Source organism: Lolium perenne, chromosome 6, assembly GCF_019359855.2.
Source record: "Lolium perenne isolate Kyuss_39 chromosome 6, Kyuss_2.0, whole genome shotgun sequence".
In the NCBI taxonomy this organism is placed as follows: Eukaryota; Viridiplantae; Streptophyta; class Magnoliopsida; order Poales; family Poaceae; genus Lolium; species Lolium perenne.
This window is the reverse complement of record NC_067249.2, coordinates 270,681,369-270,752,573: the sequence shown is the minus strand read 5'-3', so window position 1 is coordinate 270,752,573 and position 71,205 is coordinate 270,681,369. Positions and strand designations below refer to the sequence as shown.

The 71,205-nt window shown below is 47.4% G+C and overlaps 5 protein-coding genes and 1 pseudogene across 5 annotated transcripts; 5 read left to right on the top strand and 1 right to left on the bottom strand.

Annotated features, from left to right (window-relative positions):
- The first annotated feature begins 21,304 nt into the window (after window positions 1–21,304).
- LOC127326725 (uncharacterized) lies at window positions 21,305–57,190 on the top strand. The gene is made up of 3 exons (XM_051353511.2): window positions 21,305–22,459; window positions 55,580–56,127; window positions 56,231–57,190. The coding sequence occupies exons 1-3, from the start codon at window positions 21,511–21,513 to the stop codon at window positions 56,987–56,989; spliced, it is 2,256 nt and encodes a 751-aa protein (XP_051209471.2). The 5' UTR covers window positions 21,305–21,510; the 3' UTR covers window positions 56,990–57,190.
- Window positions 23,419–25,934, top strand: LOC127326726 (uncharacterized). Its single transcript, XM_051353512.1, has 6 exons — window positions 23,419–24,174; window positions 24,318–24,479; window positions 24,579–24,812; window positions 24,951–25,197; window positions 25,310–25,761; window positions 25,899–25,934. Exons 1-6 carry the CDS (start codon window positions 23,419–23,421, stop codon window positions 25,932–25,934), a joined length of 1,887 nt encoding a protein of 628 aa, XP_051209472.1.
- On the top strand, window positions 25,913–27,275 carry LOC127326715 (uncharacterized). The gene is made up of 5 exons (XM_051353503.1): window positions 25,913–26,082; window positions 26,243–26,341; window positions 26,467–26,717; window positions 26,827–26,905; window positions 27,021–27,275. Exons 1-5 carry the CDS (start codon window positions 25,942–25,944, stop codon window positions 27,126–27,128), a joined length of 678 nt encoding a protein of 225 aa, XP_051209463.1. The 5' UTR covers window positions 25,913–25,941; the 3' UTR covers window positions 27,129–27,275.
- LOC127326727 (uncharacterized) lies at window positions 40,624–41,871 on the top strand. Its single transcript, XM_051353513.1, has 5 exons — window positions 40,624–40,755; window positions 40,868–40,969; window positions 41,405–41,512; window positions 41,655–41,780; window positions 41,854–41,871. The coding sequence occupies exons 1-5, from the start codon at window positions 40,696–40,698 to the stop codon at window positions 41,869–41,871; spliced, it is 414 nt and encodes a 137-aa protein (XP_051209473.1). The 5' UTR covers window positions 40,624–40,695.
- Window positions 42,109–45,069, top strand: LOC127326713 (uncharacterized). The gene is made up of 9 exons (XM_051353502.2): window positions 42,109–42,363; window positions 42,574–42,657; window positions 42,796–43,048; window positions 43,163–43,337; window positions 43,467–43,656; window positions 43,778–43,870; window positions 44,021–44,271; window positions 44,445–44,502; window positions 44,606–45,069. The coding sequence occupies exons 1-9, from the start codon at window positions 42,289–42,291 to the stop codon at window positions 44,828–44,830; spliced, it is 1,404 nt and encodes a 467-aa protein (XP_051209462.1). The 5' UTR covers window positions 42,109–42,288; the 3' UTR covers window positions 44,831–45,069.
- A 670-nt stretch (window positions 57,191–57,860) lies between the features above and the next one.
- LOC139832750 (uncharacterized) lies at window positions 57,861–63,171 on the bottom strand (annotated as a pseudogene).
- Between the last annotated feature and the right edge of the window lie 8,034 nt (window positions 63,172–71,205).

Below are 71,205 nucleotides of genomic sequence, written 5' to 3'. Positions count from 1 at the left end.
GTGGAGCAAGAGACACAGTAACGCAAGCAAGAGTGGATAGAGCACGACAGGAAAGAAGGGAACGTCGGCACTCACCAGAGGTTGATGAAGAAGATATGTGCGGACTCCCGTGCTTTACGAGACGAGTCCGCAGAACTCGAGTTCCATCAGGGTTTAAGCTACCCGATAATTACAAAAAATTCAATGGATCACAAGATCCTGAGGATTGGCTAATTGATTATCTCGAGACGGTAAAGTTAGTGGGTGGAACTAGAGCAACAGCCATGCAGAGCATTCAAGTGCACTTGAGTGGTGCCGCACGACCGTGGATAAAAAAGTTGTCTACTGGGTCTATCGACAGCTGGGAAAGTTTCGAGGATATATTTGTAAAGAATTTTCGATCCACGTGCAAGAAGCCTGCATCATTGGAGGAATTGAGGACTTGCAGGCAGAAATACGACGAGTCAATGAGAACATATATCCAGAGGTGGAATATCATCAAAAACTCGGCAGAAAACATATCTGACGAGAGAGCAATAGATGCATTCGTTGCTGGTATTCGAAGGAGGGACTTCATCGAGGATTTGGGAAGAACCAACCCAAAGACAATAGCAGCACTCATGGAAATAGCGAATAGGTGGGCGAATGGAGAAGATGCTGTTCACAACAAACGGCACAGGTCGCCTGAGGAGGACAGCAGCCGAAACTTTCAAAATAGACGACGTTTTCCTCGCCAATTTTCCGACTATGACGGTCCCGGCCAAATATCAGCCGGCTTCCGAGGAAATAGCGGAAATAACAATCGAGGTGACTATCAAAAAAGTGGTGAACAACGTAGCGACTACAGGGATAGTCCACGTCCCAATAGGCAAAATAATGGTCCAAGGTTCCAGAGGCCATACATATCTCCCGAGGATATGATGAACGGACCATGTCAGATGCACTTCTATCTCGATAACAATGGGAAAAGGCAGTCGGGACATTTGCAAAAGGACTGCCGAACTTTCCAGGCGCTAAACAGATTTGCGGGGCATGCTAACGCACATGCAGCAAACAGAAACCCTCAGGGGCCAAGGAGTGAGATCCACCTTCCACCTCCTCCCGCGATCACGGACGAAAATCGACATCAGTTACGAATAGCGGCAGCACCACAACCGCCTCCCTATATTGACACTAATGGCACGGTGTCGATGATTCAGAAGGCCAGGCCATCAAATATAGCTCAAAAAGTAATTTCGCGACAGGTCTTTATGGCAGAGAAGATGCCTCCACCAACAATTGAGTACTTGAATTGGTCGGGACAGGATATTGGCTTTACCATTGCTGACCACCCGCAACAAGTCCCTCGACCAGGGCAATCAGCCTTGATCTTACCAGCGGTGATCGCAGGGTTTGACGTCTCGCGAGTATTCATAGATGAAGGCAACAGTTTAAACCTTATGTACGCAGATACATTGAGGAAGATGAATATATCTCCGGCGAACTTAAAACCAACGGATACGCGTTTCCATGGTATCACACCAGACAAGCCAAGTTATCCACTGGGGAAGATCAATCTCGACGTTCAGTTTGGAACCTGAGAAAATTACAGGATAGAAAGGCTGGAGTTTGAAGTCGTGAATTTTCCATCACAGTACCATGCTCTACTGGGACGACCCGCGTACGCCCAGTTTATGGCGGTACCACATTACACATATCTGCTATGGAGACTCCCTGGACCCAACGGCCAAATTACAGTGAAAGGCAGTTTTGCGCTGGCGGACAAGTGCGACAAGGATTTTCATCGATTGTCAGAAACTTTCGGGATGCAGTCAGAATATATGGCGTCAAAGCTGATAACAGACTACGACGTATTGCCAGATGTCGGGAGGCCTCTCAAGGAACCAACCTTTGACACCACCAAGAATTCGAAGGAAGTGCAGATACACCCGACAGATCCCAAGAAGACGACAGCTATCGCCACAAACATGGACCTCGCATAGGAAAGCGCGCTCGTTGAGTTCCTCCGTGAGCGCTGGGAAATCTTCGCATGGTGTCCAGCTGACATGCCAAGAGTACCCAGGGAACTTGCCGAGCACCCCCTTAACTTGGATCCATTGGCCAGGCCAATCACACAACCTTTGCGGCATTTTTCGGAACCAAACCGCAAAGCTATGCTATCAGAAATTAATCGACTCAGAGAAGCTGGGTTCATCAAAGAGATACACACAGAAGCCACGTGGGTAGCAAACCCAGTGTTGGTCCCGAAGAAAAACACAGAAGTCCTTCGCATGTGCGTCGACTTCACATGTCTCAATAAACATTGTCCAAAGGATCACTTTCCCCTCCCAAGGATCGACCAAATTATCGACTCCACGGCAGGTTGTGAACGTCTTTCCTTCTTGGATGCATATTCTGGTTACAACCAGATTCGATTGAAAGAAGAAGATGAAGTCAAAACAGCTTTCATTACCCCCTATGGTGTATTCTCCTGCAGAACAATGCCCTTCGGGTTGAAAAACGCGGGTGCAACATATCAGCGGATGATGCAAAAGTGCCTTGCCACGCAGATTGGCAAGAACGTTCAGGTGTACATTGACGATGTCGTCATAACAACACAGAAGGGGCCAACTTTGATCGACGATCTCAGGGAAACCTTCGACAACCTCGACAAGTTCTGCCTCAAGCTAAATCCGACGAAGTGTTCTTTCGGCGTCCCTACGGGAGAACTACTCGGGTTCCTGGTGTCAGCGAGAGGAATCGAGGCTAATCCGGAGAAAATTCAGGCCATCGTAACGATGCGGAAGCCAACAAAGTTAAAAGAGATACAACAGTTAACTGGACGAGTCGCGGCTTTAAGCAGATTCGTCGCCAGACTATGAGAAAAGGCGTTGCCGTTTTACGCCTTGATTAAGCAGGGAGAAAAGTTCGAGTGGAACGAAGAGGCAGATAGAGCGTTCGAGGATCTCAAGTGCATAATCTCGACACCACCAATACTGGTGGCACCGAAGGAAAAAGAACCTCTTCTGCTATACATCGCGGCCACACCTTAGGTGGTCAGCACAATACTTGTGGTGGAGCGAGAAGAAGAAGGGAAACTTCACGGAGTACAAAGGCCAGTATATTTCATCAGCGAAGTATTGTCGCCGTCAAAACAGCGGTACCCGCATTATCAGAAACTGGCGTATGGAGTATTTACAACAGCAAGAAAATTGCGACACTATTTGTCAACACCCGGATTTTTAAGTCCAGATGCCTATTATGCCATTCATCGCAATCCCAGGAATATTGTTTTTGCGAGACATAATAGATTGATATCACAACACATCATTCATTACAACACATAATCGTCTTACAACAAAGGATCATATGATCCAGTCTTAATACAACATAGTGGATCTAGAGGTCCAATTACAAAACACATATATAGCGGAAGCGAAGTAGCGGTCTTGGTCCATCTGTTCCACAGGCAACTGTTGACGTCAGGAGTGGTCCTAGTTGTCGTAGACGTCCTGCTGTCCATCTTCCTCGTACTGCTGTTCCTCTTCATAGTCTGGCCATTTGAATAGCCAGGGACAAAGCCATGAGTACTTTAAAGTACTCGCAAACTAAATACTAATGTAAGCACTATCAATTTTAGTAAGGGGGTGCTAAGCTCTAAGGTTATTTGCATAAAGCCAATTTTAGTTCACAAACTTTTAGTAAAAGCCTCTTCATTTGCTAACTAACTCAAGTGGGAACATTAGTGTCATTCCCACCACTCTGTTGTGATTCAATTCCAATTCACCATTCACCTTTCACGTTCAAGTCACAAGAAATATGTCACATTTTTTAAAATGGTCTGATGACAGAACAGTACGGCCTTTCCAACCGTCCATAACCGTGGACGCGGCTATTCGAACAGTTCTACACTCTGCAGAGGTTGTACACTTGTGCCACAACATTTGCAATAATCCGTCAGGGTTAACTGGCCCTGATTTAGCACACTCCGTGTGCGGACTACCAACCATAACCTTTCACTTACATACCCTAGTATAGGCACCTCTCCCCATGAGCTTGGCCTCCCAGTGAAGACAAACGGTCAGCCTGGGAACTGCACAGGGCTTGGGCCGGACATTCACCTCATTTCACGTCATTTCACATCATTTCTTTTGTTTTAGAGGCAGCTTTCGGCATAACCCCGATGATGCTTGTTTAGAGGGAACCCATACTAAGATACATAAACTTCTAGTTAAGCCCTACCCATATCAGGTATTGTGGGGGTACTTGTAAAATTGGAATGGTATCGCATCCGAACCCAACCATCAGTTTTTGTAAAGTTCACCATGTCATTCACCAGTCATATTCACCATAAAAATCTTTCAATAGAATGACTCATCATTCCAAGGTTTTCAAAATCATTTCATTTCACAAGTTCCCATCTAGAGTAGTCAATTTTATTTGTTAGCACTAGCAACTAGTCATGAGGGGTGCTAATTAACTTGTAGCTATCTAGGCTAAGTTTGATGCTCTTGTACTCCTCTATACTTAGACCAAAGTTAACTATAAAAGGTAATAAATAAAGTAAAAAACTTTGCAAGAATAAAACTTGGGATGGGATCATTAAGCATAAAATAAATTGTGATGAGGCCTTGCTCTGGTAGAGCTTTGCCTAGGGCAACTTGCAAGAATATTAGCTTGCCTTGGTTGGTGTTGTGATCAAAGTTCTCTTCTTCTTCCTCTTGGTAGAAAACCTCCTCCTCTTGATAGTCTCCGGTACTAGCGTCTATAAACAAATACGAGGATATAATCACCAAACAAAACTTAAAAGCTAGACTAAGCACCCACATGAGTCACACAAGTTAGGCTAGCATCACAACATTACTATTATGTTGGTTGGCTTTGTTTTCTTTTAAAGAAAAATAATTTCCTCTCATTACGAATATTGATTAGGGTTTCTATTTATTTCTTTGGAGAAATAATTTCCTCTCATTGAATCTTGTTTAAGATTTAATCTCCTCAAATAATAATATATGAACACATGTTGACCAAGGTCAACACTTCATCATTATCATTTAGGAAAATGATTTAAATGAGGGAATACACCTCATGCAATTTACTACTACCTTATTAATAATGTAATATCATCAATTAATACAATATGAGGTTTATTAGACTAAGGTCACTACCTCATGTTGAATTACTTGAGACAAAGATTTAAATGAGACAAATACCTCTCATATGATTTAAGAAATAGTTTTGAACAATTTAAATACTACTATGGAAATGATTTAAGATTCTCAAATAAGAACATATGGGGTCATGAAGACAAATGCCATCACCTCACCTTGAATTACTTGAGAAAGTGATTTAAATGAGGTGCTATACCTCATAGATTTAAATTCCTAAATTGGAAAATAATTTAAATGGGCTAGTAATGACTACATAGCCATTATTTGATTCTAACCCATGATCATATGAAGCAACCCTGTTATATTTTTACATAATCAATTAGACAATATGAAATGTGATCTATGAGAGTTGGAATCAACTCAAAATCATTTATAGTTAATTTTTAATAAATATTTGAAGTTGGAAAAGGCCCTGCCTTGTTATTTTTACTATTTGAATTCTACCATGAATCTAAAGATGAGACCAGTGGGGTTGGTTAGATCTATTCATCTACTTTCATACAAAATTGGAATCAGATTTGTAGATTTTGTTTTATTCAAATTTTAGCACAGCCTCAGTATTGGATTTAGACTAAAAGATTTAAATCAAATTCAAATTCTTGGGCTTGGCGGGAAGACGAGATGGGCCAGAGAGAGAAAAAGGAAGCAGGCCGGCCCAGTTACGCGTTTCCCATGCCCGGGCCGCCTGACAGGTGGGGCCTCCACGTCAGCTTCTATTTAAAACACGCGAAAGGGTACGCGAGGGCAGCCGTTGGATTAAAGAAGATCGGACGGCGGTGGTTCATCACCTTCCTCGACAGGGCTCGCCGGAAAGCAAACCCTACCGGCGGGCAGGGGGTTGCGCTGGGAGGCTTACCGGCGTCCAGCAAGTCCGGCGAGGCGGGCAAACGATGTTGTCGACGACGGCGAGTTGAAGGAGGGTTGTGGGAGAGGCTGAGGTGGTCAGGGGAGTCGCCTCCGTCTGGCTCCCGTGGCGGCAAGCTCCGGTGAAATTCCGGCGACTGAGGGTATAATCGGAGAGGGGAAGGGGTCGTTGAGGCTCAGGAGGGAGAGGGGATGCGAATGGTGTGCTCAGAGAGTGAAGGGGAGGCTCCGTTTTATAGCGGGTCGAGGAGGCCGAGGGGGTGCCGATGGTGGTTGCTCGGGAGGCTGCTGGAGGTCGCGAGAGGTCAAGGGAGAGGTTGCGTCCTATTGGCGACGTCAAGGCGGTCCTGAGGAGCGTCTGGGTGCAGCAGGGGAATGACGGAGTAGCTCGGGCGACGTCATCGTCCTTGCAGCACCGTGGCGGTCGGTCGTCGTCCGTGACGACGGCGACAGTGCTCTCCCGTCCAATCCAACATGTCTGGGAGTTTCCTGGTGGTGTGGTGGGTGCGCGTGCAGGAGGAGGGATTGAGGGGAAGGGCGAGGCGACGGGGCGAGCAGATGCACTGGCGCGTCCAGGGCCATGCCGGTGCGCGCTCTGGCGCGTCTTGGCGGGTCTGGGCGCGTCACGTTCCGGGCGATGCAGCGCGTCTACTGGCCAGGGCTCGCGCCAGCAGGTACAGGGGGATGAGGCCAACCTTGTTGACAAGGTCAGAGGGATAGGAGAGGACAAGGGGGCAGGTTGGCATGGTGATGTCCATTTCAAGGGCATGGCTTGGCATGGATCCTCTATGCATTATTTTCTTGGTCTATGAGTGCTGCAAGCTTGAGTGAGGTGAATCCAAGGTAGGTGACATGGTGAGCATGGTGAGAGAGGGCTAGGGCTTGCTCATTTGATCATAGCCAAATTATGTGTGACATATGTCATGTCCTAGGTAGGGTTTTGGTGTGAGGGTGACCATGCAATGATAGGTGAGGTCATTGAGAGTGGTTAGGGGTACAAGTCCACTATAGATGAGCACAAGGAGAGAGATGGTGAGGTGGTGAATAGGGGTGGAATAGTGGTTGTACTCTAATTTTACTCTATGTAAAATAATTGGATCTTATGCCATGGTCTCATGGGTGTTGAATTTTGGCCAACTTTCTGCATGGGTGGGTTCTAAATAATGTTTGGCATCAAATGGTGGCATTGGTTTGGGTTTTGGAATTGATTTGGGAAAATTCTAAATATTTGGGTAATCTAGAATCTATTTCAAAGTGGCATCTTGGCATGCTTATATTGGGAGTTTGACTTTGAACCAGCAAGGTTGACTTTGACCAGGTTGTTCGCTTTGATGAGGTCTTGGATGAGGTGCAAAGAGTTGGCAAGGTTTGGTTTAAGAAACTCTTAATAAAAGGGCTCCAAGTGGGTAAGATATTAAAAAGGGCACATGTGACCATTATCATATGCAATTTGGAAATTGCATTTATTTGATTTTTGATTTGACTTTTCTTGACCCAATTGATGTTGTTGAGTGTTCAAATGGTATAGGAATGTAATCCAAACAATCAAACCCAGTTTTGTGGCCTTTTGATCAAATTTGCATTTTTGGCCATTTCTTCTCATATGCCTCTATGGACATTTTTATTTTCTTTTTATTTTCTTTTGTTTCACCTTGGATTTGATTTGATAAGTACTAGGTAAGGTTTATTAAGGTTTTCCAATCCTTTAAACAAGGTAGAAAGGCTTAGGATAAAGTTTTACAAAAATAGCCATAGGCACATAGGTCCTTTTTCTTATTTGATTTCTTTTTATTTTTAATTAACTTGGGTGGTGAAAAGAGGGGTGAGGTTTTAGGGTTTAAGATCATTTCAATATACTTCAACAAACAATTATGACAATAGCACAAGAATTAAGCATGAGTACTATGTATCAAACTTAATTCAAGAAAAGTTTTTTTTTGTTGGTTCCAAAATTTGGAAAAAGGGGAAATTCATTTTCTTTGTTTTGAAATTTTTGGGAATGTTACACTATTTTTCGGCACACCCGATAATAGTGGTCAATGAGGCGCCTTTGTCCAACATACTGAACAACCCGGAAGCTACGGGTCGTGTCTCCCTTTGGGGAATAGAGCTTTCCCCTCGGGACATCACATATGAAAAAAGAAAAGCAATAAAGTCACAGATTTTGCCAGACTTCGTAGCAGAGTGGATGGAGCTGCAAAATACGGGACCTCCTGATTTATCGAGAACCTGGACTATGAACTTCGACGGATCCAAGAGGTTAGAAGGAGCTGGAGCAGGCGTGATACTAGTTTCACCCCAAGGAGACAAGTCGAAGTATGTACTACGGATGACGTTCCCTAACGCCTTTAACAATGTGGCAGAGTACGAAGCGCTGATACATGGGATGAAGATGGCGAAAGCTTGTGGTGCGACCCGATTAAAAATATTCGGCGACTCCCAATTGGTGGCTCAACAAGTAATGAATCAATGTGACGCAGTCAACGACAGCATGATAGCATACAAAGAGTTATACAATGAACTAAAGAGGCTTTTCGACGGGTGTGAGGTGAATCATGTTAGTAGACTCAGTAATGACGAAGCCGATATTCTGGCAAACATCGGATCACAGTGTTTAGCGATACCACCTGGAGTATTTTGGGAGGAAATAAGTAAAAGGTCGACCAAGGCGAAAAAACAGCCAAAGAAAAAGGAAAAAGTCGAGAAAGGCTCGGGGGCTCCAGCAGCAATAGAGGCAAGTATATCGGGAGATGAGGAAGAGTCACATGAGGTGATGGTAGTACAAATCCCTTGGATGCAAGCTTATATTGCATATATCTCAAGGAAGGAAATACCCGAATATCCAGTAGAAGCAAGGCGAGTTATTCGGCGATCCAAAGCCTTCACTGTGGTTAAGGGTGAGCTTTACAAGAGGAGTATATCGGGAGTCTTGCAGCGGTGTGTCACACCCGAGGAAGGTCGGTTGATGTTAAAGGAGGTACACGAAGGAGTGTGTGGACACCACGCAAGTAGTCGAGCTATAGCAGCCAAGGTTTTCAGAGCAGAATTTTACTGGCTAACAGCAATCGAAGATGCAAAAGACATAGTGCGTACCTATGATGCCTGTCAAAGGTTTGCCGTGAAATCTCATTCTTCGGCAGCAGAGTTGATGCCAATACCATTGTCATGGCCCTTTGCTCAATGGGGTCTTGATATGGTGGGAAAGTTACATAAAACATGGCCAGGAGGATACGAGTACATGCTCGTAGCTGTCGACAAGTTCACGAAGTGGATCGAGGCGAAGCCGATAAATTCACCAGATGCAGCATCGGCAATCAAATTCATCAAGAGTATCGTTTTTCGGTTCGGAGTTCCTCATAGCATAGTTACAGACAACGGCAGCAACTTCACATCCAAGGAGTTCAAGGCATACTGTGCAGAGGTGGGCATCAAATTACAGTTTGCCCCGGTAGCACACCCGCAAACCAATGGTCAGGTCGAGAAAGCCAACGGCATTATCTGCAATGGCATCAAGAAGCGCCTGCTGATACCATTGGAAAAAGCTCGACACACCTGGCCAGAGGAGCTGCCAAGCGTGTTATGGAGTATACGAACAACACCAAATATAGCGACACAAGAAACTCCATTTTTTCTGGTCCACGGAGCTGAGGCAGTGCTGCCGATAGAAATAGAACACAATTCCCCGAGAGTGGTGGAATTCGATGAAGAAACTTCAAGAAGGGCACTGGAAGATGATGTCGATGCACTCGACGAAGCTCGGGATGAGGTATTATCAAGGGTCACCAAATACCAGCAAGATCTGAAAAACTACCACAGTCGACGATTGCGACCACGATCTTTTCAGGTGGGCGACCTAGTCCTTCGGCTTACGCAAAACAGCCATGAAAAACTCGAGTCGCCATGGATAGGCCCGTATATCGTTACAGAAGTAATTGAAGGAGGAGCATACAGAATAAAGGACAAGAAGACAGGGATTGAAGAATCAAATCCTTGGAACGTGGCGCAGCTTAGGCGTTTTTACGCCTAAGTCAAAATATAGTCCTCTATGTAAACATACAATGTACTGAAACGCCCGCAAGTTTTCAGATGCACTCTTTTCCTTTCAGGGCACATAGTGGGGCTGAAAGGTTTTTAATGAGGCGAACTCGCGGTGCTGCAATATAGTAAAGATATTGGTGATATACATCTTTTTCTTCGACAGGCTCGGGGGCTTGCACCCGCAAAGACAATATACATACACAAATTCTTACAATATATACTCAATAAAATTATTTGCCTTGGTTTAAGACACCTCGCAAACTAGTAAAAATAATAGTCACCGAAACATTCGGGGGCTGTAAGAAAGGAAAAAAACAGACAAGTTATTCTACAACATACACAGGGTTTATTGTATGCAGGGCCTCTTTACAAGGAAAAATTTCGACAGGGCAAACAAACCCTTATTCACGACACACCAGGTCATCTATGTTGACTCTGTCTTCGTCGGCAGACGCGCCCATGAAATCTGCATAATGGCCATCCATGAAAAAGTCAGCATCCATCCGAAGGAGGTCATCAATAATTTCCTCGGCCACGGGTGTCACTTTCTCATTGATTTTGTCGATGAACCTCTGCCGTGTCTTCAACTTGGTATGAACAGCTTCAACGACCTTGGTCATCTCCAACTTCGAGTGACAGATCTGCAGCATAATCAGCGCGAATCTGGCGCCAGCTATCAACTGGGCTTTTACAAAACCATGGATCTGCTGAGCGTTTTTGAACTTGTTCATCAGCTCAGGAAGTGTCTTGGGTTGAATATTTCGCGGGAACATAGCATTATAGACCATGGCCAAAGTTTTAGTGCAAAAATCAAGGTATTGCCGGACCTGGCCTGCGCGATCTTGGAATCTGACGATTTGGCGAGTACGGTCAGGTATAGCCCAAAAGGTGGAGCCATGATCCAGGGCAAGCTTGATAAGTGCGTTTGATCTCGCATCAACCCGCTGGTCTTCGGCAGCAGCATCCAAAAAAGAACCTATTTGACAGAAATATCATAATGGGCGGTAATTAGCATGCAAGCAAAAGGACCCAAAGTTGGAGAAGCATACCCGCCATATCCAGGCTGGCGTCAGTCATCAATTGCAGCATATAATCTTCTCGGGAGGTAGCCTGTGCAGCTTCGGCGACAACTGCTTCTTTTAAAGTTAAGGCTTCCTGGGCTTGTTGAAGCGCTTGTTTCTCTTTTTCGGATGACTTTCGAGACTGCTCCATTATTACAAGTGCTTGTTTCTTCATCGCCTGAAGCTGCTGTCAAAGTTCGTTCAAGTTCTGATCAGGTTCAGCACTCGAAGAATCTTCGTTGAGATTATCAACGGAAGTTTTCTTCACGAAGGAAGACATGGGCAAGGTATCCGAGGAACGAGGAGCCATGGTGTAGTTGTCAAAAACCAATTGGAAAAGAAAATGTCGACATCAATAACTTGGCAAACTAGAACTTCATTGATTTCTGAGAAATATTTACATGCGTGTTACAAAATTGAGGGTTCCTAGTGAACCAATGATAGACTGTCGCAAAAGCTGCTACGGCGACACTAACAAAAGAGGAAGAAAAAGAAATCAGGGACAAGATGGTCTACTTGACCTCTGGCTTTGAAGCACTAGGGGAAGGAGTTGGTTTGTATCCGAGGAAGGAGAGGATTTTCTTCGAGTTCGGCTTGGCAGCCTTAATCAAAGATTGCCACCTCTTCGTATCCATACTCTTCACATCACCAACTTTCGTCCAGTCGACGTGCTGTTGGCTCTCAGCAACCAAAGCGATGGTGCCTTCAACGCCAATCTTCAGGTTTTCTTGCCGAAGAGCTAACCCAAGATTTTCCTTCGGAATGAAGCGCTTGGTAAGCGCAGCAAAAGTGTTGGGCTCATCTGTCTTCGGGAAGAAGTAGGGGAAGAGCCGCGAAAATGCCGCCTTGGCATCAGAGATGTTCTGGCGCACTTCATCCCCATAAATTTCAAGGAGAGAAAGGGCGTCGAGGAGACGGTCATCTTCCGGCTTCTCAAGTTCATATGCCTGGCTCGTTTTCCTTGCTGAAGCAAATTCTAGAGTATTAATAAGCATCCGCAAAAATAAGGTTAGAGACAACTCGAGGAAAGTGACTGGTACTTACTGACAAAGCGTCGGTTCTGCGACTCTAAGCGAGCGGCGATGTCAGCTTCACGAGCGAGCTGTTGGGCTGTGCGTTCACTCAAGGTGTTTTCAGCATCATGGAGTCTCTTTCGAAGACTCTCAACCGAGGCAGCGTCTAGCTCAGCTTTCTCACGAGCTTTTTCGCTCTTCGTGAGCTCGAGAGCAAGATCATCAGCACACTTATTAGCTTTGGTGAGAGCCTCTGGCAAAAGACAGCGACAAAAGTTACAACAGAGTAGCAAGGAAAAAATTGTTCGACAAGGAAATGATAAGAGAAGTACCTTTCAAACTATTCGCATGGTCGCGGTACCCAACAAATTGAGTACCAAGACGAATAAATTGTTGCATCAGAGGCTGAGAAATCGAAAAGGGATAAGAAAGCCAGAAGAAGAAAAGCTCACCAGCAATAAAAATGGGTGGTAAGGCCACTTACATCATCCAGAGAGGGAGTCGACGAACTCCCAGGCAGGAGGTTTGATCCTTCGACAGGTTCAACCCTCGCCCTCTTCGGCGAAGGGGCACATGGGCTGCCGGGAGGAGTCAAGTTCCCTATATCCCGCTGAGGAGGCGAGGTTTCTTCCGTAGCAGGGCGAGTCTCGGAAAGCACCAAGGTATGTGACGTACTCGTGGGAGCAATCACATTAACAATGGGGTCCTCTTCTTCGTCGCCACTGCGCATCAAAGATAGTATGAGATTACACAGAAAAAGCAATATAGCAAAAATATGAGAGGCGACATGAACTTACGAGCTAACAAGAGCATCGTCGTAGGGGTTGAAGGCTTTCCCCTTTTCTTCGGATGAAGTCTCCTCGGCAGGGGATTTACCCGCTTTAGAGGTGCCAGAGTCTTCGACATCCTCCCTTTTCCTCTTATTCTTCGGGGAAGCAGCAGAAGGGAGAGAGTGCGTAGACTCGGAGGCCTCAGATTCAACTTCTCTTTGAGAGGAAGCCGCGGATTTGTGAGAACCCGCAACTTCACTTTCAGGGCAAGAAGTGCCTTGGTTATCATCGGTGACGACGGTTCGTTCTTTGACTTCCCCGCCTTCAGGAAGGGAAGGAAGAGACGATAAAACTTGATGTTTCTACAAGATGACAAGATATGTCGACAATAAGTTATACCAGGGAATTCAGCAAAATAGTCGTCGACAAAGGTTAAAAACTCGGAAGGGCAAAAATAGTTTACCTTGGGGAGGGCGTTGGTGCCACTGTATGGTTCCACGCCGCAGGAGGTTGGAATTGAATCTTTCTTTTTGCTTAACAACGAAACACGTCGGATAAGCTTTTCCAAATCATTCACAGAGAGATCTTTGAATAGGCGATCGACATCTTTCTCGCCAGCATATAACCACATAGGGTTTTTGCGAGCCTGTAGGGGCTGCACCCTAATCCTAAGGAAATAGGCGGTAATTTGGATACCCGACAATTCTTTGCCTCGGGTATTCTGTAGCTCGTGGATGCGCTTCATAAGTGCTTCTGTCGCCGTTTTTTCTTCATCAGAAGCCTCAGCGTCCCACGAACGACGATGAACGATTTTCTCGCCACCATCAAAAGGAGCGACATTGTACTCCTGCGCGTCATTTTATGCCTCCTGGACATAAAGCCATCTTTTGCGCCACCCTTAAACAGAGTCAGGGAACTTGACATCGAAATATTCGACATCTAGGCGGACGCATATAACTACACCACCTACATTATAGGCGGTGGTGTGGGAGCTGTTGCGACGGACAAGGAATATGCGTTTCCACATGCCCCAGTTAGGAGGGGTCCCGAGAAAGCATTCGCAGAGGGTGATGAAGATGGAAATGTGAAGGATGGAATTGGGGGTAAGATGATGGAGTTGCAGACCATAAATAAAGAGTAATCCACGAAGAAATTCGTGGATCGGAGTAGCTAAGCCGCGGATGAGGTGGTCAACAAAGGTTACCCGGTATCCAATGCGCGGCGTGGGGTAGCTCTCCTCGCCGGGGAAGATCAGCATCTTCTCCTGCTTCATGAACCCGAGCTTCTTGAGCAGGTTCATGTCTTGATTGGAGATCCTAGATCTCTCCCACTCGGAGAACTGCAGGTCTTCCGTCGCCATGGGGGAGGTGTGCTTGGTAAGCCTTGACCGCGGCGGCATTCAGTGGGATTGACTGTTGTAGGGAAGTAAGCACGGGCGCAGGAGCGTGTTCGGCAATGGGGATTTTGGACAGAGAGAGAAGCAGAGGTGCGGCGCAGCGAAGGGGAGAACGGAGGAAGAAGAAGGTCCTTTATAGACAACTTGCGAATCGACACACCGTTGGATGACATGAGAATGGATTTGATTCTTTACACGTGGCTCAAGGGGTAAAAATATATTTTCACCATGAAGGAACTGGACAGGTGCTACAGTGCGCGTGCCAGAAAAAGCGGAGGACGTGTGTCCCCCACTTGCGCAACGTGTCAAAGTGCTGCAGGCTTTGGGTCCACGGGTCAGCGACAGGACAGAACTCGCGTTTTCCCGATACCGTGGTCGTGGCTATCGTCAGCACTGATGTCACTTTAGCAAAGGAAAATTTCGACTGCGGTGTTATGAAGATTGATGATAATGAAGAAGTGATGATAATTTCGAGAGCTCTTGATCAAATACAAGTTTTTGATCAAATGCGCGGGGGCTACTTTCGAAAGAAAGAAACCTCGAGTATGGCAAGAAAGAATAGGCGAGAGCCTATGATCAAATGCAAGCATTTGTCCATATGCTCGGAGGCTACTCCCATCGGGAGCGCTGGTCGCGCACCCGAGAAAGATAGCAGAACCCGAAAAAGATGACAATATAGCAGTAAAAGACGTTAAAATGGTGAGCCTACAACCAAGTCCAAGCACTTGGCTGTAGCCTCGGGGGCTACTCTCATCGGGAACGCTGTTCGCGTGCCCGATGAATTTAGAAACAGCATGATGAGTATATTTCGAGTTATACAAATAACTCTTCATATACTCCCATCGGGAGGACAAGATAAAAATATACAAGTCATCCGTTGACTCGAATAAATGTGCTATTCCATCAGCCGAAAAAGGCACTCGACAATATATTCTCAGAGCGCCTCAGTCGCGAATATTCTCTGAATGCCGCAAAACTTTGCGAAGGTAAGTCCCCGGATCCGTCCTGTGCAGCGTGGCACCGTCTCTGACGGCGGTTTGCTACTTTTTTCCGTATCAACAGATACGAAGAAAAATCCTAACGGACGCGTTAGGTACCCGATAAAACATGACTGGAACTCGGCATCTGGTAAGACCTTAAGCGGCACATGTCGAGTTACGCCAGTATCCCGAGATCATGTCCAGGGACGTGATCTTGAAGTAGGTTTTTGCAGATTGCCACAAGAGCAGTTAACTAGTACCTGATCCGTCAGATGAACTAGCCCCAATTACCGTTATCCCTGTACAACATATGATTGTTCTATTAAAGATATGTGTTAACTCGAAGAAGTTATATGATAATTGTAAAGTTGGAGATTTTCCCTGATTCTCTGATTCAAGCAAAATCTCGGGGGCTACTGACATAGGCATCCCCAATAGGCCTGCCTAAGATGGTACCCGGGGTTTATTGAGGGCTCATGAAGTCGAAGAATATGAAGATCGGAAGCCCAATTAGTTATTAAGGAAAGATAGAATTGTATTAGGAATAAAGAGATTTGTAACTTCACGGGTTGAACTCAAAGAGTCTCCCGGAATCTGTAATACGAAACCCTCGGCTCCGCCTCCTATATAAGGGGGAGTCGAGGGACAAAGAGAGAATCGAATCATTGTTCACGCAACCCTAGTTTTTATAAGCAGTCGAGTACTTTTCCGGCTGAAACCCTCGAGATCTACTTGCCCTCTACTTCCAACAAAACCCTAGTCTACAACTTGTTGGCATTGACAAGTTAATCCCTTGTCACTTCTTGGCTGCCTAATATTATTGCAGCTGTGGTCGTGGGAGAGATTCCCCATTGGATGACCAGACATAGAGGGTGGCCGCCCTTTCAGTACACACGAGTTGTTTGATGCGGATCGTATCGACATGCCTATTTTCGTGACACTTTGGACACGTTGGAAGGTACGTGCAATGTTTGAAATTGTTCCTTGTTTATGTGTATAGTAGGCTGTAACTAACTAGTTCTATTCGCAAAGACGCTTTGCTCACGACCAGGTCAGGAATTGCTACCCGTCGTTCACCGAGCAGTTTGACCTGCTCGATGAAAGGGCGGTGATCTGGGAGCCGTACACACGAGCAGGCGCAGAGGCAAGATACCATGGCGGGATCTTTATCCTCTGCGATAGAGATTCCGCATACTGGTTTACAGAGGCGAAGATCATCTTCGATGTTTCCGTGGAGAAGATGGCCCAGCAGAGGGTTATGCGGCAGTTCGGTCGTCGCCAGTCGGTCGATCCTCCGCCACCGACTGCACCTCTACCGGAACACATCCACAAGCAAGTTTACCTATTGTTCATCAATAGTCACACTTATGCACAAGTTGGGTTGTCTAACACACACTTCGATTTCAGTTATAACAGGAGGGGTAGTAGCAAGTCAAGGCAGCGGTGGCTTCAGCGACTTGGGCTGTACGTTACTGAGTGGGGTAGTGCGACAACACGAGTCTGGCCACATCATGAGCAATTTGATCTAGTAGAGTTCAACGCATACTTGCAGAGGTCCATGACGGCGACACGACTGAGCATCATCCCGGCGTTTGACCAGGAGGATTTTCCTGCGCCGACTATGTAGGATATGTATACGAGTCAGTCCACAGCGGTCTCTCGACACCACGCGGTACGTACTTTCTATTTATCCAATACACCGAGCATTTACATATTGGGTCATACGTATTAAATACTACCATGATTTTGCAGGCTCACTTGACAGCCGATCTTCAGGAGGACCTCGGTAGATACTCGCGTTCCCTATCCACCGGGCCTCTTCTGGCGCGGGAGCACCAGGTGTCCTGAGTGAGGCGTTTGGAGGAGAAGCTACGCGGAATCTACGCGGCTATCACGTGCACCCGTACTTCGAACGTCGTTGAGCACCGTGCGTCACACATGTCCCCGCGCCCCTCCACACAGCAGCAGCGGCGTCCGCAGGCTTCTCACCGATAGGATCCACGTCCACGTCTTACACCGATGGCGACGCCCAGACCACCACCTCCTGACCAGGCTGGAGGTTCGTCGTGGCAGGAGCAGTCTCCTTTTGGCGATTCTCAGCAGCAGCATCACCAGCCTGCGTTCGACGCTTTCCAGCAGCAGCAGCAGCAGGCTGCTTTCGACTACTGGTGGCACCAGCAGACTCCTTACATGGGAGGAGGCGCATCTCAGCAACAGGGTATGTATTGTTCTATCTACTGCGCTCCATACTATGTACACACTGTGTAATTCGACATGACTTATGTTTCATGCCACACTGCGTCGTCATATACATGGGGAGCAGGTGATCACGATGCTGAGAACATGGAGGATTACATCACGCAGCAGACCTGGAGCATTATGCAGACTCCTCCACAAGATCCCACACAGGACACGAAGTACGACCCCGAGTCCAGGTCCTGGATCCCTGCTCGTAACATCCGGGCCCCGGACAGGTTCGGGTGGACACCGCGTCCTACACCACCAGCATGACAGCCCAGACGCCGTGGCTGATGTTTGACCTTTGTATGACCTATGTATCAAACATTTGTGAGACATATATTACTATTAGTTCGCATTATGTTTAATTTCTAAATTAACTGCAACAATTAAGATACAACTGAAATGAAGATACAATAGTACTAGCAACAATTAAGATACAATTTGAAATAAACGCTAAAAACACTACACGCCCTTCCTCTTGCCCTTGGCGGATGCAGCTCTCTTGCCCTTCGCCGATGCAGCTCTCTTGTCCTTGCTACTCGGCATGAAGTCGTCGTCGGAGTCGACGTCCGCCAGTGACTTGCTCTTGCCCTTCGCGAGGGCATCGCTTCTCGCCTTGCTCCTAGGCGTGAAGTCGTCGTCGGAGTCGACGTCCGCCTGTTCAGCGGTCTTCCCCTTCGAGGTGGCATCTCGATTGCCCTTCACGAAGGAATCGCTCCTTGCCTTGCTCCTCGGCGTATAGACATCATCAGAGTCCTCGCTCGACTCTTCCCAAGTTTTTGGGTGCTTTGCAAGGTCTTCTCTTTCCTTCTCATTCCTGGGTTTCTGCTTGTGAAGCCTTACTTGCAACCTCAGAAGCTCTTGCCGTATTTCCACCAGAGTTCGACCAGGCATACCTGTGTGGCTAGAAAAAAGCCTACCTACCTCGACGAGGAGGGTCACATTAGTGACGAGATCTTTGACATAATCTATCTTATTAGCACTCATAACTGAACAGGCAGAGGACATAAAAGGTCCAGCCATATACTTGTTGAAACTACGATCGCTAGGAGGAGGCATATTGGGGAGAATACTCTTGGCTTTACCTAAGGAATGACGAGGGGTTTTATAAGACGCGAGGAGGAAGAATGAAGGGAATTCTTGGCGGGAGAAAATGGTGGGACTTCTGGGCGGGAGATCTTGGCGGCTGAAATTGATGCGAAATCTGGGGCGGCAAAATTTGGTGAGAACTGTTGGTACGCAGAAATTGGCAGTAACTTTTATGTGGGAAAATGATACATCAACGCACAATGTGACTTGAATAAAGATACAAAGCTGCAGTCCAACTTAAATAAAGATACAAACCTACAATACAACTGAAATTAAGATACAAAGCTACACTACAACTTAAATAAAGATACACCGCTGAACTACAACTAAAATTAAGATACATCGCTATTAGCACAGAAATCTAGTGGTCCTGAGTCCAGTGTGGCCATTTTCCAGTCTTGTCGCCACGTTCTTCCACGGCCTTCGTCTGAGCAGCTCTTTCTCTCTTTCTCAGCCTCTCCGCCTCACGGAGCTCCTTGCGCACCCGTTCCTTCTCCTTCAACTTCGCCTCCTCCTCCGCGAGTCTCTTCCCCCAGTCATCAAGCCAACGTCGTTGCTCCTCGTGATGGTTTTTGAGCCTCTTCTGCCCCCTCCTCCTTCAAGTTGGCCCATGAACGACGATGCCTTTCCTTAATCTCTTGGGCCGCCCACTCAGGCTGCTCTGTGTCAATCCAATGGTACCACGAGGAGAGTGGCGGAGGAGACTGTGAAAATAATAAGAGCGTTATTTCAAACACAAATGAAACGACTAATAGCTTTATTATCCATGGTAACAACATACCGGAGGCCTCGGATACGACGAGCTTACCGGTGCATCGTGATCGTAGTTGGCACACATGAAAAACTTCATGCCATACTTGTCAGAGAAATCTTCTGACTCATTCACCTTCGCAAGATCGCCACACCAACAACGCTCCAGTCGAATCCCGGGGGGGGGGGGGCAAGCTTGATTACTTCTTCTTCCGCGGCCTAAAGTCCTGGTCCGAGCAAGGCACACTCATGACAGCAAAAAATTGGAAGAGAAATACTACTACTTCGAAACTAACTCGTGGTTCGGTTTTTATAGGATGCCGACGAGATAAATTGGCGCGAAATGGTGAAAAAGGTTGGCGGGAGAAAAGATGGTGGTAGAAGGGCTGGCGGGAAAACGGTTGGCGGGAGAGACGGGAAAACGAACCCTAAACCCTAAGCTAAGCACGGTGCAGTGATCATGCATGCGTCGGCGATTAGCAGGCCGATCGACTGTCAGAACGCCCTGGTGGCCGACCAGCGCTGCCACTTACTCACGCATCCGGCCGACGGCCCTATCGGCACTCTGGTAGCCGATCGGCCTTCTGGCTGCCGACCCAGTCACATTTTTGAAATTTTTTGAAAACGCATAATATTACCGAAAATTAATTAAAAAAATGTATTATTTAAAAAAAACCGCAACAAGTAGGTGCCAAATTCTCTCCATGCAATAAAATACTACTAATCTTTCTTAACTATCAATGGCTACGGCGGACCTGGGATCCGATCTGCAGCATGGGGATGATCCCCGGTCGACGCGCCCCAACGCTCATGGCTCCTCCGTCTGCGAGGAGCTTCTCCTTCGATTCGTAAAGTCAGCAACGGCGATGGTGCTCGCTCGGATCCGGCGACGGTTGGAGAAGACGATGGATGCGGGGTCCTACAGGAGCTTTTCTTTATTTTTCCTTTGTTGGGGTTTTTTTGCATTTGTTCCTCGACGTGTATCCTTTTCCGGTTCCTTCCTGAGGTTTCCGTGTGTGTGCTTGTACTGTTTGCTTTAATGAATGAACGTGGTTACTTCTCAAAAAAAAAAAAAAAAAACTATCAATGGCTGGGATCAGAACTCGCGTGAAGTGGCTGATGTGGCGACCGGTGGAGACAATCAATATCATTTTTTATTTGGCAGTGGGACCATATACTACAGATATTTGGAACCGATACGTTGTGGAGCTCTCGCTACCCGGAAGCCAGACAGTGCATTTTGTCGGATTTGGCCATCCACACACTGTGGATGCTCTAATAATGCCATGTGCTACTCTGTGTGTTCGCATTTAGTCCTGTCCGTTCACACCTTGGTTCAGGCGCCGCGTCAGGAGAGGCACGTCTCTTTAACTGTAAGAGCTGATTTGACACGACGAATGCATCCATGTGGATTAATTATAACCCAGGTTTAACCCTGTCGAGTAAGTAATAAAGCTCCCTGAATTCGCAAAAAAAAAAAGTATTGGTAGGCTTTTTTTTTAACAGGTTTAGAGCATCTTCAGCCGCGTCCTCAAATGACGCCGGATCGAGCGTTTGGGAGACGTGTTTCCTTCATGCCGCGTTTGGGGACGTCGCTCCCCAGCCGCGTCCCCCAAACGCCGCCCCCCTAAACTTGTTCGTGTGCCAATAACGCGTCGGGCTCGCCACTTCCCGCCTCGCTTCTCGCTTTGTTCGGTGTCCCCGGAGCGTCCCTGTGGAGCGGGGATGGGCTCGGGACTCCGGACAACATATAGGGCCGCGCCGGATGGAAAGATCCTTTGGAACGCGCGACTAAAAATGAAAATATGTCCGGCGCGCTTCAAAATTCTTTGGAAACGCTTTAGAGGACGCGGCTGGAGATGCTCTTGGGGTCCTAGATTATTATTATGAGAGACCTCCTAGTAAACGGTCGTCTCCTTCCCCTTCTCCCTACCAGTCGTCACTGCCTTTGCTTGCACTATTTCCATCGCTTTCCCCGGCTAGCTGGCTCCCCGTGCGTTCTTCCTCCCAACCAAAATCCATCGACGGGCACGGCTCCTCCGCCGGCGCAGCTTCGATCCACCACCTCGGCCGCACCGTGCACCACTACGTTGCGGTCCAGTCTTTCCCTGGTTAATACTCTTTGATCCCCATTACCGTCACCAAATCTGCACCGCGCCGCGGTTCGGCCGCGCTGGTGATGGCGTCGAGCTCGAGCACCGGGGAGGGACCTCCGCTGGTGACAACGGAAGCCAAGATGGTTGTGGCCACGGGCCGCGACCATTGCCAGCAGTTGAAGGATATGCTGAGCAAGGAAGATACTTGGAGCATGGTAGTGGTGGCGGCCTTAAGCAACCAGACTTCCATACCCAATCCTCGCTCAGCGCCCGTGGTCATGGATCCCGGGCTGCTTGCGGTGGCCTGCTCTGGCTCGTGGAAGAAACTGCAATCGTTTCTCAACGGGGATCCCAGTCCAACCTCCAGCGACGGGAACATCCGAATCCGATGCTGTTGCTGCTCATGGAAGAAACGGCAAGCGCTTCCTCACCCGGAACCCCGTCCAACCTCCAGCAACGGGACCACCAGAAGCTCAGCTATCCAGCAACCTTCTCACGACCAAGAAGCACTTCTCCGGCTGTCTTTCTTGGACGGGGTCACCGTTGCCGGCGACACTTTTCTCCATGTTATGGCCACCAATAGCGTCGAGGAAGATTTGGTCGAAGATGGCCCTGGCCTCATCTGCAGCAAGGCAGTACAGCGCCTCTTCGTGCGGAACAACAACGGAGATACGCCCCTGCACTGTGCGGCACGAGCAGAGAAATCCCAAATGGTGACATTTCTGGTCGATCTTGCCAGAGGCAACGATGCCAACACAGTCAAGGCACTTCTGGAGAAACAAAACAATAGAAGATGGACAGTCCTGCATGAGGCTGTCCGTGCTGGGAACAACCATATAGTCAAGTTGCTCATGGAGGCGGACCCAGAATTGGCCAGTTTTCCGCAAGATGGTACTTCTCCGTTGTACCTAGCCATCTTACTAGAAAATAAAATCATCGCCAAAACACTCTACGAGAAGAGCAAAGGGATTCTTTCATACTCTGGACCAAATGGACAAAATGCACTGCATGCTGCTGTTCTCCGAGGCAAAGGTACCCTTGTTCACTTCCTTTCAAATTTCTAAATCTTGGTTTAACCAACTATGTTTTCCGTCTATTTTGCATATATATAGATATATATATATATATATATATATATATATATATATATATATATATATATATATATATATATATATATATATATATATATATGGAAAATAGCCAGATAGCCACATGGCTAGCTACCCATGGGATCAAAACCGTCCACCCACCCCATAGATGATATAGGGAGCATGAATTGGTGGAACCAGAAGCCAACGTGGCCCTAACGCCGTCACATGCGGAGCAAACCTCTTTTTCCACACATGGCATCTCCATGATATTACAAAAAAATAGAGGGATATCACGTCCCAATCGATGGCGTCTCAATGAGCGTTGTATGATGTTTTTGCCGAACGAGAGCAGCACGGCATGAACAACTTCGCCCACCTCCACCATTAAAAAAGTCATGCTCCAGCCACGTACCTAGCTAGCAACGGCATGAAAAAATGGTATGTGGCAAAAGAGATATGCAGAGATAAACGTCAGCACAAATAACACAACTTGTGAAGCAAGATGGTTGTCACAAATATTCGAACAAACATAAGCATAAAAATTTGTAGGGAGCTGATCGCGTGCGCTGGTTTGTTTTTGGCGATTTTTATGGGATTATACTCATGCCCCTACCGGTTAGGTGACCAGCTTGGCACGCAGTTTCAAAACACGGGGTTTACCCCTCTCTTCCACCTCTTCTTCTCCACTGGAGCGGCGCCACGACGAGCCTTTAGGCTTGCTCCTGATCCAGCAACATATTCTTGATTAGCACCCGCGTTCGCCACTCGCAGCTATCGATTCCAGAGCACGAGCTACATAGGTCCGTCTCGTTCCGCACGCGTGTTAATCGTCGTTCATGGCACCTGTGTACACACATCTTTTCCATTAGTAACTCACGGGTGTTTTTGTAAAGCAGGATGAGCACCGGCAACGGGCAATGGATCGGGCGGAAGGGCCGCACCCCCAAGGTCGCAGCGTCGAATCAAGTGGATCCTCGCGCATCAATCAAGCTTCCCAAGTACGCAAGATCGGATCTGCTTGTCCGTCTGAACAAGATCATCAGTTTATTCACAGAGAGGCAGATTGCGCTCGCCGGATCTACCGGTTTCGGTGCTTTTGCAAAGTCTGTTCATGCAGTTCAGTTCGACAAGCAGTTCACGACGTGGTTGATGCCAAGGGTAGACACCATGAACAGGACTATTGGACCGGTTGATGGGAAGAGGATCATGATATTCCAGGAAGATGCAGGCAGTGTGTTCGGCGTTCCTTTCTTGGGGAAGGAGGTGTACGATTCATCACTTGACAAGTCGGAAGAGATGCGGCAGGAAGTAATGGAGCTCATAGGAATGCAATCCCCGGAAGCGGTACCAAGCGAAGCAGCTGAAAAAACACTGACTACATTAGCAGGCCGTGAATTGTCGGACGAAGAGGAAGACAAGTTTAAGGTTGCATTTGTAGTGTTTGTCCTATGGATTCTATGCGACAGCAGCAACGACGGAGACAAAGAATCACGCAACTTTTGGCCAGCTCTGAAACACGCAAGCACAATCCACACTTTCAACTGGGCATCATATATCCTTGATTCAGTCATCTCGTCTTGCGTCAATGCTAGGCTGGCAACGCGGTCGAACACTAGCTATTCACCGCCTGCTGGGACTGCTCTTTTCCTCCAGGTTTGCATTGACAACATGAACCGGAATCCTCCATCCTTTTCACTATTTTTGACATTATCTGTTGGAGAACGCATGTATATTGCATACTTCCCCTTTTATCAGTGTGTGGAATCCATTTTTTCATAGGTTTTTTCGTGACGCAGGTATTCTACCTGGACAACATGGATTACGGGCCATTGTCTCTACCAAAGAGCAGTGCCCCCCGAATATCCCTATTCAACGCGCAGACGCTGTCAAAACAAATCATGGCTGAAACAATCGGACTCAGGGGGCAAACTCCATGCAGGTTGTTTGGAGCGGGGAAGGTATACGATCACGTTTTGTTCAGCTGTTCTCTCGATCCACCGAAAACTGAATTCCTTATTGTATAACTGCATTTGTTTCAACCCACCCCTTCCCCCCAGGCACGAAGAAGCGAGGACGTTGTGTACAGAAGGGTGATCAGTCGCGATGCTACAGCCCGGATGGTCAGCAAAATAGCATCCGCAGCGGCCAACAATAAGCCCGAATGTGCTGAGAAGCCGCACTGTTCTTTGCAGAACACAGCTCGTTGCTCTCCGAAGAACAAGCAGAAAAGGATCAGGGCTGAGCCGGATCTAACAAACACACAAGGAGTTGGATCCAATGCACCGATGGACGTAAGAACTCAAACGTGAACATCACATTTGCCAGATGAGCACGACCCCTACTGCAAATTATATAGTCTTGCCTATTTTGGCTACATTCACGTTATCTGTTCACACATTTTTTGGTGACCCTTGCCGGCACCATCGCAGGTCAACATGCAAGCTCTACTAGCCGTCAAAGCACACAAGGCTAGGTGCCTCAAGGTACTTGCCGTTGCGAGGAAAGCTCTTGACGAAGAAACTGACAAGTTGATTGCCACATTCAGCAAGATGGGTGCTGCACATGAATTACTACAGCAGGCCACATTAGTTTCGAGTGTCAGCGACAAACAATCTGAATTACAGATATCACCGGGGCAGCCCTTCACCCCTTCTCCCACTACGCCAAGTTCGTCAGGTAAGATCTGCTGGACAGTGCATTTTCAAACAGCTGGACTGCTGCCACCATGTTTACGTTTTTTGTATACAGATTCTGAATGTCACTGAAACGTTCATTACGATGCATGCAGACACCCATGCACTGGCAGCCAACCGGAAGAGCTTCTTTGGATGCGATGCTCCACCTTTCTCTCTCGGGGACGAGTTTGAAGAGTTGGGTGTAAAGGAAGTAACAAACGGGCAGTCCACAAGCTCCATGGTAACCTCTGTCATTTCTCCGCTAGGGCCTAGCCCACCGAGGAAAACCATCAGAAGGTCCAGCCCGATTTCCCCGTTGGCAGACACAAAAAAGAAATCTGGGGAGTATCTTTTTAACAAGAGATCAACGGGTGTAATAAACCTAAATGACACTGCAGCTGAATTAGAGTTCACACAATCTCCTGTCAACCGGAAGGTTGTCCGCGAAGGCCGCATAATCTGCCCCCCGAGGGACACGTCACGGCCACACAGTGCCACGAAATCAAAGGCAGCTTCTGAGTTCTACAAATGGGCTATGAACGCAGCCGTAGACCCTAACAGGCGAGTATCTCCAACCAAACCCACCGTAGGATGGATTGGCAAACTAAACAGAACCACACTATTGAAATCAGTTGTCGCTTTTTTTCTACCCACACATCACTTTATGTTGTTAACTCACACGGCTTTCTGCCTCACACACAGGTACTGGGTACGCCATGGGTCCCCAAAGTTCATTGAAATTTCAATGGCACAAATCAAAACACAATTCACCGGCAAGCACTCTTATGAGCCGGACACATGCGACGCCCTGCTCCGGAGATTCCAACAAATGAGTTATAATGGTGTAGCCATTTCTTGGAGGCACTACCTCGAAACAGACTTTGCGGTACGCACCTCTCAACTGTACCAATATCTGCCATGCGATCTTAATTTTGTGTCCATATCCGATGTCTTTGAGTAGTTATTTTATTGCAAATCCTCCTACTTTAACATGTACATTTGTATAACAACACGTTTTGCACCCGTTGATTTCACATTTGAGCAAGATGCGTGCACTTGCTGGTGAAGATTACCTGTCGTCCAGAAGCATCCAGAACCAATGGATAGGGAAACAAATCATGTACGACGTCTCCAAGTGCATGTTGGTAAGGATATCGTATGAGTGTCGCCACCTTTGTTGCCAATTACCACTGACACCTACTAATTTCTCCATAGTAACATCCGGCCACCTACTGATTACTCCATACATATTGTACATCCCCAAAAACAGATCATCACAATGGCCATGGTTGACAACAAGTGGGTGTCCTTCGCGTGGGACCTGAAGAGGAGACAGTTGACAATACACGATGCAAGCAACAAGTTGGACAAATGGGAGTCTCATAAAATTGTTGCTACAATCCTTAATTCCGCTTTGCGCAAGTGTATCGCGGCATACTTCGATGGATGGAATGTAGATTTGGGCAGGTGGGCAACGGTGTACACATCAGCTTCTTCCAGGGGAGATGACAAAGAAAACAGGTTAGGGCTTCAACAATGCTTTTGTACACAACTGAAAACATTACCAATTTTAGAAGGGCAGCACACATTTTATGACACTGATGGACTTCTTCTTTTTTTCATGGATCAGCTGCCGTGATTTTGCAACGGACGCATTATATTTCTGCCAGACGTTCGACGGTGTTAAACAGGGCGGTCGGCTAACATCGGTGAGTCACGTTGTTGTCTCCACCGTCTGATGGCCAAATTTTTTTATTCAATTCGCTACAAAAGTTGGATGAAGTATACACAGCAATCTAATAGAATCCTTCCGCACAAACGCAGCCAAAGGATGACTTCCCCACGCAGGCGGATTTGCTCTTTGACGTTCTTCACCTTAAGAACAACACAGGAACACTGCCACCACAGTTTGTCCAGGATCTAGATGAATGAACCTACAGGTGTCACGAAACATGTTGCCAAAACGTCTGGCAACCAATGGCAACACTAATCAGTTCCCATGTATTGCATGCACCTTTCTTTATTATGGTGAACACTACAAACTAAAGATGTTATGTTAAATGGTGCATGCAACAAAAAGATCCGATGATTTCTTTTTGTTCTATAATGTTTCAGTTATACTATCGACCCATCGATCGCAACGCCATAGTATCAAGGACGAATGGCAACCCGAACGTCATTTTTCCGGCTCGCTTACTTCATAATATATTCATGCTTCCTGACTACCCCCCCCCCCCCCCCCCCGATCGCCCGATATCCCCTAGTACCATCGCCTATTAGATTTAACTCACATAACACTCTCCCTAATCAGCATAGGTACGGTAAAAAACCATTTAGAGCATATCCAATGTAGCCCCTCAAATAGGGAGAGTCAGTCGACTCGACACAATATCTACCAACTCCAAGAAACAACCACCGAATAGGGCCAAAAGGCCTCACCGACAAATCAACCTCCACGCCGCCTTAATCAACGGTTTCCCACAACGGACAAATCAACCTCCACGCCGCCTTAATCAACCGGCAAAAAAATTTCCACAACGACATCGGCACGATGTTGACACTCTGTCGGCGGTCGGAATAGATCCGCCACATCCTCTTTAGCTGTTCTGCTGCCGATCCCCGATCATCGGCAGCTCCAAGCGGTGACGCACCATAGATGCATTTGGCCGACCAAGCTGTACTAAGGGTGCGTGGCCGCGGATATGGCAAGCGGCGTCCGATCGCGTCCGACCCTTTGGCGGCCCGTCTCCCTTCATCACACATGTCGGTGACCGGGGGATGTTTATTGAATGTGGACTGCAGGGACCTATCCCACCGATCCTCTCCCATTTTCCACTGTCCATCCACCCGGTCGCAACCGCCGACATGCCCCAAAAACGACGATTCAGGCACTGAGGCGAGGACGCCTGAAGCAGCAGATGTCTTCCACCATCGAGGCGAGCCTGCGGAAACCGCGGCGGCCTCCAAATCAGATAGGCCGCCGACGGTGGCGCGGCATTGGCGCACACGCTGCCGCAGTTGCTCCAGCCATAGCCGGAGGCCTCGGAGGAGGATCCCGAAACCACGCGTCGCTCTGCTCATCTCAGTGCCGGAAGAGGAAGCCAAATCGCCGCACCTACAACAGGCCATTCGCACCTCCCCCATGGAGAAGGAGGCTCGGCAAGCGGTGCAGGAAGCGGCGCGGCGGCAGGAGGCCAGGCGCCGCGCGGGGGACGATTTTTCGTTGCCGCCCATCATGTTTGGTCCTATATCCATAACATTATATCGGGGTCAACCGTGTGGACATGCTCGTACGGTTCACATCACATCGGATACACAAACAGAGTGCTTCTATATTTATTCAGCCAGGTCAAATAACCCAAATTTTGCCACGCCCGGCAGCGCGTCTATTGACTGGATCATGTTATGTTAACACTATGTCCCTCGTGCAATTGTACCAATTTCCCCGCGCATCAAGATCACCGACTGCACACTTCGCATTGTTCGGCAACTGCAACACAACCGAGGGATGCAGGCAACACAATGACACAACCGGAGCAAGTAAGACGTCGATCGGGTTCGTGCCGAACAAGGTCCACCCTTTACTCCCTCAACGTTCGGCAACAACCACGCACCGGCGTCCGTTCGCCATAGCTTGGCGATATGTTGTTTGTGCCGAAAATGGAAGAGCGCCGCACAATCTGTTGTATGATATGGGCGTAGTATATATATCCATGCGCCCGCCCACTTAGAAATCACAACACTCCCAGAGCCATGAGGAACAATCGATTAGCCATGCTACTTGCAGCCCGCGTTGCATCAAAGCAGGCACGTAGGGTAGTCCCTCGTGTAGCCAGGGTTCGCCGTCGCTCACACGCACCATCGGCGCCTGGATCACCAGTGTCCACGCTCGCTATGTACCATCCACCCAGCCCACGCTCCCCACCCACCCCTGGCAATGGCATTTCCCCTCCTCCAAGCCCCAACAGCCCGCCACCCACGCAAGCCGTTCCCGCCGTGGCGGAACACGCCGCGCCTGACGACGACAGTGGAGGCCACTCACCCAACTGGTGGTCCGGCGATGAGGAGCTCCCGGACTCCCCTATGCCGGATGATGTGCACGGAGCCGGGCTCGCCGAGGCGGACGCTGACGACGACCAGTACGGCGTCGTCATCCGCGACTCGCTCCGCGACGAGGCGGAACGTGAAGCGAGGGCGGCGGCGTACGAGGAAAACAAGCAGCAGAACGAGACTGTAGACGACTGGCTCAAGGCCGTCTCCGGTGTCGAAGACAAGGAGGAACTATCTGCGAAGGGCGCGCCCGACACCAACTGTTTTGCAGATGCAGCGGAGGGCAAGGTGTCCACCGGCGACACGCCAGTCAAGGGCGAGCCAGGTGACCTCCCGGAGTTCAAGGATGGCATCATCGACGTCTCCGACGGCGAAGAGTCCACCGACACGACATCTGCTCCGCCGGACGTCAGCCGCGTCAACAAGGAAGCTCACGTGGAGATCATCTACTTATCAGACTAGTGTTCTCTCTTGTCGCAGCCGGCTCTACGGCCTCGCGCCCGCCATGTCCTTGCTTACGTCCATCATCCTAGCTAGCCATCTATGGTTTTAAGTTTCTATCTAGTCGTAGACCCGCTCGCGTGTACCAGGTTTACCTTGCAGTTGCGCCGTCCCCGATGTGCCGTTATAGTCCGGCATGTAGCTCTCCATTCCTAGTTCGTTTGTAAACCCAGGCTTTTGCCTCTACGTATATCTTTATGAATTACCCATCCGCATCATCTACTTATGTTATTTGATGGCTGAGTTTATTTTCGCAACGTCCAGTCCGCTATTTTTCCCCATAAATATTAATCACTCAGCTTAACTTTTGCCAAAAAAAAAAAAAAAAAAAAACACACGTCTACGTTGGAAATACAAAGGTTACATAGAGTGTACTACTTGTTACAACGACAATGGCTAGTTATTTTTCCTTTGAAATTAACGAAAATGTCTAGTGAGGTGGTGTCAGCATGTACATTGTGCTCCTTCCGCCTCACGTGTCTCTCTTCAGACTTCCCACCGCAAACACCAATAAAACAACTCAAGTTCAGATCCACAACCTGCGGATCCAAATCTTCCGCAACCACCGCATAGCCATGGATCCCCGAAGCCAGTCACCACCACCACCGCCGCTGAATCCCGATCAGCACCCTGTCCTCGGTGACGGGAATATACTCGCCGAGATCTTGTTTAGGGTCAACTCCACGGCCTCTACAGCCAGATGCTCTTGCGCCCACAGATGCTTCCGGGCGCAGATCCTACATCAGGATTTCGCTCTTACCTACTCAAAGCGGCAGGATCCGGCAAGCATAGGGTTCCTCGTGGCGTCAGGGTCGGGATCAGGACTATTGACCTGGCTAGCCGACACGGATGACGCCATCGGGGACGACACGGCGAAATTGATCAGATCCAGGATCTGCCGATCTTCGTTCGCCCGTGAGCGGATCGTCGCTTGCAGGGGCGGCGCCGCAGTCGTCGACAGGCCCGATGCATACTACACCTTGCGGATATGCGCCAACGACATCGCGCTGACGAAGGTGGCACCGCGATCTCCACCAATTCCTCGGTCAGCTTCTTTCGTCTCATCCAACTCATACGGCAAATTTGTTGTTCTGCAAGACAGAAGCAAAGAATATACTGCATTCTTTGTCCAAGAGCCGTCCAATCCACCCACACGTACTGCATTTGGGGTAAGCTGCGGCCCCCCCGCATCCTACAGCATCCACATACGGTGTTTCTCGTTAGATGAATGGAAGTCATATGACAGTTGCCAGATCAAGCCAACCCATCCTATATGCTTCCACAACAATCCTAGTTGCATAATTCACAAAGATTGCCTCTACATGGCATATCTGTTAGGTGTCATAATAACATTTAGGTTTAGTAACCACACTTTCAACACCATAGCATTGCCCAAATCCATCACTGATGGCATTATGTTCGATACTGATTATGCGATTGGTGAGCATCGCCATTCCGCCTTGTTGCTAGCCCATCTTAAGTTTGGATTTCTAAACACTTACGCTCTCTCCGAACACGGAAACAACTACTCGTGGATCCACATGTCATCATCAAGCCTTATAGACATTTTTGTATCACAACTTGGCCCTTCCATGTGGCAACGGTTCATCAAGGTTGCTGACACTCAGTCAGACCAATCAGCCGCAAAACAATTGCAGATTAGAGGTGTCACTCTGAACGGAACACACATTTTCATTACGCTGGCTGTTGATCAAGGGTTCTTCATATATAACTCATCAAAGTCGAAGATATATGAGATCCACAGAGGCCCCAAGGGGGAGACAGGATGTGTGCTGCCTCTGACAGAGCCATGGCCACCTATTTTCTGAGATCTCTTTACTGTAATGTTTTCACATGTAAGTCATGGGATCCAAATGTGTTAGCATGTATTTTGGACGAACGAGCACCATCATGTGGTTTGGACCCTGTGTTTATGAACCATCGCAAACTAGTTTTTGCTCCTGATGTAATAGAACTCCCAGGTTGCCTCTGTTATGCATCATTCCCAGCATGTACATCGTTATGGGTAAAGAAAACTCACGTTTCTGTGCAAACCGACCACTCAATAACAATGCTGCAATCTGTAATCCCTTCTGAATTAGATGGTACTACATTTTTCTGATGGAGGAATTTCCCTTCAAACATTACACATGATTCATTTCGTATAGCAGCATGAATTTCGGAAAAAACACGACTGTCACATAGTTACGAAAACAAATGAAACAGGACACAACCAAAACAATTCAGCATCTACAGGGGTTGGATGTCTCCGGAGAATCAACCGCCTAAATACGAACTTAAACTGAACAATATGCATAACTAATTGTGCCGGAACAACATGACCAAAGAGCAGAATCCAGCATTTATAAATTATCTGTACCATCAGGGGCGCACACCACTTGTAATCTCTACCTACTGGATATTCTCTATCCAAGACATGGTCGTCGTTTGGAGAATATGCATACAAGGCACGCACGCTGCATTTCAGCAAGTAAACGTCAACAAGCTGCCGCTACGCGTCTTCGCTCACGATACCCAACATTCCCATGACTGTTTTATTCTTCTGAGCCAGCAGACTCTCCAGCAGAAACGCAATGTGCAAAAATCATAACAGACAACCATCCTCTATATAAACCAGCCCTCAGCTATCGAGATTCATAGCGGAGTACATCAGGACATTCAGGTTTCCCCACAAAAGGTTAGAAGAACAACAATCTAGCTATGGACCAGAGCAATGGAGCAAATGGTTCAAGCTTAGGGAAGAGCTATGAAGCAGCAAGAGCCATCGTTCATGTACCCTGCCCTGGCTTCATTCAGGTAATCCCCCGAACTGTCCATACACATGCATCTGCAATTTGCGGTCATGGAGCAAGGAAACTAATGTATAATCTCTTTCACTTCGCAGGCGTCACCAGCAACTGCACACTTGCACCAGACAAGCATCAGGAACTATACATCCGTTCAAGAAAGTAATCCGATAAACAGAGAGAAGACCTTGATGCCGGTCAACACAAAACAGATCAAAGATGCATGGATGGGGCGCACACATGAATACATGGTGATAAACAACACCGCCGTGTCGACAGTAAGATGCAATTCCTTTTCAATCTCGAAACAACCAACTGACTATTTTACCACATTCAGCGAAAACTATCCTGCTTGACATTACATGACACACAAAACCTACATATCTCTAAAACTAGTTTTTTGGTCTACCTTTTGGTTCACGCAGGTTAAGATCATCGGACAGATGCGTGGGATGAGGAAAGACGAGTACAAAGGCACTTTCAAGATCGAAGATTGTTGCGGCGTACTAAAGGCATCTATTTGGTTCACGGGCGAAAGAGATGAACTCGATTGCGTATCGTAAGTCCAATGTCTTATTATACCCTCTCCATACTCGCGATAACAAACTAGTTAACAAAACCCATCCCCAGATTTTACACAAATGGCTTCAACATGGAAACGTTTTTCACGCAGGGAGGGTGCATACGTTGCGGTGATAGGCAGGATTAAGCTGGACGGTTTGTCCCCAGAAATCCAGTGTTACGACTGCAGGCCTATTAGAAACTTCAATGACATAACTCACCACCACCTCAGCGTCATCGCGACACACATTGATCTCGTCCAAAAGCCGGTAACGCTTGCTTTTGTTCTATCCTGTTGCTGGACATGATTTTCAGCAATTCCCCCTAATGCTTACAAAACCATTTTTTCCTTCTGAGGTTGCAGACAAAGGGTGTCTACGCAAGAGTAGCAGAATTGTGGGCTCAGGACATGGAGGGGTCAGGCAGTAAAGTTGAGCAGCAAACAACTTGCACTCTGAAGCCAGCCGACCACGAGAAGCCGAATTCCGGGGTCGTCCCCAAGACTGAAATCCTTTCACAGGAACATAAGGTAAACCAAGTCATCCACTCTCCTACGAGGCAACCAACACAAATCGTAGTACCTATAACTGAAAATTAAAACCCTGAAAACAGGATGTTAGCACAGTAGATGCAGAAGTAGCAAACCACAAGATTCCATCTATATCTGAAGACATTATGCAGTTGCTACGTTTGCAGTATCCCAAGTAAGCAATACGCAGAACCAATTCAGATATCATACCATTATAGCTGTTTTTTGTAATCACAAAACACTATGTCTTATGGATTAAATGAATGTTTGTTCCATACCAAGTTTTCTGTCTTTTTCACGTGCAATTTTGTGAACCAGGGATGGACCAGAAGGGGTACACATCGAATGGTTGTGCAAACAACTCAAACTAAACGAAGAACTCGTCAGGTGCATCTACCACTAAAAGTTGGCAAGTTTAGCTACGACAGATTCTGGTTTGGTATTTTCTATCCAACCTCATCACGTCACGTCATGTCACTATTGCAGGGGTCAGCTAATGGCGTTAGCGCTTGATGGCGAGTTGTACACAACAATCGACACCGAACACTTTGCACCGACGTAGATACAAGGCCGGCCACGACCACCGATGACACAGATGTATCAGCAATAAATCGTCGTGTGTGCATCCGAACCTTATTATCAGCAGCTTCAACACCATGCTCCAAATGTTAGAGTCAGGGTCTGAAAGATACCTAGGTTATCGTTTCACCAAAAAACGGCCGATCTGTTGCCTGTTTTACCAGACGGCCCGTACCGCGCACCTACTGTAAGGAACCATGTTTGTTAAGTTTCATGCTACGCCATGCAACTACTGTAATCGGTCCTGTAACCGCAAATCCCTTTTCTTTTATTGTTGACCTAGTTTTCGTAATTTCTATCGGAAGCCGATTGCGATCACAATGGCAGACACACACGATGTCAACACATGTATTGTTGCCAACGAGCCAGTAAGTAACCTCGATATATCTCTTACACAAAAAAAGGACAAAAAATGTGAAACACCTTATGCAAAAGGAATAACCATTGAACTCAATGACAAATAGTCACACCGGCAACGCACAACAAGGTTAGCACAACACATAGCATACGAAACGTTAATGAAATCAATTTTTTCAATTATGGTATGTTGAAGTTCAGTTAAAACACCCCTCTCGAGTAAAAAGACAGCGAAGTCAGACAGCCGTTACATAAGGGTCTACGATCGATGGCGGTTGCAGCGTATACTAGGTTCTATTCATGGTTGCTCGGCTTCTTCATGCAAGTTGCCATATAACGTTTTTTACATACGATAGCCCGCTACCCATGTTTTATCCCATCGGTCGGCTAGATTACCACGACATATAGCAACATATATCCTACACCCCTTTTACTCCCCTTGGTACCGTATGCTCTATCCCCATACACTTATCCTTTTGATTGGGTTTCATGCAGTGTCTTTCAGATTTTTTCCACCATACAGCCCCTACTTGTGCATGGCAGCACAAGATTACTATAGTTGCACACCCGGTTAGGTTGGTAAATAGAGCATGGTCGCAAAAAACGGGGCGATCAAATAAGCAGTCCACCGATGCATTTTCTTCAAAAATACCCTCCATCGCTAGGTCGGCAGTTTCATTTCGCTGGGATGCCTGCGGGAGAATAATGTGATGGTACTACATATCAAATAAACAACAACGTGCCAAACATGTGTTTCCACAATTGTGCTTATGTACACCAGTCAATGCCTTCGATACTAGCCCAGTAAAATAGGGTTCTCCTTTTTTATTTCACGTACATTTACATAGGTTTCACCAAACAGCACCGCAATCTCATTTTGGGGGGGGGGGGTGGGGAGCGGGGGAGGGGGGTCTGTAACCGCAAATCCATTACTTCTATTGCTGACCTAGATTTTTAAGTTTCGGTCGCAAAGTCGATTTCCATTTGTTCTTGCCGTCACAATGTCAGGCACACACGGTGACAATACATGTATCGTTGCCAACGAGCCAGAAACTAACCTCTATGTATTTCTTAGACACAACTTAAAAAAAACTGTGAAACACATTATGCAAAACCATAGAACCCAATGACAAAGAATCTCACCGACAACGCACATAAAGAGGGGATGGGGTCTGACGGTGATAATAAGGTAAGCACGACACATAGCACACTAAACGTTAATGAAATCATTTTTTTTCACTACGGGTACGTTGAAGTTGATTGCAAACACCCGTTTCGATTAAAAATTCAGCGAAGTCAGACAGCAGTTACACAAGGGTCTATGATCGATGGCGGCGGTGGCGTGTAATAGTTTATGTTCATGGTTGCTCGGCTTCTCCATGATGCCATATAATGGGTTTTTCAGACGACCCCCGCGCCCCATGTTTTATCACATATGTCGGCTAGATTACCACAACATATGTCCTTCATAATTGCTAGCTCGCCCGCGTCTTATTGACTGTTAGAGGCAATTATGGGCGTCTAAAGTATAGCTAATGGCCGGTACGCACTAGTCATGCTATGTAAAAAACCCAATATTTTTTTTGAAGATGGATATTTTCACCGAACAAGATTTATGCCGTTTTTTGCCCTTACCAACGTAAACGGAGGGTTCTCTTGTTGTAAATTCTTTTCCTAGGACTCACGGTAAACTACAATCCATGTGTTCCGTGCCAATTCCCATCCCGTTTATCCTGTTGTTTCGGTTTCATGGCGTCTCTTCCATAAATCCCCCCCCCCATATGGTGCCCACTTGTGCATGGCACCATAAGAATTTTGGGCGGGGTAAACTACATTCGCACACCGCGTTAGGTGGGGTAAATAGAGCATGGTCTCACACAACAGCGCGATCAAAGCAGTGATCCAACGATGCATCTTTTTTTGGTTATGTACCCTCTATCGCCATGTCGGCATTTTCATTTGGGCGGGGCGACTGCGGAGAATTTTTTGATGGTACTACATAACAATAGCACAACAAATGTGACGATCATTTGTTTCCACGTCAATGCTTATGCACACCAGGCAATGCTTTCGATCTTAAACCCGTTACCGTCTAGGTTACAAAACGATCATTAAAAATATACTAAAGGCTTCAATCCTTGTGATCGGCTACTTGCATCTCACACAAAAGAAAATTCGTTGCAACGACTCCCATTTGGTACCCGCATTTTTTCGACCATTATGTATGTGTACATGAATTCCTTTTTCCCGATGCTCGGTACCAGTTCGGAATTTTTTTCCATCCCCCGTACGACGAATGAAGGCTAAAAAACGCAACAACATGAATTACACAAAGGACACCATTTTTTTTCCATACGATGATACACACACTGTTATAAAAGGTTGGTAACACCCCAACTCTATTCTTGTTGATTGTACAAATATGGTATACCATGGGAAACGTCACGCGAGACCAAACATGACGGAACGAATGATTAAGTGCTTTCAACCATCCATCTGATCAACGATTACATAAACAAAAAACGTGCAGACAGACGGACATGCTAATATCGGTAACAAAGCATCCTTCCAAACACGTCAAGAACCAACATACGGACGACATCGACAAAACACACCATGCGGAAGGACTGGAACACAACTCGACAACACTGTCCAAAAAAGGACACACTCAGCTAACAAGCACCACTGGCAGCGGGACTGGGATAGTATCGTCTCGAAGGAGACGCGGATCCACCCTAATGCAGCACACGAGTGTCACCCACCCAGTAGATCTTGCCATGCAGTGCATCAGCGTCTTCGGTATAGAACATACGGGCGTAGATGAACGGACGAGGCACCGCTGGTTGCACCCTAAAACGCCGCCGGTCGGCGTAGTGGCTGCGAAGAATTCTATGAGCAGCGGCAACTGGAGAGACTATGCCACAATGGACCCAGAACATCACGGAGGTGCCCCAGGTCGCCGCTGCAGGGCCGAGGAACGTGAGCTCGTTGCCGGCAGCCACGGGGTCAGCGCCGCCGAAGTCGACATACCGGACAGGCATCTGCACCCCTCTACCGCGTTTTGCTGTGGTATTTGGTTGGTGCCAATCTGGGATGGGCCTTGCTAGACGATCTGTGGCCAGAAGATGAAAGGGAGACCCATTTTTATAAGCGGCGTTGCTGCCGTCCAAACGTTACACATGCCCATGGCCAATAAATGTGCAACTACACAAGCACAGGTAAGACAGATGAATCAGGAGACATTTAATTTGCGACGCGAAGAGACAACTGCGAGGCGATGACCTGCTCCGCTGTGCCAACACACTGCAACCAGTTGGCAGACTGCATCGTGCATTTCTTTTGCGCCCATAATGAGTGCACCTACTCTACCTGTTCGACAAGCACACACACTGACCTGCCATTTATTAGATACATCATCGCTTCGCTAGTCACATGGCAGTCCGGCGTTCGTGCTTATGGGACAGCATGGACGAAAGCATGGTGGACATATATTTCGAACACACGTCCCAATCTCCATCCTTTTATGCGAGCCGGCAACAACGCGCAAACTAGTTAATGTAATTATCCAACCAATGTATGTGCAACAAGCCCGCCCAACAAACTCCATCCCTTATCCAGCGGCGCGACGCATTTCAGACGATCAAAAACCAAAAAATGCCAGCGTCCTTTTTGCGTTGCCCCACAGACAATCCTTGCCCGCACATCCCGTCTGCGTCTGGGCGTGCTCCCATCGGGGCGACCCATTTTCGTAATTGCAACGTATATAAACAAAATGCACAGCTGTATAAAAAGTTGCAAAAAAAACTACACAACGTTGATCTATAGGCCTATACTACCTGCTTCCTGACCGTCCGCCACCGCAAGGTGCATCACTCCGTCGTATCGCGGCCGCTCTTTGCTCGGTGCGCCGCCGCGTCATGGCTCAGTACCTGATTCAGCCTCGCGTTGACAGCGTCGTCAGTGAGCGTCTAGATAGTCTAGATGATGGCCCTACGCTCCGATTCATCCACCGGGGTGGAGGATGTAGGTGCTGTCTTCGGAGTCGAACTCGTCGCCGGAGCTCAAGGCTGCAGGAGGTGGAGCGGGAGGTGAAGGCGGAGGCGGATCTGTTAGGGCTGGGCGGAAGCGGCGGCTAGGTGCACGCTCGCGGAAGATGAGGCATGCCGTAACGCGGCCTTCAAAGGATACAGCGTGCCGCCCGAATGTAATGCCGCGGTAAGGCGAAGGAGCTTGTGCAGATGCCATGCAGTCCCCGCGACTGTCATGCGTCAGTCGGAACGCACGCTTTGGCGCATCTTTGGGCCAGTTTCGCGCCCCCCGTACGCATGGCCGTCGTAGCAAATGTCTATGCGGTCGCTCCGTCGTCCACTATGGCTCGGTGAGCCACTGCGCCCTGGCTCAGTGCCTGCTCCAGCCTAGGTTTGGCGGCGTCGCCCTTGAGCGCCTAGGAAGTCTAGCGGACGGCCCTCTGCTCCGCCACCTTCTCCCCCAGCGTCGGCGCATCAAGGTCATTGGAGGACCTACATTTCTCCGAGTCGGAGTCTTCTGCTGCAGCGGCGTCCGTCAGCCTCCGCTATTCCAGCTCAGCGTCCAACGCCGCGTGGTCCGCCAGCCCCCCTGTGCTTCCTTCTCCGCTTCAGTCAGGGACGCGGCGTCCCTGACCGGGTGGACGAGATCGGTGCTGTCTTCGGAGTCGACCCCGCAGTGGTAGGAGGAGGTGGAGTGGGATGTGAAGGTGGAGGCGGAGGCGCGGTAACTGGCCGCACCTAGCGCTGCTAATGGCGGAATGACTACGGCTCAGCGGGAGCGGCGCCTAGGGTTTAGAGGGGAGGAGATGAAATGCTCGCGGCACTATTTATATAGGTCGGAGACGAGAGCGGCGGTCGCGGCAAGCGGGGCATCGCCAGTACTACCGCAGTCTTCGCAATTAACGCGGACGCAGACTAGCGAAGCGACGCATCGGGACCAGTATTGGCGGAAAAGACGCATCGACGCTGTGCACGCTCGCGGAAACTGAGGCATGCCATTAAGGCGACCCTGTAAAAGGATGCAGCGCGCCGCCCCAAAATAATGCCTCAGCAAGGCGAAGCATATGTGCAACTGGTACGTGGGTTCGTGCAAGGACCGAGCGGGCATTTTTTCGCTAACACCAGACGTCCCGAAACGCAAAACTGGCGCATGTTTGGGCCAGGTTTGCGCTTTCGGGAGCTGACCGATCAGTTTGCGTCGCGTTACTAGAGGTGGGGCACGCTGCATTTCCGGTCAACGCGGCCACAAACGGCGCTCATAGTTTGCGTCGTGCCGCGGTAGATGCCATCAAGGTCTAGTTTTGTCGCATACAAACTTTTAACTTGTGTACCAGCCAACCCAAAAAAACCGATTTACGCGGGAACCCCAATAATGTTTACAAAAATTTGAACTTGCAGATAGACAACACTTTTAATGAGGACTGAAGACACTGCCCGCGCGGCGTAGCAGTCGGCAGAAGAAACATGTTGCGATATAGGCGGCAATACAGGTTAAGCCGAGCAGGTGTTGCCATGCTAGCAGGGACATCATGCACACGTGTCATATCGCTGTTGCATACATGCGCACTCGCCCGTGAGAGTTAGTGGAAACATAACTGAGCATCCTGCGTTCGTGTGTAAGAACTGTCTAAGTATGCCAACGGACATAATGGTGGATTAATCAAAGAAGCAAAACCGAATTGTGAATAAAACATGGATAAGTTGTGCCGACTGAATCACTAACACTGACCAGCAGGACAACAGGTACAGATACAAAACAACCTCCCCCGTTCTCTGACTTGCTAATGCCAAAACGAACAGGACTATGGATCCTTGTATGACAAACGACGACCGTTTGTATATCTTTCCGCGGTTTTTTTGTCTCCAAAAAGAAAGACTTATGTTTCGGGGCGTGCACACATGTCGAATGCCAACGCAGGGATAACAGTGCATGCGGGACCCAGTAGAGGGTGGCGACGCAATTTAAAAAGGGACACCAGCTACCGCACAAAGGGGCCCTGCTGTTTTTACCATTTTCACTTTCGCTCTATCCGCCTCACCTTCTTCTACAGTCCTAGCTCTTCTCCACTGGTGAGCAAGGAACGTCAATGGATGGAGACGACGAGCTCACCGTCAACGCTCCACCGTTGTTCCGTCTCACCACAGCTGTCTCTGACCCTTTCGCAATAAATTCAGAAACTATCCTTCCTGACGCTGCGCCCACACACCATTCATCTACGAGTGCTGAACTCATATCTTCAATTGGGTTGATTTTTGCAGGACCAGCAGGATTCATTAATGGAGGAGGGACAAGGTTTCGAGCTACTCGGCCAGGACTTCTCTGCAATGGCAGCTACCCCCAACAACCAGGGAGGAGATAAGGTAGGCACTCGATACTGTACGCCCGTTGTGTGGTTTGAACACGAATCCTTGGGTTTTCCAGCCGTTCGCCCGTAATTGCTTCCAAAAAAACACTAACACAGAAACGTATCTGCCGTATAAAGGTGGTAAACAGACAAGAATACGTCAAGCACATCCTTTAACCGGAATTTCAGTGAATTGACAGCTAACAGCATTAAAACTTACCCATGGACGGAGTAGAACGGGGAAAACTTCATTATTAGGTGCTAGGCGGGGAGTTAACCCTACCCACTTTTGTTCCGCATACTACCTATTTTGCAAGTGATAACCACGAAGTTACTACTAGCGACAGATTTCAATACTTTCACTTCCCGCTAGCAAATGTATGGAGTATAGTTAGGAAACGACTGGTACCTTTTTCGCCCGGTAGCTAAGATAGGTTATTCTGCATTTCAGGTTAGTTTTTTTGACAGAGGATCTAGTTCCGCGCGGGTGCAGCAGATGAACCTCGACCCACGATTCGTGTGTCTTAGCGCTAGCACAAATGCATTTGGAGCGGAACAGGTTAGCATTAATGACAACTCAGCTAAGTTAACATCCGATGCACGATACGTATCATTTATGCATTTTAAAATACAGCAGCACAAATGGGCTAACTATCAGCATTCTTGTTTTCATGGCGGCGTTTTACTACATCCGATGGCAGTACGGATCCTACGCTGACATCTTTCAGGCTGTGCAAAACGCCGTTGGACGATCCAGTCCTTCGTCCGGGGCGGCAGGGCAAGCTGGAAATAGCGAGTTACCCACAGCACGGCAAACCACGTCCCAGGTCTGTGTCGTTTTTAGCCCGCACTTTATGTTATACCATCAGGCTTTGCTGTAATTCTGCAAGCACATTACAGGTTTCACGAAACGACTGACAGGCAGTGCTTTTATAATGAATATATCTAATTAAGCAGCATTGCCACGTTTTGTTTTTTTCCACTAAACTTTTAGCTAGTTTAACCGCTCGTCGCAATGTTTATCTGTTTTCCTTCGATAGCGACACTTGTGGTGGGCACCATCCTGAACAAAGCCATGCGGTTTCAGCGGACTGCGGCAGCTATGCTGCTAGATTTCAGCACACACAGCACGATCAAGCAAAAAAACAAAGCCTCCACCAGAAGAGACCTCCACCACACACCCACTGAGCTCGCCTCCAATCTCCCCAAATAAATGCAGACGAACCTACTCTTACCAGCGGCGCAGCCACCGGTTAGCTCGTTCATTGCTGGAGTATAGTTAGAGTCCATACGACACTTCTCCCACTACGATTTCAGTACAGCAGGTTTTAGCAGATGGGGTTTGACAGGAATACTAGGCAGTTCATCGATCTGTGTAGGCAACTTTTTTTCTGGAGGATCATCATACGGGTGAGTTATCCTGGTATCACACCCCACCCCACTGCAATACATTTTGTGGAAAGAAATTAACCTGCCATATTGTCTCACCAGATAGTAACTTACAACATCCTCGTTCCGCCTTTAGTCAGTTGCAGTTTAGTCCTTGTTGGTTTTTTTCTGCTATACCTATGAATCAAACAAATCTAGATCTGGGCTGTTAACACTTGCTGGCAAAAACAGACGCCTGCAAACGGATCCACGATGCTCCCCATGCAGGACTGGTCTACGGCGAGGGTACTCTTCGACGACGATAATGCCGACCAGGTGATTACAGATCTAGTCCATTATGTATAGCGAACGATAATTGGCGACCCACTATCGTTATTAGGATGCCTATAGATGCTAATCTCATAACGTTTTCGGCTTGCTTGGAAATCGCTGAATGTCGCTTTTTTTTACCAGCACCGCGCAACCTCAAACGCAGATGTGAATCTCCTGGGAACAATGAAGGCAGCCACCGAACAGATCCAGACTGCTGTGTCGTCGTTGGCGCAGGCGACCAGCTGCATGGCCACCTTAGCAGCATCATTAAACCAGGTACAGTCGGCTGCAGACGAGAAAATAGTCAGTGTAATGGAAGCGGTCAAAGCCAACACGGACGGCGTTAACGAGCTGGTCAAGTTTCTGAAGTCGGACCAGAAGAACAGGGGAAAAAGTAAGCACACCGGGTCCTTCTTGTTTGTTATCTCCTGCTAACTATAGTTGATTTTTCATGCACTAGCTGATTGCTCAACTGAAAACGACTTAACTCTTTTTGCAAATGTAACAGAGGGTGCCAACGGAGATAAGGCAATTGAGTTTAACTGGATGTTAGGTCACGGCACAGCACCTAAGAGGGGCAAGAGGGCTACAAGCGACCAGAATAAATTTGAAAGGCTGAAAGTTCACATGAAAGCCAATGCAACCTGGTTCGTCTACAACTCAACACCGGAGGAGCTTGCAGAGTAAGTAAAAGATCTGAGAACTAGAAACAAATAAAAGATGCGCTACCACCTGTCCTAGAGATTTGTTTCCTTACAATCGAACATCACATGTACTAGATAGTAAAAGCGCGATTGGTTTGTTAATTGCAGGACGTGGATCGAATTCAGGGACACTCCAATGGCGTCAGTTGATGGCCTGCACCTAAAGCAGATGCTGTGCTGTAAGGAAGAGATGGACGAAAACATGGGTCAGATAGTGGTGAGGATCCTTAGGAACGACGAATCTGAAAAGAGGGCTGACGTTCATGGCAACTGCCACTTTGTGCTACACACCTGGGCGGTACGTTTACATCTGTAATTCATGCAGTTCGTTCGTGACTCCAAACATTTGTTCATATACATCTTTAAAAACAAAATTCCATAGCAAGATACATCTGACTTGGTGTCAAATGATTTAACAGGACCAGGTCATGGATCCTAATTCCACGATGGATTCTTGTGAAGAAATTTTCCTTGCACCACAGTTTCAGTATGACATATCGAATTGTGGAAAGGTAACCATCAGTTACACTGCGCAACATACATGACTTGTCAACTACGGTTTAATTTGTTATTCTACAAAAAAATGACAAAACTGGTGCCATCTGAACAATTAGAAAGTCCACCTGCACTAGTTTTTTCATTCCATTCGTTTTCGCATACAGGTTGTTGCAATGATAAAATACGCGGACTGCTGGGCGTCTGTATCGATTGACATGATCAAGTGCATTACCTATCTGATCCACCCAGCTTTGTCGGCTAATCCTCACCACCAAGTATTGGAAGTTTTCCAGCCATCTATGCAAAGGCTAACTGAATTTGCATGCGCACACATCAAGAATGTCACAAACAGAGTCATCCCAGAAATCTCCTGGAAATTTGACGTCGCTTTGAAGAAACAGCACATCATGCATGGGTAACATTATTACATGTTTCCATTATCTGTACACAATAACACATAACTGACGTCTAGTGCATGTTTGGTGCCTTTCTGATGCTAACCTAAAACTCAGTTTACCAATCAAGCATTATATCTTTTCGCACAAATAAATGTTACATGCAACTGAACGACACCTTTTTCTCCCTCAGACCTGACACAGGCGTGAGCACGGCGTACTTCAGCGTACCAAAAGTCAACCAGTTTCTGGTAGGCCAATCTGAAAACTAGCATCTTTTGGACCACAACAAACACGGAACGGGATTACCCCTTTATTCTGCTCACCTACCTATTTGTTACACCTATTTTTCAGAGTGTTACCCCGGACACAATATACCTTGCAAAGCTGACATTCATATACAAGGGGATCATAGCTGCCTACACAATAACGAAGAAAACGGTGCAGGGGGGGAAGAAGCTGACTACCAAGAAGAGAAAGTCGGACGGAGCTGTCATACAGCACGACAAGAAGAGCTTCTACACCAGCGATGGCGGGAACAACGTCCCACCGGAACAAGCATTCTCATACCTAGTATGAGAATTATCTCCGTCCTCAACGTTAAGTCATTGGCGTCGTTTGCCGTCCTGCACGGACGATTGTTTGTTCCGCCTATCTACTAGCAGTATGGTTAGAAGAACTAGTTGCAGGCTTTTTGAGTTTGCAGTGTTTTATACACGAACTCACGTCCAGAACTGTTAAGTAAATCGTGTAATGCTTTGGTTAACGTTGCCGGCGACCTTGTTTAATTGATACGCCACTTGCCACGATTTATTTGCTGCACTTGCATTACAGATAAAACACTGATTTTACAACGTTAGGAGAGTACAGATGGAAATTACGAAAGGATAAAGCTAGAAACTTTGGTTTTTGGGGTGGATGCTGATGCACACCGGGCAAACTGCTCTGAGTTTCCACACCGCAAAGCATGTTACACTACTTCAGTATCTCGAACCGAACCAAACAACGACAACCACAAGAGCCATGATAGCAAAACGGAGCAGCACGAGCTCAGTCTTAAGCTCCTTCAAAACGAGTTCATTCTGCGAGCCAGCAGGCCCACCTGCCGGACGAGGACCGACAGCTCCCCTGGGTGTGCTCATGCGCCTAAATGATCCACAGGTAGCTTCGTCTTCCCACTCCCAAAACTTGCACCTCTGCAGACTCCAAAACAATCAACAACTTTCCCTTTCACACTAATTAAACCGTGATCGATGCGTACGAGAAATACAGTTACATAGCCACGAACACGACTGACCTTTTGCAAACCGCACTTCAGAAAAAGCCTGCCCGGGTTCTCGGCGGTGCCAGATCGCCAAAGATCGCATGGCTCGCCGCAGTAGCAGCTGAACTTGGATACTCCAAGGTAAGCTGTGCTAGTCTCGACGAAGGGGGAAGAAGAAGTCGACATGCTGGAGTCTGAAGACGAGGGTCTAGACAGAAGGAACGGTGATGTATAGAGCATGGCGTCCGCGCCTGGGGGTCGGGATTTTTATATTGGGCCTCACCACATCGGTCGAATGGCAGGTAGCCGTTAGGATTTTTTCAGACGACCGTTTGTGGTTCTTACCGTTGTGCAACTCGACACTATAACCATCTACATGGGAAACAGCGTGCAAAAGTTAAACGACCGTCAACAACTAAGGAAACACAGTATTCGTGGGCACCATGGGCAAGTACAGTATTACAGTGCAAACGAACTATTTTTTCAACCGACGTAGATTCTATCGCACTGCCCTACGCGTGTTGCTGACCAAAAAAAGTGCATCCTTTTAGCACTATCGCATATAATATGGACCACAACAATCTCACTCGAAAGTCCCGCAAAAAGAAACATATCCATCGCGCGATCCAACAAGCACCAAACAAATCTCCATCTCGTGGCTCACTTTACCATACAAATACACAGATACACTCGTCTGCCCGTGGGAGAGGGCAGTCTATTAAAAAGCATGACTGCAAAGCGTCCGGGAAAAAGCAAATTAAAAGAAGCAGATGTTATCCATGTAATGGCGAGAGACATGCGACACTGATGCTACATGACACATCTCTGAAACCCCTGTTTTTCCCGCACAACACAACCGTTCCGATGGCCGAGACGTGGAGTCAATTTATTATATGTGTGGACGTACAAAAAACATTGGCCATCGTTTCCATGGATGGATGCAAACTTTACGGGATCACAAGGTGGGGGGGCTCCATCATTGCTTCCCACAAAGCGTGAGCATACTTCCGAGCCAACAAACTAAATAGGGTTGCCATGCCACGTGGTGTGCCCGGTAGGCATGTCTCGTCATTTTTTTGGCATGTCGTCGACAAAACAAAATGCTACCCGGCAAATGGACCGTCGCATGTATATATCACCAAACACAACCGATATTGCTATCAGCTGTACGCCAGCAATTTGACCAGCGTGATGCGGCCGTGCTGTTGTTGACTATTCATCGTTGTAATGTAAGGTTACAACCATATGGCGTATGATTACCCCCCTACCGGCGTAAGTACCTACATTAGTGAACCGTGTACCGGCCACCAGCAATAACATCAATCGACTCTCCTTATTTGACTTCCGCCACATCCGGTGGGAAAAAAATAAGTTAACTCATACCTTACTACAAAAGGGATGACCGCATAGCGTCCGAAAAACTCCCAATCATCCAAAAGAAAAAAGATCATACATGTATTGACGGTGCCATGCCACACCAATGCTACATGACATATCGTGAAACCCCCCGTTTTCCCCGCACGCTACAACCGGTCCGACGGCGGGGGGGTGGAGCCAATTACGATATGTGTGGGGCATGGAAAAAAGATGGGGCATCACTTCCATGGATGGTTGCAACTTTTCGGGATCACATAGTGCGGAGGTTCCATCCTTGTTTCCCAAAAGACATGACGATGTATCCGGGTCACACTAAAAAAAATGGCCCCTGGCACGTGCTCTGCCAGGTCGGTGTTTTTTCCGTAATGATTTTTTACTGTCATCGACAAACCAAAATGCTACCGCTGCAAACGGGACCGTCGCGGGTATATATCGCCAAACGCAACAGATATCGCTATCTATAGTATGCAATCAATTCGAAAGGCGGGATGGGGCCGTGCTGATGTTGACCACTCGTTGTTGTAATGTAATGTTACAAGCACGCGCATAAGGGTATTAGACTACCCCCACCGGCCTAAATATCTACAACAGCGAACCGTGTATTGGCCGAATAGCAATAACATCAATCGACTCTACTCAAGAATACCTCTGCCACATCCTGTGGGAAGATAAAAAGCCTAACCCAGACATAATTTCAAAAAACATGGAGCGGTTACTCCCCTTCGCAACTTTTTTTTTGGGCACAAGTGTGTTTGGTCCATAAAGAGAACATTTTTGGAATTGTTCACTTCCATGGAATTCATTTGTAGGTTGCGGGGTACTCTAAAATAAAGGTGGTAGAAAAAAAAAATCATTACGATATAAAAAGTTATCCCATAGCTGATATGAAACAACAATCTTCAACAGTTACAAAACACGGAAATGGCTCTAATTGTTGTATAGTTTAGTGGATTCATCCACAACAAAAACCCATGGTTCCATTGATCATAGTTGTTCCTACCACAAAACGGCTAAAACAAAGAGGACATACTCAAAACAATATAGAGAGGCCTCTATAATTCCAAAGAGGTCTAGGCAGCTGGTTACAGAAGAAGAAAGTGTGAATTTCTTCTCAAACACGAGTCGACCGGCATGCAATTCTTCACCACATGAGAATTCGAATGACGGCACCCGACTCTCGTTTCAACTCCACAAAATGGTAGTACAGAAATAACTGCAGACCTCTAATTAACGACGACGACCCACGAAACAAAACCATCGGTGTCTAGCGTACAAACTACTGTTTCGCGGTATAGGTTGACTTCCGCCCGCAAGTTGATCTGTTGTGACCAACGATACCACAACTTTTGCATCTCCTCCGAGTTGCAACGAATGTTTCTGGTGCCACATTGACTGAGCAATCTGCCGTGCTGTGCTGAGCAGAGCCACACGTGCCGCAATGCTCAACCATGTAAACTCCAGTCTTCAGGAATCGGGATGACCTCCTTGGACGATCTACGGTTGCGTTTGCTGGGTTAGCTGGCAACGATCGTTTCTTTGCCCCAGGTGACTCAATCGGTGACTTAAATCTCAACTCCTTTGGTCTACCCCTTGAACGAACTCGTGGCGGCGCAGCGACGGATGCGTCAAACAACAGCTTCTCTGTCCCTTCGACCGGCATGTCTTGAGCATCGAACAAACCCTGACTAGGATCGTCGACGGTCATGGCAGACAGAGCTGCTTTGGCGTTGCTGATGTAGTCAACTGCAAGCTCAAACGCCTGCCTCGACGTAGTACCCATGCCGACCAACTCCATTGCGGCTGCGTGGAGCATCCCGTGCATCGAAGCGGCGTCAGCTCCACTGGAAGCGGCCTCGATGTATCCTGGAATAATGCAAGTTGCACCGTCCCTCGCTGAAACGGTCCATCTTTTCTTAATCATACCTGGCGGCAGCTCAGCAACACCCCCATGAACTAGAACCTGTAAAAAGAATGCGTCATTTCATGCACGTTTCGCAGCACAAACAGTTATATAAACTGACTGATTACGTTCAGCAACATATAACCACAGACCTTAAGCACGTGCCTGCACGGGATCCCGGAATGCTCAAATGATTTGCAGACACACCAGTAATTCATCTTGGTCTCGTCGGATCGAACTACGTACTCCCTCCTCCCAACAGCTGACGAGGGTGGCCTTGCATAGGTTACTATGAATTTGTTTTCTTCCTCATGAGACACACACAAGAAGGAACCAGATAGGAAGAGTTCCTTATAAAACCTCTCGAACAAGTTCCTAGTGTAGACGATGGTAGCATGCCTCTCGATGGGTACACCAGCTCTCAGAAGATAGTTAACCTGCAGATCAAACATGGAATCCAAAATTTACATTTGCTCGCACGTTTTAGCTGTAAGTAAAACTTTCCCACCCATAGAGGCATAGAGCCTTATTCCAGTAGATTAAAACTACATCTGAATAGAAGTTCTCTGTGTTATTAGGTGATTACCTGTTTTGTAGCGTGCTCTTCTCTCCCTTCGTCAGCGATACGGTCTGTAACAAGCCGATCGAACTGGCTAACAAACAGGTGCATAGGTGCAGAACGAGGGATATACGTTTTCAGAACATGATTTGCACTCTCACTGCGCTGGGTACTCGTCATGCCGGCGCAGAAAGTATCCGTGAAGTAAGGTTTTGCCCACATCTCCCTGTTCTCGTACGCCCTGGTCAGGAAATCATTGTCTCCTAAACCATTACCTGTGACAATTTCTGCCCATCGGGTTTCGAATTCTTCCACGCCAACAAACTGATCAAGGAGTTCATGGAGTTCCCGTTTAAACGCCGAGTTCTTGCTGTAAGCCTGTCCAAGGGACTCTTTCGCTTTGCGCAAAACGTGCCACTTGCACCACCTGTGCCTGGTATCCGGCAACTCTGCGTCGATGGCTACACGCATCTGGTGGCACTGGTCTGGAACGGAAAAGAGGATATGGGAAGCATTAGATACAGATAATTAACATCTACGAGGGAACAAAAATGGCAATTGCATGCCAGATTCGGAAAACTAATAAACCTACCGGTTAGAATAGTCTCTGGAGCTCGTCCACCCATAATCGAAACGAAGTTGCGGAAAGTCCACTTGAATGCATCTGTGGTTTCTTCAGTTAGGAGGACGCCACCGAAAATGATACTCTGGAAGTGATTGTTAACACCAACGAACAAACCAAAAGGCAGATTATACAGGTTGGTCCTGTAGGTGGTGTCGAAAGTAACTACGTCACCAAAAGACGAGTAGTTCACCCTGCTCGATCCATGAGCGAATAACAGAGCCCTAATCCTCTTCTTTTCGTCCAGGTCCATAGCTACAACAAACCCTGGATCTCGGTCCCTGATCCTAACAAAAACATCTAGAGTTTTTGCCATATCACCCTCTATAGATTCCTGAGCTAACTTTGCGCACAACGTGCGAACGGACTGCCGGCTAAATGGGACGTAGGAATCGTTGTGGTGGACTGAACCAACAATTGAGCAAACTCTAGACAGCTGAACATTATTCCCTCTAAGATGACGAATTAACTCTCGTGTGCTACCGTCTATCCTACTGTGCGATGTCCACCTGCGTTTCTCTCCACATGATGCCGACAATGGGTGGTTATGGTCGCCACCAAAAAACCTCACATACCACGACTCGTCCTCCGATCTCAACAATGACATCTTACAGGGGCAATCGCACCTAGCCGAGCGGCTCATGGCGCCTGTGTCTCGACCCTGCAAGACAGAACGAGTCGGCCCACTTGATTAATCGTTTGTTTGCGCGAATGTGAAGGAAACAACGGAAAAAACAAAACAAACGAAAAAACGCAGCAGCGAGATGGAATACAAAAACAACGGTACAATAATGTATCCAATCCATACCTCGCACGAACAGACAAGATCTTGCCTTGACTTAAGGTTTGCAGCATTCACTCTGCTTCTGCCGTATCTTATCCCAAATCCAACTTCCCAAGAATACATGTTAAAATACTCGTACGCTTCCTCCAGCGTCTGGAAAACCTGGCCATGCTTCGGGAGGAAAATGCATCTCTCTCCACGGCTAGCCGATTCTCGGAGTGCTTTCTCAACTGCTCCGTAGTTCCAACTGGATGGAAGGCGAGGCCCTGAATGAATTCTGCACACAGAAAACATGAATTGTTGCCACAATTAAGGACCGATAGAAATGGAATATTATCTGCTATTGGACGAAACAAACTACCAGCTGAGCATAACTCTTACCCCTCACCCCCAACTCCATCAGCCATGATCTCAATCCGACAGGAAAATATATGGCGCAGCTGGATACAAGTTCAGTTTTGTTTTGAGGTAAGAATATGCTAGCGGGTGTGCAGGACGATGGTTCAGATGCAACTGCATCGAAGGCATTCATATATACAGGGTCCGGGCAAAGTTCTCACGCACGATCCCAAGCTATAAGGCACCAGGGACTCAACGTGTGTGTGTCGCACAAACGCAAAACCTAAAACGTACCCATAAAAAACAGAGGCTGTCGATGATGCTGCTCCCATGCATGTATGACGAAAAAAATATTGCATGTGCATGTTGCCGACTAGAATAAACAAACCAGACGAATGCACGCAAGCGGAGGGTGCCTCTAACAGACGTTTTCTCAACCAAACGTCGAGAGAACCTGCATGCACTGGTTTGGCAACATGCTCCCTCTATCCAACGGTGATAAACCTATGCACAGCTAGCCATGCGGTTAGAAAATCCGCGTCGATATATATATATATATTTGCAAGATATATAGTTATTAGTATACTGCCTTGTTAGTGTTTTATCATTTTGGATTGGGTTGTTAGCGTTTTACTTTTTGACATGAGGCTGTTAGTGTTTTGCAATTATGATATAAGGGTGAACTCACTTCTGCCAAAAAAGAAAAGAAAGCAACGAACAATTAAGATTAGTTCAAATATCTAAGTTTTAGACATTATAAAAAGCATTCAACGACCCATAGTAATACCATGCATGTAGTGTTGTTTTAAGGATATAATATAATACTCCATCCGTTCGAGAATGAGTAGGAAAGCTCATGGAGGTGGACCCATAGTAATATAAGTGCTTCTAGCTTTTCTCCTAAGTCAAACTTTTAAAAAAACTAACTTTATAGGAAAGAGTCGGAAATCCACTTTTGATCTAGGGTGCATATGCTTCTTGTACCGGAAAAAACATTTTAAAATGTCAAAAAAATTCCGAACAAAAATTCCACGCGCACATCTCGACATTCTATATGCGCACATCAAGTTTCACGGAAAACCGACGGTTTTTGTGTCATGTGTAAAAAAGATAAGTAAATGTCTCTTGAAGAGCTTTTTTTAGTACCGAATTCTGTCTTTTTTTACACACAACAAAAAAATACTGGTTTTTCATGAAACGACTTTGCGAGCACATTGAACATCAAGTTATACGCGTGACATTTTTTGTCAAATTTTTTTAATATTTTAAAATGCGTATGAAACTCATTTCAAAAATCAGGAGCATATGCTCCTCGGAGCCAAAACGCCCGCTTCCAGAAAGAGCTAGTAATATATCACGTCAACTTCGTATATTATGTTACTATATTTTCATACGGATCTAGTGATACTAATTTAGTGTCATAAATACTACTCCCTCCGATCCTTAATAAGTGTCGAATTTTTAGTTCAAATTAGCTTAAAGGTGAATTAAACCCCGACACTTATTATGGATCGGATGGAGTACTACGTTTTCTTATAAAGTTGGTTATTTTAAAAGCAAATGTTGCTATTCAGCCGGGATCCAAACTCACCATTCTCCGGGTCGCTTGCATGCCACCTGTCCCCCGCGTGGCCACAGGAAATAGGCACCCTTCCCTTCAACGGGTTCCACCATGTGACTACTCCTTATCTCTCCCTCCTCTAGCTGCTTCCCCAAATTTCCCGTTGGACACAAATTCTCGATGGCGTCGTCTTTGGCCCTCCCCCGCACCCACCCTCGCTGAAGAAGTTCACCACCCTCCTATCTTCTCGAGCACCAAGCGTCGCCCCTCCGTAGTCCGTCCTGTCTGTGCCTTTTGTCGGTAATGCAAGGACAGTCGCTGGAGCCGTGGGCTCTTGTCGCCTTCTCCCCCTCCCCCTTCGACGTGACATCGCAACTGCAAAGGGACGTTGTCGGAGCTACGCAAGGCAGATGTGAGAGCTGCAAGGGGCAGCCGCGGCTGCTGCAAGATGCAATTCATTGCGCCGCCATGCCGCTACAATGGGCGGAAGTTTTTTTTTTTGCGAATATACAATGGGGGGAAGTTGGAGCTGCAAGCCCCCGCCACCGAAGCAAGGAACAAGGAGGGGTGCTGCAAGCGGGTGGGCGGCAGTGCTACTAGCGGTGGCCAGCGGCGGCTACTGGTGTTGCGAGTGGCAACGGCGACGTCGTGGTCGACGGTGCTGCTAGTCGGAGACGAGGATGCTGCAAGGGGATCTGGCGGTGTTGTCAGCTATGGTCTATTCCGCTGCAAGCCGACGAGCTCTCGCCGGAGCTCTCGACGACGGGGGCATGGTTTGTTATCGGGGTGGGTATCTTTTTGGGGTAGGAGTTACACGCGCGTGCGGGATAGGGGTGGTTTCCCACCCACCCACCCCCCCCCCCCCCCCCCCCCGATTCTCAGCACGTCCCATTTTTTTTACTTAGGATAAAGATAGAAGTATACTTATTCGCAGGGAGTACACAATAAGACTGCTCATAGTGGGAGTAACATAGCTAGTAACATCACACATCTAAAGGCATTTTTGTGACATGGCATGCTAATAAATGAAGAAAGAGAGTGAGGTGGTAACTAGCTATGTTACCATAACATCACACACCTCAAGGCAAGATGAGTCTACAACATAATAAATGATACAATGCATGACACCACATATAAGTTACTACCCACTATGAAGGTAGTAACCTAGACGTATGTTACTAGTCTAAGTTACTCCCAACTATGACCAGCCTAACAACTACGCTCTCGGGAGCGAAACCATTAGATGGTTAGGGGGTGTCCCGGGTCGAGGGGAGATCCTCTCTGGGTGACACCTTGATATGCTCGTGGCCTCGCTTTTTACCAGGTCGTCGTGGCGGAAGACCGCGCCCTCCTGGCGGGATGTGGTGGATACCGGTGTGGCACTCCGATGACGGCCGACGGGAAGGTGTGTCGGTGTACGGCTCACGGACCGAGTGAGGAGTGACTCACCTCCTCGGGTCAATGATATCTGCAAGGTCACAGATCGCGTGTAGCTAGTTTTGAAAAGTAAGAGTATCAAATCTACGGTGGAGCTTGATTGTTAATGGTTTTATTGCCTCTTGTTACCTTCACTTAAAATTACCTACAAGTTGTCTTTAAATCCAAAGCAAAGTAAAAGTAGTGGTTTTTGAGAGATTGTGAATAAAGTAAATAAAATAACTAAAATAAACGAGACGATGCGAACGATGGTAAAGTAAATGAAACTCAATAGGTGACATGGGTACGCTTAATTGGACCCATAACATTGATACCCCTGGTGCATATTCGGGTGAAGCCCACGAAGTATTAAAATCCTGGAAGTATCTGAGGCCCAGGAACCAGACGTACCGGATAAGAAAAGGCCTATCTGAGGAGCCGACATAGTCATAGTAATTGTAACCGACCCGAACTGGACTCTGAGACCTAGCCTCCTGTATAAAGACTAGGAGGAGCCAGCGGACAGAGGATCGAAACATTGCTGTAAACATAATTTTGTCTCAGAATCAATACAATCATCGGACCACCTTGTTTGTCTGATAGCCGACGAGATCACCGGCGCACCTCTCTTCCCCGAAACCCTAAGTCCATATCCATGGACATTGCCGAGGTTACACCTCATCAATTGGCGCTGTCTGTGGGAAACTTGGGTGCTGGAGTCATGATTTCGGCGGTTTTTTCTTCTTTACCAAGCGACGATTCGACGATCTTCGGTGGCCAGATTCACTTCGGCTCCATCATCGAGGAGGCGATCGTGAGAACAACCTCCTCGTGCTGCCAGACTGGCGACTCTCCACCTCCTGGAACATCAGCGCCGGTGGGTACGCCGTCCCGCCGCTCTCCCAGGGCGCAATTTACCCCACCCTGCAGTACCTGAGTCACCGTGGCCTCTTGTTGCTCACAATAGCAATAAAGTGGGAACTGAGTATGAAGAGGAGTATCACCCAGCCAGCAATCATTGCAGAAACTAGTAGAATACCCATTCCCCATCTCATAAACACTTCCCAGTTTAAACCACGTTTTTTTTTTTTTATGGTGAAGGTCGGGAGGGGAGACCCCTACCTAACTTTCATTAAAACAGGGTGAGCCATTGTGGCTCAGAAGTTACAGAGTAACAGGGTACAGGGGAAGCAAAGAAAGAAAGGAAGAATCAAGAGTGCATCATGCATCAATACAAGAGAGGAAAAACACCTAGTTTAGCTTATAAGTTAAGTATGCCCTACTAATGCAGGTGATTCTCCAAAACACGGGCGAAGCAAAAATAATCACTTTAACTCCAAACATTTGCCTGAAGAGAGAAATTGATTGTAAAATTTGGAGAACTTTCTTGCTTTCCTAGAAAAAGAGAGCACATGGCACAAAAACAGGAGTGCATTGAGTTAAGAGGGAATTTTTTTTTCTCTTTCTCTCATATTGATTGGACTAACCGATAGACGCCACCTGCAGATCTTGCAAAGATGTTGTTAGAATGGAATAACGCCCTTACAAGGAGACAAGATGAGAATGGAAGTACGCCCCTACACATGGCTGCATCTATGCGAAAGAAAGGGGTCAAACGAACCATGCATTTACTTCTACTGGAGGCCAATCCAGATCAATTGTATCAACCAGACAATGATGGATTATTCCCCATACACGTGGCTGCATCCATCGATGCAACACCTGTTATCAGTGATTTTCTTAAGAAGTCGCCTAGTTGCGCTGGTTTGCGTGATGCTAGAGGAAGGACATATCTTCATGTTGCAGTTGACAAAAAGAAAACAGGGACTGTCAGTTCTACTTGCAGAAACCAATCGTTATCATGGATTTTAAATATGCAAGACAATGATGGAAACACTGCTCTGCACCTAGCTGTCCAGAAAGGGAGTCTTAGAATGTTTTGTGCTCTATTCGGTAACAGCAAAATACAACTGAACTTAACAAATGAGAAAGGGGAGACTCCGCTAGATGTAGCAAGTCGCAGTCTTACTACAGCAGGAATGTATACCAACCAGGTAATATATACGCACGACGTTTTATTTTAAGCACAAGCTTGGAGGTGAATGGGAACACTTGGGATTTGTGTGGTTCAACTTTTGTTTTTATTTTGTTGTGCAGAACAGTGAAGCAAAAATACATTGCTCACTCAAAATTGCTGGTGCTAAATGGGGTATTTGTCGCCATGATCACTATACAAAGGATGATACTCTCCAAGCAGAACAGGATCAAAAACATCAAATAGAGATGGTGAAAGACTCGACACAAAGTTTATGCATTGGCTCGGTCCTAATTGCAACCGTAGCGTTTGGTGCAACTTTCGCCATGCCTGGCGGTTATAGAGCGGATGATCACACCAATGGAGGCACACCAACACTTGCTGGAAGGTATGGTTTTGATGCATTCATCATGACCAACACACTTGCATTCTCTTTCTCCGTGATGGCTGTAATTTCTCTCATGGCTTCTGGATCCCCGGTCTATAATCTTCGGAGCCGGGTAAAGCACGTACGAATGGCCTTCACTTTGATGCAATTTTCGGTTGTAACCTTGGTAATAGCCTTTGCACTTGGTGCCTCTATGATGCTAGCTCCAGTTACTCATAAGTCTGCCCTTGCAGTTTCTGTCATTAGTTCTTTCGTGTATCTATATGCAACCTTCGAAGGTGCAATAACCAATGCTATGGTGATGTCAGCATTCATTAGGAGACTGGGGATGTCTCACAACATAGGAGTAGTTCTGATGTATCCATTGTCAGCATTAACATTCGTGGGCATTCTTCTGATTCACCTTTTGCCCATTCTCATTGGTCTGACCGCATTAAATTACACTGGGCCCAAAGTGGAAACAGCAGCACAGCCACCTGCACCGTTTGCTTGAAGAGGACCAAATAGACATGTATTACATGGATCATTATCAGCAGAATTATGTTTCTTGAGATACTTCTAGAATCCCGAGTGTGTTTTGCTGTTCTTAGACCTTTATTTGTTCAAGAGAGTTGATGTACTTGTTGTAACATTGTAAACGATGCTTACTGTATCCTGCAACTGATTTATATTTATTCATCTGATATTTGTGATTTGTTGAGGCTCATTGAATGAGCTTACCTAATTTTTTGCTATGAATTGTTCATTTTTAACAATAGTTTGATTACAGATTTCTCTATACTGTTTGTAAAGAAATGACATATTTTGGTCTTTGCCATGCCACTGGTGTGTTCTACATCTTCCTCGACCTCAACACGACTGAATAAAAACCTTCATTTAGTTAGTTAAAAAGTATTGTACTTTGAACTTACAACACGTTCTGTCTGTTTTATCTATTCACTAATTCAAACTTATACAACTTTCCTAGCTTAACTAGCAGAAATAATGAGATTTCTAAAAACAATACAGTACAAGAATGTGTTATTCCTTCTGAATTTGTTTAAGGCATGTGCCAGTGGTCCTAAACGGGATTTTGTATTCCTGACGTTCTTGTTGGTTATAGATTACGCTCGAGGAGAGAAATAAAATAGCAAAAAAATATTAGATATAGCTTTTGCTTTCTTTGAATGACAACACCAAGCTTGGCTAAACTTATAAACAACAAATTGAGATATAATTTACAAGTCAAAACAGTCTCAAGTTCACAAAGAAACTGGAAATGAACAAGGGTTGATTTGTTGAAAGTTTCCAGCTCCTTCCTCCAGCGATCATGCATGTTCTTGATCACGGGCTCACATCTGGAGAAACACCATCCACACATAATCTCAAAGATGGCTGCAATGGGCTGAAGAGAGATCAAGCTGCAAAAGGTGCTGTTGTTTGCAACTTCTTAGTTCCATCAACTGGCTGTCTGTCTGGTTGCTGTCTGTGCCGCTTCTCTTCGGCTTCCTAACGCTCTTCCTCTTCGCTTCCCCCTCAGACTTACTATCCTGCTGGGCACATATTCAAGTCAGTGCTCATGACTCGAGCAATGAATAAATATGTAGAAATAACAGAATTCACAGGCTACAGATAAAAAATGGTGCGCCTTACTAAGTGCCTAAGCGAGAATATGTTCACATGATCTCTTATCGATCTTACTCATAGCTCTACACATCAAGAGTCAAGACATGTTTCAACTTCAGGCTTGCTTTTATAACATGGCAACAGGTGTGTGTTCCGAGTGTTACATACAACTTAGGGATGCAAATCAATAATGTTGTGCAGCGAGGATTACCTGATTTTGATCTGCTGACGGTTGGGGTTTGAGCTTCTTTTTCTTGCAGGATAGTGGGTCTGGGCCCTGCAAAAGGACACACATGAAGAAAAAGCAGAGATCGTCTGTGTGACCATGGTGAATATCCCACTAGATCATAATTATTCGATTATTTGTGTGTCTTAGGCGAATATCCTGAAAAACAGTAGCTATAAATATTTACCTTTGCTCTGTTCCGTTTGAACTTGCTTTTCTCTGACACTCCTGGTGCGATCCCATTGACAAGATGCCTTTCCTTCTAATGATGCCTTCAGTAGCTTCTTAAATTCTGCTTTTTTCCATATGTATACGCTTCTCCTCATCCAATTGAGCAAACTTACGTTGCTGCATGCAGGGTTGCTCAATAAACATGGAGCTCTTCAGACCATATATCACAGGAACACCAGGAACCTACACCCAGGCAAAACATACATAAGCACATTGTCGCAGAAGCAGTTTTTAAGATGGCATAATACATTTGCAAATAAAATTCTGGCACTACAGGAATGACGCGAGGCACCGACGGCCAAAACCTACGCCGACGGCTTTATGTCGGGGCCATCGGCGTAGGAGCCGAGCTGGGAAGCCCACCACCGAGGCCGTCGGCCCAGCGTACAAAAAAGCCGTCGGCCCAGGGCACGGCTGGCCGTCGGCGTAGCGGGGGCACCGTGACGGCGAGGGGACGGCGTCAACTATGCTGATGGCTGATTTTTTTTTTTTTTGCTCCATGCACCCACCGGGAATCGCCTTTTCAGTTTTCAAAAAAATATAAGAAAATGTTAGAAATTTCAAAAAATAAAATCCTTTGAGATGACCAGGTATTATGTGTTCTAGTTGTTAGGCAAATTAACAAACATGAATTTCGATATATTATGCAAAATGGCGTCATGTTTTGGTAAAACGGCTTTTCTGGTTGCATACGACCTCCGATGAAAATGTTTTTTATATGAAAATGTATCTACAGAAAATTTTACATCCGATTTCAACGACTCCGGCCATTTACCGAATTTTTAGATTCCTCAAAATCAAAAAGTAAATAGAATTTTTTTTAGGGTTTAGATTTTGATGCAAAAAAAATTTAAAAAAAGTAAAATTCATTTTATTATTATTTGAATTCAAGATTTATTATTACTTATTCATTGTTGTTTAGTCAAATAATTGTTTGGAATTCAAAAAATAAAGACGTGTGACATCATGGCCCAAGGGATAATAGGATTGATAGGGTAATATTATCAACAAAGTATAACACGAAGAAGTTAAGCGTGCTGGACAAGGAGCAGTCTGAGGATGGGTGACCGACCGGTAAGTTTGACCACGAGTGATGAATTTGACCTGAGATTAAGCATGCATAGAGATTAAACTGTCAAATAATTCAAAAAAATTTGATTTTTTTTGAAATTGTCTAAGGGCAGTTGACCTCTACGCCGATGGCTTTTTTTTTTGGCTACGCCAATGGCAAACTCGCCTGCGCTGATGCCTTGAGGTGCCGACATTGCTATGCCGACGGCAGCCGTCGGCATAGGCTACGCCGACAGCCAAATAGGCCTATGCCGACGGCTTCTGGCCGTCGGCACCTTGAGCATTTCCTGTAGTGTGGTGATAAAAAGTTGAAGTTACGATGTTACAAAAAGAAGCATCGAATCTTCATACCTCCCGTAACTTCTCCCGGAGATCAGAATCCTGGGTTGCGACAAAGTAGTGCTCCGGATTCTTATCACCTACGAGTGATAGAATACAGTCCACCACTGCACTGACCACTTTGTAATGATCATAGCTTTTTTTGTTGGATAAAGGATGCTTTATTACTTAAAAGTTTTAAGCATTACACCCGGCCTCTGCATAGCTGAGATGCACACAGCCGAACCAGTCCAAAAGTTATAACTAGAAATAAAACTGAGGCTCTCTACAGGTACTCATTAAAGAATCCGTAAGAGCGTCTAGGGGGAAGGAGGGCTAATCCGGAGATTATGCTGCCATCCATGTTGGAAAAAAATATCCCTTGCCGTATTCTTCAACTGTGTAGACACCTCCGTAAATAGGTCGCGATGCTCCACACGCTGTAGAGACGACCATTAACGAAGCGTAGCTGTGCACCGGTAGACGACCTGCATAAAAGAAGCATTTTTACCGTTAATTTTTTTATCATTTTTACATAGCCATATCGGCCAAATAACGGCAATCGCTCCCACCCTAATAAGAAGATTAAACCTAGGATCCACACCATTGAGCCAATTGCCGAATATATTCGCAATGCTCCGTGGTGGGTATAAAGTAGAACCTTTCTGAATGGCTGACTATATAGATGTAGCAAATTTACACTAGAAGAATAGGTGTTTTATAGTCTCGTCATGGTGACAAAAGACACACGTTTTACTTCCCTGCCAATTGCGTTTTGCAAGGTTATCTTTGATAAGAATTACCCCTGGACGAAGATACCACGCAAACACCTTCGTTTTAAGCGGGATCTTCATCTTCCAAAGTTTCTTATTATTATCAACTAATACATTAGGTTGGATTAAAGCTTTGTACATAGAATCCACCGAGAATTTACCACTCTCCTTGAGATTCCACCGAAATTGATCGGATCCCTGCGTCAAATGGACCGAATCCAGACGCTGTAACAAAGCATTTCAAGATGCTTGTCTAGGATCAATGAGAGTTCTTCTGAACGACACATTTGGTGGGGAAAATTCCATCACCTTAGCGAGCGTATAGCTTTTGTGGCGCACAATATTATACAAAGCCGAATATTATTCACGGAGCGTGGCATTGCCTACCCATTTATCGTCCCAAAACCTAATTTCCGATCCATTCCTAATAGAGAGAGACCCATAAGGGGAGAAGAATTTCTTCGTCGCCATCAGACCAGCCCAGAAGTATGAGTTACCCGGTTTCCAAAGAATCTGGGACAACACACGTGAGCCACGTACTTTCTCCTAAGGAGGGTTTGCCAAACCCCCTCTTCAGCATGAAGCTTGAAAAGCCATTTACCAAGGAGGGCCCTGTTCTTGACCTCAAGGTCATGAATCCCAAGTCCTCCTTGTTTTTGAAGCGGCAAACCACACTCCACTTAGCCAATCCATATTTCTTTTACTCACTGTCGTCTTATCAGAAGAATCTTGATCGGAAATAATCCAATCGTTTTAAGACTCCTTTTGAAAGTTGGAAGAATGAAATCATATACAGTACCATATTGCTTAGTACTGAATTAATAAGAACCAACCTTCCTTCCAAGGATAGTAATTTGCCTTTTTAGCTACTTAATCTAGTTTGTAGTCGCTCCTCCACCAATTTCCATTCAGCGTTTGTAAGTCTTCGATAATGAATCGAAATACCCTAATACTTAATAGGAAACTGGCCTTGCCCATAGCCAAATAATTCTGCATAAAGGGCGACATCTTCTTGAGCCTCGCCAAAACAAAACAAATCACTCTTATGGAAGTTTATGTTTAGACCTGATAATTACTCGAACGCTAAAAGAATTAACTTTAGGTTTTTTGCCTTTTCGATGTCATGTTCCATAAAGAGGATTTTATCGTCAGCGTATTGAAGAATGGATAATCCTCCATCAACTAGATGAGGAATTACACCTTCAATCTGGCCATGAGGTTCAATCATGACGACGAGGATATTAGGCACTATATTAAATAGCATCGGCGATAATGGGTCACCTTGTCTATGCCCCTTCTTGGTCTAGAAGTATTTACCAATGTCATCGTTGACTTTGATGGCTACACTTCCTCCCGAAACGAAGCTATGGATTAAATCACGCACTCATCAGAAAATCCTTTCATGCTGAGAGTCTGCTGAAGGAAGGACCACTTAACCTTATCATAAGATTTCTCAAAATCAATTTTTAAAATCACCCCATTAAACTTTTTCCGATGTAGTTCTTGAACCATTTCATGAAGGATAACCACTGCATCCATGATGTTACACCCTTGCATAAAAGCAGTTTGAGAAGGACGAACCACATGGTTAGCCACATAGTTCAGCCTTATCATAGCGACTTTGGTGAAAATTTTAAAACTTACATTAAGAAGATAGATAGACCTATATTGTTGGATCTTTTATGCTTCATTAACCTTAGGTAATAAAATTATTTCACCAAAATTCAGGCAGAACAATTCTAGTTGTCCGCTATGAATAAAGCTGAACAAATCTAGAAGATCTGACTTGCTCACATCCCAGAAGTTCTGATAGAACTTAGCTGGGAAGCCATCGGGACTAACATTAAGAAGTTCTGAGAGAACTCAGCCGGGAAGCTGGGAAGTCATGATCACAGCTGAATACACCAAGTCCATAGAACGAACAATCATTACAGCATCTCCAACAAACGCCGTATTTTACGGTGGCGCCCAAAAAACAGCTTTTTTTGGGCACGGGACAGCTCTAGCAGACGCCGTATACTACGGCTGCGTCCAAATTTTTTTCCGGCGTGACCAAAAATGTCCTATCCGGCGCTGCATATATACGGCGCGGGCTGACCGCCCCTGAAAAATCCCCGTCGCCTGCGACCGCGCGCCGCCACCGAATGCCGCCACCATAGACACTCCCCCGCATAGATCCGACCTCTCCCTGCCACCGCCGAGAACCGCCGGGGCAAATCCCGCCGATTTTGGCAAACCCTAGCCACCGCCGCCGAATATGCCTCCTCGTCGCCGCGGCCCACTGAGCATCACGGGCTTCCGCGGCGGGCGGGCGCGGCCGGTGGGCAATTTTGCCGCCGAAATCTCGGCCGCCGGCATGCGCTTGTGGCTCGGCACCTTCGACTCGAAGGAGGAGGCCGCATGCGCGTACGACGGCGCGGCGTGGAGGTTTAGCCAGCCGTGCTGCGACATGAATGTCCTGGAGATTTAGTCAAGCGCGGAAGCCGAGTTGGTCGCGCCGCAGCCGCGCCTTGCGTCGCGCGAGGAAGAGCGGCGCCACCGCCGGGCGCAGCAGCGGCCTGCCGGCACCGAGGCGGACGAGCGTGCCATGGCGTAGCGTCACGACCACCCCGAAGACGTGGAGGTTGAGCGCGCTTTTTGGAAGGAGCAGAAGGCACAGAGGAAGGCGGCGAGGCGTAGAAGAGGAAGAGGAAGGCCTTCGCCGAGGCGCAGTACGCCGGACCGTCCAAGCTCCACCCCAACGATGACCGGTGGCTTGACATCTTCGAGACTATCGAGGAGTCGTCCTGCGACAGTGATCTGAGCGACCGGGAAGATTAGTTCATGTCTATGTTCCGTGTCTAGTGTTTCCTGAATTTCTCTGAATGTTCGTGTCTATGTTTCGTGAGTGTCGACGGCTGCTGTATGTTTGCTGAATTTATCTGAATGTTTCTGAATTTGCTAAACTAGTGTACATGTGTGTTTGTGGCGCCCAAAAATACGGCATCTGGAAAACTGCCCAAAATATCTGCCCTTTTGTGATCATCTGCATTAGCTGCCGCTCGCCTCGCGCCGTAAAACGCAAAAAGCCGCACCGTAAAATACGGCGTCTGTTCGAGATGCTCTTAGTGCCTTGATCTCACGATGCCGTAAAATTACCCTGACTGAATTTAGTTGTAGTAGTGTAGTACTTCATACAATCAATGTCAAATTTTGCAATGAAGTTTCATACTGTACTTGGGTAATGGAACCAAACTATCCAGTTACAGGTCACACGATAAAAAGAAACAGGGAGGTCTCGAGTAACAATGCACAATTCAAAATGTACCTAGGTTTTTTTTTTAAACAAGGCAAAAGATTTTCCATTTTCATTAATTAAGGAGAAGGTTTTTAAAACAAATGCCTTGGCGATGCAAAGGACTTTACATACAACACTACTCTCCCGGGATTACATTACTCAAGAATTTCACGCCGGCGATGCTCCACATTTTGGCCTCATCCTTGATCGTTGCGATTAATATGTGAGCCGGCGAAGCGTGGTGACGGAAGACCCTTGCATTTCTCTCTTACCAAATCTTCCAAGACACAAGCATGAGGAGGGAGGCCATTGCCTTTCGGGAGTTTCCATGTCCCAATGCCATCTTCATCCACCAATCAAGAACACTTTACTCATTAGCCCAAAGCGCCGTATCAATATTTAGTTGCCCACTCCAAGGTAGGATAGCATTCCAAATACATAGGGAGCAGCGACACTTGAAGAGGAGATGAGAATCTGACTCTTGAACTTGGTTGCAAAGGGGATAATTACCACAATTTGGCCAACCTCTTCTAGCCAACCGGTCCGGCGTCCAAATTCTATTTTACAAAACAATTCCAAATTGACTCTATCCAAATTTTCAGATAGCTCAATTCCAAATTGACTCTATCAGGTAACTAATATGCCCGAACAAAGTGATTCGTACTTTAAATTGCATCAACTACCAATGTTGTTAGATATTATACCTTCTATTGTACGTGACTCTTTTGTATACATATCTGTACCTGTAACTGTACAGCATGTACCCTGATATAAATATATGAGACGGCCACGCCAGGAGGCGATGAGCACGTTCCCCAAAACCCTAGCGAATTATGTGTTTTACATGGTATCATCTTGGTCGATCTGACATGTCTTCCGCCGCCACCACCTCTTCCGCCTTGACCTCCGCTCTCCCGCCATCGCTCGCGGCTCTGCTCGGCATCCCTGCCCCCCTACCATCTGTCACCACCGTGAGTGCCGGCGCGATGTTTTCATCGCTGCCGCCATCTATTCAGTCCACGGGTTCTGCGCTCGCGCTTTCCGCGTCTGCGCCTGTCCCCCCCCGCCCCGCCCCCCCGCCCCCCGTCATCGACGCGTCCATGGCGCCTCCCCCAACTCAAGCACCGGTGCACCTTGCCCATCTCCTCTCTGTCAAGTTATCGCCTGATAATTATCTATTTTGGCGTGCCCTGATTCTTCCTCTACTCCGAAGCCATTATTTGGTGGGCCATGTTGATGGGACACTCCCGTGCCCATCGGCCATGATCTCGATGACTGCTACTAATGGTGGCTCGGTCACTGTCCACAATCCGTCACATCACGTCTGGGTTGCGCAAGATCAAGCAATCCTCTCCGCGATCCAGTCATCTCTCACCGAGGGGGTGGCCGGCATGGTTCTATTCACCGCAACATCTCGTGAAGCCTGGGCGACATTGGAGTTGAGTTATTCTTCTTAGTCCGTGGCCAAGTCCATGGCTATCCGCACTCAGCTAGGTGAGCTGAAAAAGCGCGATCTCTCGGCCACGATGTTCTTCAACAAGGTCAAGACGCTGGCGGATACTCTCTCCACGATCGGTTAGCCGCTCCGCGACGCGGAGTTCACTGGCTATGTCCTTAATGACCTGGTGTCTTGCAACGGAGCAGCGTCTTGAGGCGCGCCGCTCGACTGGTGTCTACTCCGACTTGTCATCAGCCAATGCGGCGTACAAGGGCAGGCAGCGCTCCTCCTATCGCCCGCCCACTGGATCCGGCGCCTATGGTGGTGCCAAACCACCAGCCGCATCGCCACAACAACAACAGCCACAACGCTCACCTGCACCCCCATCCTAAAACACTAACAATGTTGGGCGTGGCGGTGACAATCGTAGCCCGTGTCTGCACTATGGCAAGATGTGCCAACTGTGTGGGATCATTGGCCACCTCACATCACGCTGCCATCGCCGTTTTTGGCGTGATTTTTTGGGCATCGGCAACAACGGCCGTGGCAATGAGTGCCAAGCCGCTATGGCGATGCAAGGGCACACGTCGCAAGGATACACACCCTCCTATCCCATTGATCCTACGTGGTACATGGATACGGGGGCTACGGACCATCTAACGAGTGAGCTTGACAAGCTTGCCGTGCCGGAACCCTACCACAGCCACGACAAGATCTGCACTACAAACGGGGCAGGTATACACATCTCTCGTATTGGTCAGGCATCTTTACTCACACATACCTCTAAGAAAATTCATCTCCGCAATGTCCTTCATGTTCCCTCTGCCACACACAATTTGTTATATGTTCCAAAACTCCCTCGTGATAATAACGTGTTTGTTGAATTTCATACGCTTGATCTTTTTGATAAGGATCGAGCCACAAGGGATGTTCTTCTTAGAGGCCAGTGCCGCAATGGACTATATGCGCTTGATGTGCTTATTGTGTCCCAAGTCTTCAGTGGTGTTCGTGTGTCGTCATCCCAGTGGCACTCACGCCTTGGTCATCCATTCTACACCCATCGTTCTCCATGTTCTTCATCATCATGAGCTTCCCATAGAGTCGAGTAATAAACATTTAGCAGTTTGTGATGCTTGTTAGCAAGGGAAAAGTCATCAACTCCCTTTTCCTTTTCCTTTGTCTAGTCGTGTCGTTAAAGCTCCTCTAGAACTTGTGTTTTCAGATGTGTGGAGCCTTGCCCAAACTTCAGTTAGTGGTCACAATTATTATGTCAGTTTCATCGATGCTTATAGTTGCTTTACTTGGTTTATTTTCTTAAGCGTAAATCTGACGTGTTCGATGTATTTGTTTGCTTTCAAGCACATGTGTGCTTAATATGAAAACAACTCTTGAAACACTTCTTCATGAAACTCCTAACTATACCTTTTTGAGGGTTTTTGGATGTGCGTGTTGGCCACATCTTCGCCCTTACAACAATCGCAAACTTGAATTTCAGTCTAAAAAATGTGTGTTTCTAGGGTATAGTTTCCAACATAAAGGCTACAAGTGCCTTCACGTTCCATCTAATCGTGTGTATATTTCTCGTGATGTCGTGTTTGACGAGAATGTCTTTTCGTTTGCTGCATTACCAACACCAAACACCCCAACACCATCCATGCATTCATCTCCTATTTCGCCTGACCGGTTTGAAGATGTTGCGTATACCCCTGTCTTGTTGCCTAACCAAGATGTAGGTGTTGGATGAGGCGCTCAGCTTCAACTTTTGGACGATGATGCGTCTCCAGGAACGCCGCACGTCGATCGCGCCCACATGTAGGAGCATGCACGTGATCACATCGATCACATAAGGATGGCAATGGGTAGGGTATGGGTAGGGTAGAGCAATATCATACCCATACCCGTATAGTCAGCGGGTAGAAAATTCTACCCAATTTTGCCCATACCCATACCCGACCGGTACCCGTACCCATCGGGTACCTAATGGGTAGATCAAATAACACATAATTTGTTTACAAAATTTCATTCATTGACCATATATTTGACAAAAAAAAAACAATTATCTCAAGTTCTCAACTCAATAGCAGGTAGGTGAGTACATGCCAATTATCAAAATTTAGAAATCACAACCTCATACTTATAACTCATAAGTAAACGAGAGTAGATATGCCACATGTCAGTATAAACGGGTAGGGTATGGGTATACCCATGGGTAAAAGTCTATACCCGTGTCCTACCCACGAACTTAATGGGTAGGGTATGGGTACTGCCCATGGGTATAAAATTGTGCCCATACCCTGCCCATGCGGGTACGGTACCCGTGGTATCCGTATCCGTGGGTAAAATTGCCATCCTTACGATGGCACAGTCCCGGGCGGGCTGCCTGGGCGCGCATTAGCCACCTCCGGCCTAGCTCTCCCCGAGTTGGCCACATCGAGCCTGCCTCTGGCCCCTGCCGAGCCAACTCCAGCCACGACCGGGCCACCTCTGGCCCCTGCCGGGCCGCTGCTAGCCGAAGCTGCTGCGTCCGCTCCTAAGCCATCCTATGGGCCGTCCGCGACACCTCCCGTGGATGGCTCCTCGTCATCGCCTGTCTCCACCAGCGCGTCCTTGACGTCTGCTTCTGCTCCTGTTTTGCACCCTCACACACACAGCTGAAGTGGCATCTTTCGTCCAAAAGAATGCACAGATGGCACGGTTGCCTAGCTTCCTGCAAGCATGGCACAAGCTGCTTCTGATCCTACAGCTGAACCACGTCATTATCAAACTGCTATGAGCATACCACACTAGCAGTCCGCAATGCAACATGAATTTCAGGCTCTCCTAAAAAATGATACATGGAGATTGGTTGCTCCTCCTTCTGGCGTTAATATCATTGATTCTAAATGGGTTTTTAAAGTGAAGAAGCATATGCCGATGGCTCTGTTGAGCAGTACAAGGCATGGTTAGTTGCTAAAGGTTTCAAACAGCGGTATGGTCTTGATTATGAAGACACCTTCAGTCCTCTTGTCAAACCAACTACAATTCGGTTGCTTCTATCGCTGGCTCTCACTCATGGATGGTCTCTTCGCCAGTTGGATGTCCAGAACGCCTTTCTGCATGGAGTCTTAGAAGAGGAAGTGTATATGCGTCAGCCTCCAGGATTTGTGGATCCTAATCATCCTCATCATCTATGTCATCTGGTCAAGGCGCTTTATGGTCTTAAGCAGGCTCATCGTGCATGGCATGCTAGGCTTGGTACTGCTCTTTGTGCACATGGTTTTGTGCCATTCACTGCTGACACATCTTTGTTCCTTCTTGAGCGTCTGGAGGTTACCATGTACCTTCTAGTCTATGTTGATGACATTATTCTTGTGAGCTCTTTAGTTACTGCTGCTGATCGTCTTGTTTCAGCCTTGAGTTCTGATTTTGCTATCAAAGACTTGGGAAAGCTTCATTTCTTCCTTGGACCGGAAATTCTTCATTCTGATCATGGTCTTACTCTCACTTAGAAGAAGTACTCTCTGGATCTTTTGTGTAGAACTGGTATGTTGAAGTGCAAAACTGTTTCCATGCCCATGTCTGCTACTGACAGGGTCTCTGCTCTTGCTGGTGCCTTGCTTTCTTCTGATGATGCTGTAAAACGATAGAGAGGGAGAGAGATTGGCGGAATATGGTGGATGTATTATTAAGCCTCATGGGCGAGTATATATAGTGGTACAATGATCAACTTGGAGTATAAGACAAGAAACGAATCCTATCTCTATCCTATCTTTCCATAACCGTACATATACTCTAACATCCCCCTGCAGTCGTAGCGGTAGCGTCGTGAACAACTGGAGCGTCGCGGACGGTCAGACTGGAGAGCGAAGTAGAACCAGTGTGCTGACATCCCCCACAGTAGGAGCGGGAACGTCGTGGACGGTGTCGCGGCGCGGTAGCTTGAACTGTAGGGAGTGCTGGTGAGGCTCAGGCGAGGTGGTAGCCCTTTGTGCCGATGTCGAGGTAGCCGAGAGCGTTGGGCGCTGCAGCCTTGGTCGAGGTTGCCGTGCGAGAGTTTGCCGTGGTTGATGTCGTGGTCGGGTGCCGGTGTCGAGGTAGCCGCATGAAGTCGCAAGCGCATAGTGCGCGAGGAGAGTGACGGAGACGCGTCGGGCAGTCGTCGAAGAGGGGTGTCGATGCCGAGTCGATGCAGTCCGAACCGTCGAGGACGAGGTGCGGCCCTAGTTTTGCCAGAACCAGGCACACGTCGGGGATGAAGGCATACTTCGGTTTTGCTAGAACCGAGTACGCATAGAAGAAGTAGGTGACGCGGTCGAGGCAGACGTAGACGAAGTCGATGCCGATGAAGACGTTGTCGAAGCCGATGAAGACGAGGCACTGGCCCGAGCTTGCCAGACTCGGGGACGCGTCTGGGATGAAGGCACGTACCGGTGTTGCCAATACCGGGCGTGCGAGAGCAGGGACCATCATGGACCATGCACCAGTGTCAGGGGGACCAGCAGAGGAGGCCTCCAGAGCGGTGGCGAGACGTAGAGCCGCGAAGAGGGAGAGGTGCCAATGCAGTCCGCGGTTGTCGGAGTAGACGAAGTAGTCGGGGACGAGACGATGACTCGGGCGACGAGGGCGTGGTGGATGGAGACGTAGAAGGCGGCGAAACCAGTGGCGGTCATGAGTGGCCATGCTAGACGCCTAGACTGTAGAGGTGGCCGGCGAGGCCTGCGATGTCCAGAAGTGGTCATGCAGGTTATCTGTGGAGGTGCGGCGGCGGTACTCGAAGTAGGCGAGGAAGAACCCGGCGGTGTGACGTAGACCTTGCGCTGATGGTGGCGTAGCGCGCCAAGGGAGGCAGCGCGGGGGTTGCATGGGACGTCGGTGCGCGGGGACGGCGAAGTAGACTGCGTGCGGCGACGTCTCGGTCCGAGGGGCCGGCGTAGCTGCAGGGCGCGAGTCAATGCAGCGGCGGGAGGCCACCAGCGATGTACACGCCTTGGAAGGTGCGTCGGAGGCTGGTAGCTTGGACCAAAGGCGGCGGCGCTACGGCCCGAAGGGGCGACGCAGCGGCAGCCCGATGCTCGATCGGTGGTAGTCGCGTGCTCGGGGAGATGCTTGGCGGAGACGTGCGCGCGATCGGTTGATCAGACCGACGGCGCCGCTGTACGCGCCATGGCGTGGACGACACGCAGATCGAAGCCGATGGCGACGTTGTCGATGATGTCCTGGGCGATGACGGCGAAGACGAACCGGCGATGGAGACCGCGCGGGCGAGACAGCCTGCTGCGTCGCACGTAGGCGTCCCGTGTGTGACACGTGCAGCCGTGCCACACGGTTGATGAAGATGGCCGGTGTAGATCGACGCCGTTGTCGGAGTAGAGGTGCGCGGTGATGGTGGCGGTGGGCGACTCAATCCGATCTAAGATCGGTAAACCAAAAAAGACAACCGATCAAGAGATCGGAGAAAAAAGACTTACAGGGCAGCCGATCACAGATCGGTGGACGGACCCTGCATACGGGTTGCGCCGCCCCCGGCGGAGATCATGGAGATCGACCTCCCCGGGGGCGGCGCGGTGCGGAAGCATTTGCGGCGGCTAGGTCTAGAATCTTGCGACTGATACCATGTAAAACGATAGAGAGGGAGAGAGATTGGCGGAATATGATGGATGTATTATTAAGCCTCATGGGCAAGTATATATAGTGGTACAAGGATCAACTTGGAGTATAAGACAAGAAAAGAATCCTATCTCTATCCTATCTTTCCATAACCGTACATATACTCTAACAGATGCCACAGAAT

Bases quoted from the DNA above. Each gene is read 5' to 3' on its own strand.
- LOC127326725 (XM_051353511.2), top strand. From the start codon at position 21,511: ATGGCGTCGAGCTCGAGCACCGGGGAGGGACCTCCGCTGGTGACAACG. The intron at 22,460-55,579 runs GTACCCTTGTTC...CGCCACCTGCAG, and splicing joins TGCTGTTCTCCGAGGCAAAG to ATCTTGCAAAGATGTTGTTA. The intron at 56,128-56,230 runs GTAATATATACG...TTTGTTGTGCAG, and splicing joins CAGGAATGTATACCAACCAG to AACAGTGAAGCAAAAATACA.
- LOC127326726 (XM_051353512.1), top strand. From the start codon at position 23,419: ATGAGCACCGGCAACGGGCAATGGATCGGGCGGAAGGGCCGCACCCCC. The intron at 24,480-24,578 runs GTATACGATCAC...CCTTCCCCCCAG, and splicing joins GGTTGTTTGGAGCGGGGAAG to GCACGAAGAAGCGAGGACGT. The intron at 25,198-25,309 runs GTAAGATCTGCT...CGATGCATGCAG, and splicing joins CACTACGCCAAGTTCGTCAG to ACACCCATGCACTGGCAGCC.
- LOC127326715 (XM_051353503.1), top strand. From the start codon at position 25,942: ATGGCACAAATCAAAACACAATTCACCGGCAAGCACTCTTATGAGCCG. The intron at 26,083-26,242 runs GTACGCACCTCT...CATTTGAGCAAG, and splicing joins ACCTCGAAACAGACTTTGCG to ATGCGTGCACTTGCTGGTGA. The intron at 26,718-26,826 runs GTTAGGGCTTCA...TTCATGGATCAG, and splicing joins GGAGATGACAAAGAAAACAG to CTGCCGTGATTTTGCAACGG.
- LOC127326727 (XM_051353513.1), top strand. From the start codon at position 40,696: ATGGATGGAGACGACGAGCTCACCGTCAACGCTCCACCGTTGTTCCGT. The intron at 40,970-41,404 runs GTAGGCACTCGA...TCTGCATTTCAG, and splicing joins ACAACCAGGGAGGAGATAAG to GTTAGTTTTTTTGACAGAGG. The intron at 41,513-41,654 runs GTTAGCATTAAT...ATCCGATGGCAG, and splicing joins ATGCATTTGGAGCGGAACAG to TACGGATCCTACGCTGACAT.
- LOC127326713 (XM_051353502.2), top strand. From the start codon at position 42,289: ATGGGGTTTGACAGGAATACTAGGCAGTTCATCGATCTGTGTAGGCAA. The intron at 43,871-44,020 runs GTAACCATCAGT...TTTCGCATACAG, and splicing joins ACATATCGAATTGTGGAAAG to GTTGTTGCAATGATAAAATA. The intron at 44,272-44,444 runs GTAACATTATTA...TTTCTCCCTCAG, and splicing joins AAACAGCACATCATGCATGG to ACCTGACACAGGCGTGAGCA.